Here is a 62,541-nt window from a genome sequence, read left to right as displayed (position 1 = left end):
ACCAAGGTGAGGGATGTAAACTGTGCGAGTTGTGGGTAAACTCTTTCATAACCACTCATTCTAGGAAAATTTCTCATAAGATGGATTCTGAAATAATGACCATTATTACACGATCAACATCATCGATCAGCCCACCATCCTTCTCACCACCACCACCATCTGACAGTGACAAAGTGGCTCTCATTGCCGAGATGTTGTACCAACCACTGGACTTGTATGATCTCTTTCAATCTTTACCTTGTCAGCTGGATAAGATTTCATTAAATTTTACCCCCATTTTGTGGATCTGGAGATGAAGCCATAGAGAAGGGAAGTAACATGTCCTAGATCACATAACTACATGTGATGGAGTCAGAATTAAATCCTAGACCCTTTGTCTACACTTGAGTGGCTTCCATGATTCATATTTTACTAGGGAAGAAGGGCCTGGGGGTTGGAGATAATCTGGGGTTGTGTGACTTGTCAAGAACCACGAAGTTGGACAGTGGTACCACTGGATCAATTACCAGGGCCACACCACCTCCCTGCCCCAGGCTCTTTCCTCAAGACTGCTGCTTCTAGATGTGTTTCTCTGGAAAGGGAAGAGTTTGATTAATTAACAGCACTGAAGAGAATACAAGCTGTGGTCCTCAGGGAACTGTGCACTGTTATTTAAGCTCTGGGCACAAGTGGTCAGGAGGCTGAGCCTCTCACAGTTCTGCATATTTACCTAGGTATTAGACACCATTCATGGTTCCCAGGACAGGTGCTAAGCCCTCAGTCAGATCTGGGCTCTGTTTGGGGGTTGCATGCCATGTTGGCCACCCAACACTGGTTCTGCTGCTCTTTGCCAGTGTGCTGATGACATGGCTTGAGGCTGCTAAACTCACTGTGGGTTTTCAGGCCCCCTGGAACATCTCCCATCCTTTCATGGTGCAAAGGTTCGGTGGTGGCCTCCAGATTGCCATGGACAAGATCAAATCTGACCTGGTGGACTTTGGAAATTTCAGCTAGGAGTTTGCTTACACTAACTCAACCTGTGGTGCCAAGGAGTCTCTTGCTCTTTTCATCAGCCAGGACCAGAAAGAAGAGATTTCTCCCTTGTTTGGACCAGCATGCCCAGAAGACACAGAGATAGAGTATACTCTGTTGTGCCCTAAGAATGCATGCTGATGTATTTGGATGGAAAAAATAGACCATGGTCTACTCATTTTTTCCCCATCCCAACTCAGACAGTCTAAGCTCTCCTGGTTTTAAGTTCTCTGTCAATCCAGCCTACCTACAAGCCAGGCCCATTGTTCTAAGTCAATTAAATGAAGAAACTAGAGCACAGAAGTGGTTTCAAACTTTTTCCATTTGTGCTTTGGGAGAAAGCTGCAGCGAAGACTTTAGTTCCATGAGGTGAAAGCTGCTGGTCTGTATATGGCTGGCATGGTTCAAGAAGTACAGGCCCATACTGACCTGTGGTTATAACCCCAACTCTTAATGACATAAAACGGATGGTTCAGTTCAGTTCAGTTCAGTCGTGTCCAACTGTCTGCAACCCCATGAATCACAGCACGTTCAGTCGTGTCCGACTCTCTGCAACCCCATGAATCACAGCACGCCAGGCCTCCCCGTCCATCACCAACTCCCGGAGTTCACTCAAACTCATGTCCATCAAGTCGGTGATGCCATCCTGCCATCTCATTCTCTGTCGTCCCCTTCTCCTCCTGCCCCCAATCCTTCCCAGCATCAGACTCTTTTCCAGTGAGTCAGCTTGTCGCATGAGGTGGCCAAAGTATTGGAGTTTCAGCTTTAGCATCAGTCCTTCCAATGAACACCCAGGGTTGATCTCCTTTAGAATGGACTGGTTGGATCTCCTTGCGGTCCAAGGGACTTAGCTGTGTAAATACACAAATGAGACCTATAAGGACACACCAATGGTAGACTGCTTGTGATTATGGATGACTTGTTTTTGGTCCTTGTGTTTTTGGTTTTCTGTTATGCACATGTTAACTTTTTTAAAAATAAATGTCATTTTAAAAAATCATGACAAAGAAGAAGTATAGGCTGAAGGAGCAGTTTAGGCATTCCTGTTTCCTAAAGCATGCTCAAGGAAAGACAATGCTTCTGTCTCATCTGCAGGGACTTCAGGTTAGACTTTAAAACGTGTATATGTGTGTACACCCATGTGCAGTCGGCTGACCCTGTTTTGTCTTATAGTTATCGTCTTAATCTGCAGCTCAGAAGATGCAAAGCTTATCCTGCTGGCTGCAGAGAACCTGGGTCTCCACACAGGAGAATTCGTCTTCATCATTTTGCAGCAGCTGGAGGTGGGTGTCAATGACCCCTCAATGGGCTCCAGCAGGCAGAAGTAACAAGCGCTCAGCACTTGCTAGGTGCCAGATGTGTTAGCTCACTGAATACTCAACCCTAGGAGGCAGCAACTCTTGCGTCCTTAGCTGAAGATCAGGAGGCTGAGAGGAAAGAACCTACCCAGAGTCTGTTCACTCAGTTACTTGGACGGGGAGACTGGCCTTGAGCCAGGCTGCTGGTTCTGGAGCCCGGCCCTCTGTAGTCTATACCAGCAAACACCAGCTCAGGAGAAACTGTCATTTCTACTGGATCGCTGAGACGTAACCCTAACGCTCTCAAACTCAGGGCCTTCCAATTTCTTTTCTCCCATAGCCACCTCTGTTTGAGCCCCAATAAGTCCTGGAAAAACCAACATGCTGATCCAATGAGGCAATTCGTACATGGTTTGGTTCTTTTGGTAACAATAGGGACAGCTGACATGTACCACGTACCCCACCATGAATACCAAGTTCTGCATTATACCTGCATCAGTGCTAGATTTTCCCAACAGCCCCCGAGGCAGATGGATAGTCCATGCATTGTTTACATGCACCATTGCATTTGATATTTTCAACAGCCTTGTAATATAGAGATTATTAGCATTGCAACTCAGAGATGAAAAAAATTGAGGCTTAGAGAAATAAGGAAACTTTTCGAAGATCGTGGAGCTCCCAAGTGACAGAGCTGGTCTTCTGGACTCTGAGCCAAGGGCTCAGTCAACAGCTCTGCTTTGTGTGTGCTAACCGCCAGGCCCCACTGTGAGTGCTTGATAAACTAAAACTAGCGCACATCATCCTATGGAAAGATAAGAAAACTGAGGTCCTGAGAAGCAAATTACCTTGCCCAAGGCCACACAGCTAGTGCGTGAGGAAGACTGAGTAGTCAAACCAGGTGGGCTGGTCTCAGTGTCTGTTCATTTAACCACCACACGTGCACCCACAGGCTTCTAAGAAAAAGCTTCTTGCCTTTAGCCAAGGACACACTGTGTAATTTTCCCAGGAGTTTTATCTTTGTAAAAGAGCTTGTTTTATATGATCATAAGAAACTGGGGTCGGAAAGAGTCGGACACGACTGAGCAACTGAACCGAAATGAAGAAATTGAAATTGGGAAAAAGCGAGTACTGGAAGATGCATAGTAATGTTCCAGGTTTCTTTCATCTTTTCATCACGAAGTATTTCAGATTGCCAAAGTGTCTCGGGTTTCGCTGGGCAGCCAGTTGGAATTCTAATTGTAAGCCAAGCTTTTCAGAACCTCCTCTTACCTTCCCTTTTCATTGCTGTCCACCTTTTCTCCTTCATCTTTCCTCCTCTCCTTCATCTGCCTCAGACACGTGAGGGGAAGATGGTGCACCAAGTCTCAGCATCAGCAGGGAAACCCATCCAACCTCCTTGTCACTTTCTCCCCAAACCTTGATGATCCAATTCCAACTGACTGGAAGTGCAGAAAGAATTTGGGCCTAAAAATAGACCTCACAGCATCCATTCAAGTGAATTCATGATGTTTTAAAAAAGAATAGCGAAAATCCATTTCCTAAAAGTCTTTACAAACTCCGGGAGATAGTGAAGGACAGGGAAGTCTGGTGTGCTGCAGTCCGAGGGGTCGCAAACAGTTGGACACGACTTAGCAGTGAAACAGCAAAAAGTATTCTCAGTATATGCTGAAGTTGACAAAAATCAAGCTGTAGAACACCATTATAGCATGATACTATTAATGTAAAATGCTCACACACACCTCTGTCCACGTCTAGAACATTGGAAACCTCTCAGAGGAGATGAGAGGGAGTAATAGGGAGACTGGGGAAGATCTCACCGTCTTTAACATATAAACACACAGTGAGTGGGTATTACTATCATGATTGTAACAATGATATTAACCAATCCCTTAAGCTATAAGCAGAAATTTGAGAATCAACCAGTGTAAGTTTTTCAAGTTTTTGCTGTCCATTGTTGAAAGGTAAGCTTCTTACATCTTAGCTGCTCGTTGCCCCAGGTAAGCTTTCTTATTGGTTGATTTTTTTTTTCTTCCTTCTCACAGCTTCAGTGCTTACTAGAAGACATAGACTTCGCATAGCAGGTCTTCCAGAGCCATCATCACGAAGTATTTCAGACTGCCAAAAGTGTTTCCAAGGATTAGAACAGACATTCAATATTGACCCTGACTCTTGCTCAGGGTGTTTTCTGAGAATAGCTAATTTATTTCGTTATTTTTCAGGACAGCTTTTGGAAGGAGGTATTGACAAATCAGAAGGTGACACACTTTCTAGTGTTTCTCATAGCCCTCAGCTCCTCCCGAGAAGGCCCTAGTAGTGAAGGCTTCCGAGAGCAGGTCTACCGAAGGCTGTGGGTGCTACCCTTCCACAGCCCCATCCACACGGCAGAGCAGGTCTGACAGGTCTTTCTGTACACATCCATCCCCGCTTCCTCGAGGATATCTGTGTCTGGCTTTTACGCTTCCACTCTTATTCCTTCTCTTCTCCCCCGACTCCCCAGGCTCCTAACACATACACACACACACTCACACACACACACACACACACACACACTCTCTCTCTCTCTTCATCTTCCTCAGCCTCAAATAAACAGTGGCCGGATGAATTGTGAAATCTGCACCCAGATTCAGGAGGAGGGCAGAGGTTATTAGTTGAGAGGTCATGTGGCTTGGGCGTCAGAGTCCTGGGCTTCCATCCTCACTCTGCTTTTTACTAACCAGGAGACCTTGAGGGGAACTGTTTAACGTCCCCGCACCTGAGTCTCTTCTAAAAATGGGACTGATAATGACATCAGCTTCCAGTCTGTAGTTTGGAGTGTCTGAAGACATAGTACATGGAAGTTGCAGAACACATACTGGTGGGCACTCAGACCTCGACAGTTTCTTTCCCCAGCAGAACGCCGGGACCAGGAACCAGAATGGAGTGGTCAGAGCTGCGGTGCTAGGGCAGGTCAAGGCCAGCAGATGGTCTGGAACAGGGAGAAGGCAGCCATCAGCCAGTGGTAGTTCCAGGCTGAGTGGGATAATGGAGCAACGTGTCTGGTTAGCCAGACAATCGGCCAGAGTCGAGCTCTTTTCCAGCGTGGGGCCAAGCTGAGCCTGAAGCTGGTGAGAAAGCTATTGATGACAGGGATTCCATGAGGAATGAGGCAGCCGACTGTGGACCCCAACACACAAGAAAAGATGATCAATGAATATTTGGAGTGTCACTGACTGTCAGCTCCATACCAGGTTCTATGGTGAGAACAGTGCCTCGCACCTAGTAGGCACTTGAATTTTTGTTGACTAAGTGAAGACTGAATATGTGCCACTTAATACAATAGATACCATACCTATTCTGCCTCATTTAACTGTTCTTATACTCACCACCCTGGTGGCTCAGAGGTTAAAGCGTCTGCCTCCAATGTGGGAGACCCGGGTTCGATCCCTGGGTCGGGAAGATCCCCTGGAGAAGGAAACGGTAACCCACTCCAGTATTCTTGCCTGGAGAATCCCATGGATGGAGAAGCCTGGTAGGCTACAGTCCACAGGGTCGCAAAGAGTTGGACACGACTGAGCGACGGAATGGAACGGATATTCACCACAACAGCCTTCTGCCTATTTTTAAAATGGATGGGCTGAGATTCAGAGAGGTTCTGGAACTTACCCAAGTCTCACATTCAGTATCAGGACCAGCCTGGCTCCTGGCTCCAACCCTGTCGATTAAACCCTATCCCCTCCTGCCTATGGCTGACAACACTGTTCCCCACCTGAAGGATCATGCAATCTACTAGAGAAAACAAGACCTAAAGAGGAAAATTGCAGTTGGCACAGGCCAGGACACGTAGAGGGCCCTCCCTTCTCTGTGGGAATGATGCAGAACCTGTGCTAGGTTCTATGTCACTATGTTCTAATGGACTACGTCACACTGTTAAGAGGACGAAAAAAAGTGCTTCTAATTGTCACCTTGCTTATTTAACTTATATGCAGAGTACATCATGAGGAACGCTGGGCTGGAAGAAGCACAAGCTGGAATCAAGATTGCTGGGAGAAATATCAATAACCTCAGATAGGCAGATGACACCACCATTATGGCAGAAAGTGAAGAGGAACTCAAAAGCCTCTTGATGAAAGTGAAAGAGGAGAGTGAAAAGGTTGGCTTGAAGCTCAACATTCAGAAAACAAAGATCATGGCATCTGGTCCCATCACTTCATGGGAAATAGATGGGGAAACAGTGGAAACAGTGTCCGACTTTATTTTTTGGGGCTCCAAAATCACTGCAGATGGTGACTGCAGCCATGAAATTAAAAGACACTTACTCCTTGGAAGGAAAGTTATGACCAACCTTGATAGTATATTAAAAAGCCAACAAAGGTCCGTCTAGTCAAGGCTATGGCTTTTCCCGTGGTCATGTATGGATGTGAGAGTTGGACTGTGAACAAAGCTGATCGCCGAAGAATTGATGCTTTTGAACTGTGGTGCTGGAGAAGACTCTTGAGAGTCCCTTGGACTGCAAGGAGATCCAACCAGTCCATTCTAAAGGAGATCAATCCTGGGTGTTCATTGGAAGGACTGATGCTGAAGCTGAAACTCCAATACTTTGGCCACCTCATGCAACACTGGAAAAGACTCTGATGCTGGGAAAGGTTGGGGGCGGGAGGAGAAGGGGACGACAGAGAATGAGATGGCTGGATGGCATCACCGACTCTGTGGACATGAGTTTGAGTGAACTCCGGGAGTTGGTGATGGACAGGGAGGCCTGGCATGCTGTGATTCATGGGGTCACAAAGAGTCGGACACGACTGAGCGACTGAACTGAACTGAACTGAACTGAGCCCAGACTGTGATGGAGGAAGTCACCGGCCCTTCTCAACCCTGCCTTTGCTTCCTCCATCTAAGGTGAGCCCTTACGCTGCCTACCTTCATGATGCAGTCCTTCTGTATGCTGAGATCCTGATGGAAGTGCTAACAGCCGGCAGCGTTTTCCGGGATGGGAGGCAGCTAGTCATCAGTCTGAAAGGCTCCAATTGGACCATGTTGAAGGGTAAGTGACATGACTGTGGTGAGTTTTCCTGACTCTGGCCAGCTGCTCCGTCCGTGGTGCTTGGAATTTGTTGGGCTTGTGATTACAGAATCCTTCTTTCTCGTGGAGATTCCGGCCTTCCGGGAGAGGCGGTTGAGGTTCAGTCTCCAGCGGCCACAGTCTGCTCTTCTTGCTCTGTCCAGGAGCTGTTCCAGAACCCCCTGCTCCAGGGGATTCCTCTAGGGTAGCTTTCCCCCCTGAAAAGTCTCTCCAAACAGCTCCTTTCAAACTCAGTCATCGAGAGTAAAACTCAAGGGAGGGAAGTTTGGGGGAGAATGGATATACATGTATATACATATATATATACATGTATATATCTGACTGGGTCCCCGTCACTGAATGTTCAGCTGAAGTTTGTTAATTGCCCATGTGTGTGTGTGCGCTAAGTCTCTTCAGTCATGTCTGACTCTTTGCGACCCCATGGGCTGTATGTAGCCTGCCAGGCTCCTCTGGCAGGAATCCTGGAATGGGTTGCCATGCCCTCCTCCAGGGGATTGTCTCAATCCAGGGATCCAACCCGAGTCTCCTGTGGCTCCTGTATTGCAGGTGGACCTTTCCTTTTTTTTAAATCACTGAACCACCAGGAAAGCCCATTAATTGTCTATACCACAATACAAAATAAGAAGTTAAAAAAAAAGATAAAACTCAAGAGGATGGGACCCACCTCTTGGGATCACCCCCTTGAGGCTCCCCAAGTTGTATTTTCTCTACTGCTGTGCCTGCCTGTTCAGGACCTTAGCCTCTAAGGATGGAGTCGATCCCATTTTTACTTTTCTTGCAGGTGTGAGGATAGGCAAATAGTGTCGAAATCATCCTGGGAGCTGGCCAGTGGAGGTCATCTTGCTGTACTCCAGCTTTCTATTTTGTAAGACAGAGAAAATACCTGCTGCCAACTCTATTAGTAACAATCAGTGTCTATTGAGGGCTTACTTTATACCAAGCTGGGTGCCAAGAGCTTCTGTGCTCTATTTCATTTAATCTTCACACCAAACATGAGGCAGTGCTATTACCATCTATAATACACTACACAGGTGTGAAATCCCAGGGTAAAAATGTTACCTACTTGCCCAGGGTTACAAAGCTATGGGATGGTGGAGTTAGATTTCAACATAAAGTCTGTTTATTTTATTTTTTTCTCAAGGTTCATGTTTTCCATTCTTGTGTAATACTGAGAAGTAATTAAAATATACCATGTGAGGGACTTCTCCAGCCCTCCAGCCCTCTAGCCCTTAACCGCTTTAGTTCAGTTCAGTTCAGTTCATTTCAGTCGCTCAGTCATGTCCGACTCTCCGCGACCCCATGAATCACAGCACGCCAGGCCTCCCTGTCCATCACCAACTCCCAGAGTTCACTCAAACTCATGTCCACAGAGTCGGTGATGCCATCCAGCCATCTCATTCTCGGTCGTCCCCTTCTCCCACCCCCAACCTTTCCCAGCATCAGAGTCTTTTCCAGTGAGTCAACTCGTCTCATGAGGTGGCCAAAGTATTGCAGTTTCAGCTTTAGCATCAGTCCTTCCAATGAACACCCAGGATCGATCTCCTTTAGAATGGACTGGTTGGATCTCCTTGCAGTCCAAAGGACTCTCAAGAGTCTTCTCCAGCACCACAGTTCAAAAGCATCAATTCTTCGGCGATCAGCTTTGTTCACAGTCCAACTCTCACATCCATACATGACCACGGGAAAAACCATAGCCTTGACTAGATGGACCTTTGTTGGCAAAGTAGTGTCTCTGCTTTTTAATTTGCTGTCTAGGTTGGTCATAGCTTTTCTTCCAAGGAGCAAGCATCTTTTAATTTCATGGCTGCAGTCACCATCTGCAGTGATTTTGGAGCCCAGAAAAATAAAGTCTGTTACTGTTTCTATTGTTTTCCCATCTTACTTGCTATGAAGTGACGGGACCAGATGCCATGATCTTAGTTTTCTGAATGTTGTGTTTTAAGCCAACTTTTTTTTTGCTTTCTGCCATGAGGGTGGTGTCATCTGCATATCCGAGGTTATTGAGATTTCTCCCAGCAGTCTTGATTCCAGCTTGTACTTCATTCAGCCCAACATTTCTCATGATGTACTTGGCACATAAGTTAAACAAGCATGGTGATAATATACAGCTTTGGCATACTCCTTTCCCAATTTGGAACCAATTTGTTGTTCCATGCCCAGTTCTAACCGTTGCTTCTTGACCTGCATACAGATTTCTCAGGCGGCAGGTCAGGTGGTCTAGTATTCCCATCTCTTGAAGAATTTTCCACAGTTTATTGTGATCCACACCGTCAAAGGCTTTGGCATAGTCAATAAAGCAGGAGTAGATGTTTTTGTGGAGCTCTTTTGCTTTTTTGATGATCCAACAGATGTTGGCAATTTGATCTCTGGTTCCTCTGCCTTTCTAGATCTAGCTTGAAGATCTGGAAGTTGGCAATTTGATCTCTGGTTCCTCTGCCTTTTCTAGATCCAGCTTGAAGATCTGGAAGTTTCTGGTTCAGGTACTCTTAAAGCCTGGCTTAGAGAGTGTTGAGCATTACTTTGCTAGCGGGTGAGATGAGTGCAGTTGTGCAGTAGTTTGAACATTCTTTGGCATTGCCTCTCTTTGGGATTGGAATGAAAACTGACCTTTTCCAGTCCTGTGGCCAATGCTGAGTTTTCCAAAGTTGCTGGCATATTGGGTGCAGCACTTTCACAGCATCATCTTTGAGGGTCTGAAATAGCTCAACTGGAATTCCATCATCTCTACTAGCTTTGTTTGTAGTGGTGCTTCCTATGGCCACTTGACTTCACATTCTAGAATGTCTGGCTCTAGGTGAGTGATCACATCATCATGATTATCTGGGTCATGAAGATCTTTTTTGTACAGTTCTTCTGTGTATTCTTGCCTCCTCTTCTTAATATCTTCTGCTTCTGTTAGGTCCCTACCATTTCTGTCCTTTATTGTGCCCATCTTCGCATGAAGTGTTCCCTTGGTATCTCTAATTTTCTTGAAGAGATCTCTAGGCTTTCCCTTTCTGTTGTTTTCCTCTGTTTCTTTGCATTGATCACTGAGGAAGGCTTTCTTATCTCTCCTTGCTATTCTTTGGAACTCTGCATTCAAATGGGTATATCTTCCCATTTATCCTTTGCCTTTAGCTTCTTTTCTTTTCTCAGCTATTTGTAAGGCCTCCTCAGACAGCCACTTTGCCTTTTTGCATTTCTTTTTCTTGGGGATGGTTTTGATCACTGCCTCCTGTACAATGGCACGAACCTCCATCCACAGTTCTTCAGACACTCTGAAGTATGCACTCGTTCAACAGCAAAAGAATCTGCTGCACTGCAGGAGCCTCAGGAGACACAGGTTCGAACACTGGGTCAGGAAGATTCCCCCGGAGGAGGGCATCCAACCCACTTCAGTATTCTTTCCTGGAGAATCCACAGACAGAGGAGCCTGGTGGGCTACCGTCCTTAGAGTCGCAAAGAGTCAGATACGACTGAAGTGACTTAGCATGCATGCGTCCATGTGCCTGTTAAAGGGCAGCTATTTATCTTCCTTTGGCTTATCATTCCCTTAATAAATTAAGATTTATGCTTCACTTGACATTTCAAAAGGACAGCCAAGTCCTGATCTTTGGGATATTCGTAGATTCAGTTCACAAGTATCCCATCCACACCTTTTCCAAGTGGAAATATTAACTTGCTTCCCCTTTTTTATTCCTGACCCTGAAGCATTTACTTAAAAAGGGAGGAAGAAGTGGGAGGATTCTGTCTTCCTGATCTCAGTTTAATTCTCTGTCAGATCAATTTATTTCCTGGTTCAACCCTGGTTATTGCCCTTGCTGCGGTCCTTCTCCTGTGCAGACCTTGGGAGGGAGCAGTGTTCAAGCCCGAACATTGAGGACACCAGCAAGTGGGCACAGCAAAGCAGCGAGAGATGTGGAAGACCACACACTTGGGACCAATAGGCTTGCATCTTCCTGGTTCTGAAAACTCCAGGGAGTCTGTACCTTCAACCCCTGCTTCTTAGGAGTGGATGGTGGTGCCTTCTCTGCGGGGTCCACCGTGACTGAAAGTGAAGTGAAAGTGTTGGTCACTCAGTCATGTCCGACTCTTTGTGACCCTATGGACTGTAGCTTGCCAGGCTACTCTGTCCATGGGATTCTCCAGGCAAGAATACTGGAATGGGTTGCCATTCTCTTCTCTAGGATTAGTTAGTTGAGTGAAATCACGAGAACCTGCAGCACTGGGTACATTGTAGGAACTGATGAATGCTAATGTGGTGTCTTGTCTTGGGTGGGAACACATCTTCAGTAAGTCCTAGGTCAGACCCCAGGTCTTAGTTTGGAGTGTGGGACTGCTGTATTTTACTCCTATGGGAGTGCTAATGTAGCCTTTGTGTGTGGGACCAGGCATGTACTAAGCAACAACAAAGAATGCACCTGGGCCTGGTGTGAGCACCAAGCCTGCTGCTGCTGCTGCCACTAAGTCACTTCAGTCGTGTCCGACTCTGTGCGACCCCATAGGCAGCAGCCCACCAGGCTCCCCCATCCCTGGGATTCTCCAGGCAAGAACACTGGAGTGGGTTGCCATTTCCTTCTCCAATGCATGAAAGTGAACAGTGAAAGTGAAGTCACTCAGTCGTGTCCGACTCTTCGCGACCCCACGGACTGCATCCTACCAGGCTCCTCCATCCATGGGATTCTCCAGGCAAGAGTACTGGAGTGGGTTGCCATTGCCTTTTCTGGAGCACCAAGCCTGAGCTCAAACCAAAACCAGAAAGGAAGGCTAAGAATGAAGCTTGCAAACTCATGCCCCAGGACCTGGCAACGTGGAGAATGTGGGGAGGGCATTTCTGATACGAGTCGGCAGGCTGGCATTTTGAGCTCCAAGTTCCTCTCTCTGTCCCCCTTACTGTGTGTAAATGCTTTTCTTTCCAGGAATCACCGACCCCATGTTTGTGGATTCCCAGGGAGAAAGGCACATGGATTACTTGGTTTATGCGCTACAAAAATCCCCAGAAGACTCCCTCTTTATGCCTTTTCTTCAATATGACAGCAGTCAGGAAGTCATCAGGTATGGCAGGACCTCTCCCAAGTTTAGCTCATGCTACAGAAAGAGGCCTGGGAGGAGACAGAGGGCTGGGGTTCCTGCTGGGAGGTCAGCTGGGGAATCTAGCTATAATTAAGTTGGTGTGAGCTTCCCTGGTGGCTCAGAGGTTAAAGCGTCCACCTGCAATGCGGGAGAACTGGGTTTGATCCCTGGGTTGGGAAGATTCCCTGGAGAAGGAAATGGCAACCCACTCCAGTATTCTTGCCTGGAGAATCCCATGGACAGAGGAGCCTGGTGGACTATAGTTCATGGGGTTGCAAAGAGTTGGACATGACTGAGCGACTTCACTTTCACTTTCTCTGAACTCATAACTCATGGAGAAGCTCTATACAGTCAGCAAAAACAAGGAAAAAAGAAAAGACCAGGAATTAACTGTGGCTCAGATCATGAACTCCTTATTGCCAAATTCAGACTTAAATTGAAGAAAGTAGGGAAAACCACTAGACCATTCAGGTATGACCTAAATCAAATCCCTTATGATTATGCAGTGAAAGTGGAAATAGATTTAAGGGATTAGATCTAATAGAGTGCCTGATGAACTATGGATGGAGGTTCATGACATTGTTCAGGAGACAGGGATCAAGATCATCCCCAAGAAAAAGAAATGCAAAAAAGCAAAATGGTTGCCTGAGGAGGCCTTACAAATAGCTGTGAAAAGAAGAGAAGCAAAAAGCAAAGGAGAAAAGGAAAGATATACCCATTTGAATGCAGAGTTCCAAAGAATAGCAAGGAGAGACAAGAAAGCCTTCCTCAGTGATCAGTGCAAAGAAATAGAGGAAAACAATCGAATGGGAAAGACTAGAGATGTCTTCAAGAGAATTAGAGATACCAAGGGAACATTTCATGCAAAAATGGGCTCGATAAAGGACAGAAACGGTATGGACCTAACAGAAGCAGAAGATACTAAGAGGTGGCAAGAATACACAGAGTTCAGTTCAGTTCAGTCGCTCAGTCGTGTCCGACTCTCCGCGACCCCATGAATCACAGCACGCCAGGCCTCCCTGTCCATCACCAACTCCCGGAGTACACTCAAACTCATGTCCACAGAGTCGGTGATGCCATCCAGCCATCTCATTCTCCGTCGTCCCCTTCTCCTCCCGCCCCCAACCTTTCCCAGCATCAGAGTCTTTTCCAGTGAGTCAACTCGTCGCATGAGGTGGCCAAAGTATTGGAGTTTCAGCTTTAGCATCAGTCCCTCCAATGAACATCCAGGATTGATCTCCTTTAGAATGGACTGGTTGGATCTCCTTGCAGTATAAGGGACTCTCAAGAGTCTTCTCCAACACCACAGTTCAAAAGCATCGATTCTTCGGCGATCAGCCTTCTTCACAGTCCAACTCTCACATCCATACATGACCACGGGAAAAACCATTGCCTTGACTAGACGGACCTTGGTTGGCAAAGTAATGTCTCTGCTTTTTAATATACTATCAAGGTTGGTCATAACTTTCCTTCCAAGGAGCAAGCGTCTTTTAATTTCATGGCTGCAATCAGCATCTGCAGTGATTTTGGAGCCCAAAAAACAAAGTCTGACACTGTTTCCACTGTTTTTCCATCTATTTCCCATGAAGTGATGGGACCAGATGCCATGATCTTTGTTTTCTGAATGTTGAGCTTCAAACCAACCTTTTCACTCTCCTCTTTTACTTTCATCAAGAGGCTTTTGAGTTCCTCTTCACTTTCTGCCATAAGGGTAGTGTCATCTGCATATCTGAGGTTATTGATATTTCTGCCAGCAATCTTGATTCCAGCTTGTGCTTCTTCCAGCCCAGCGTTCCTCATGATGTACTCTGTATATAAGTTAAATAAGCAAGGTGACAATATACAACCTTGACGTACACCTTTTCCTATTTGGAACCAGTCTGTTGTTCCATGTCCAGTTCTAACTGTTGCTTCCTGACCTGCATACAGGTTTCTCAAGAGGCAGGTCAGGTGGTCTGGGATTCCCATCTCTTTCAGAATGTTCCACAGTTTATTGTGATCCACACAGTCAAAGGCTTTGGCATAGTCAGAAGAACTATATAAAAAAGATCTTCATGACCCAGAGAATCATGATGGTGTGATCAACTCACCTAAAGCCAGACATCTTGGAATGTGAAGTCAAGTGGGCCTTAGGAAGCATCTCTACTAACAAAGCTAGTGGAGGTGATGGAATTCCAGTTGAGCTATTTCAGATCCTCAAAGATGATGCTGTGAAAGTGCTGCACTCAATATGGAAAACTCAGCAGTGGCCACAGGAATGGAAAAGGTCAGTTTTCATTTCAGTCCCAAAGAAAGGCAATGCCAAAGAATGTTCAAACTACTGCACAATTGCAGTCATCTCACACGCTAGTAAAGTCATGCTCAGAATTCTCCAAGCCAGGCTTCAGCAATACGTGAACTGTGAACTTCCCGATGTTCAAGCTGGATTTAGAAAAGGCAGAGGAACCAAATATCAAATTGCCAACATCCGCTGGATCATCGAAAAAGCAAGAGAGTTCTAGAAAAACATCTATTTCTGCTTTGTTGACTAGGCCAAAGCCTTTGTCTGTGTGGAATACAATAAACTGTGGAAAATTCTGAAAGAGATGGGAATACCAGACCATCTGACCTGCCTTTTGAGAAATATGTATGCAGGTCAAGAAGCAACAGTAAGAACTGGACATGGAACAACAGACTGGTTCCAAATAGGAAAAGGAGTACGTCAAGGCTGTATATTGTCACCCTGTTTGTTTAACTTATATGCAGAGTGCATCATGAGGAATGTTGGGCTGGAAGAAGCACAAGCTGGAATCAAGATTGCCGGGAGAAATATCAATAACCTCAGATATGCAGATGACACCACCCTTACAGCAGAAAGTGAAAAGGAACTAAAAAGCCTCTTGATGAAAGTGAAAGTGGAGAGTGAAAAAGTTGGCTTAAAGCTCAACATTCAGAAAACTAAGATCATGGCATCTGGTCTCATCACTTCATGGTAAATAGATGGGGTAACAGTGGAAGCAGTGAGAGACTTTATTTTTTTGAGCTCCAAAATCATTGCAGATGGTGACTGTAGCCATGAAATTAAGAGATGCTTACACCTTGGAAGGAAAGTTATGACCAACCTAGACAGCATATTAAAAAGCTGAGACATTACTTTGCCAACAAAGGTCCGTCTAGTCAAGACAATGGCTTTTCCACTGGTCATGTATGGATATGAGAGTTGGACTATAAAGAAAGCTGAGCACTGAAGAATTGATGCTTTTGAACTGTGGTGTTGAAGAAGACTCTTGAGAGTCCCTTAGACTGCAAGGAGATCCAACCAGTCCATCCTAAAGGAGATCAGTCCTGTGTGTTCATTGGAAGGACTAATATTGAAGCTGAAACTCCAATACTTTGGACACCTGATGCAAAGGGCTGATTCATTTGAAAAGACCCTGATGCTGGGAAAGAATGAAGGCAGGAGGAGGAGGAGGTGACAGAGGATGAGATGGCTGGATGGCATCACCAACTCAATGGACATGAGTTTGAGTGAACTCTGGGAGTTGGTGATGGACAGGGAGGCCTGGCGTGCTGTGATTCATTAGGTCGCAAAGAGTCGGACACGACTGAGCAACTAAACTGAACTGAACTGGATGAACTCATAAAGATTGACTTCGGGCCTTCAAGGAGACCTTGCCCTTGGCTCTGGGTGTGGCTCAACCACTTCAGATTCCACTTAGCATCCCTACTTGTACCTCCACATCAGCCTAGACCTCCTCTGATGCTGTATCTGTGCAGGTCCCTCTGCCCAGTGTCTCAGGGAGAGGCCCTGGCCCTGGGTGATGCTGGAGCACAGCGTCCCCTACAGGATCAGGTTCACAGTCAGTGAAACTGCCTCATCTAGACAAGCCATGGGGATGCCAGGGCATGTCTGCCCCCTGGGCTCCCAGTACCCAGAAATGCCCGGGGCAGTAGTCTCTGTTTCTGTTTTCTCAGCTATAAATCAGTGAGCAACTACATGAGAATCTAAAACTTAATTCAGTGTCTGCTTGCCCCCCACCGCCACTACCTACAATCAAGATTTGATTTGACACTTCTCTCTCCCCTTCTCTCATGGAATTTCGTTGTTGTTCAGTCACTAAGTTGTATCTGACTATTTGTGACTCCATGGACTGTAGCATGCCAGGTTTCCCTGTCCTCTACTATCTCCTAGAGTTTGCTCAAATTCATGTCCATTGAGCCGGTGATGCCATCCAACTATCTCATCCTCTGTCATCCCCTTCTTCTCCTGTTCTTAATCTTTCCCAGCATCAGGGTCTTTTCCAATGAGTCTGTTCTTTGTATCAGGTGGCCAAGGTATTGGAGCTTCAGCTTCAGCATCAGTCCGTCTAATGAATATTCAGGGTTGATTTCCTTTAAGATTGACTGATTTTATTTCCTTGCTGTCCAAGGGACTCTTAAGAGTCTTCTCCAGTGCCACAATTCAGAAGCATTGATACTTTGGTGTTTAGCCTTCTTTATGTTCCAACTCTTACACAATACGTGACTTCTGGAAAAACTACAGCTTTGAGTATATGGACCTTTGTCAGCAAAGTGATGTCTCTGCTTTTTAGTATGCTTACTAGGTTTGTCTTAGCTTTCTTTCCAAGGAGCAAGCATCTTATAATGGAATTTTAATGTTCCCAAATGGATTGGCCTAAGCAGGAGATGCTGGTTTGATTCCTGGGTCAGGAAGATACCCTGGAGAAGGGATAGGCCATCCACTATCGGGGACCAGCCTCGATATGGCCCAGGGTATCCTCGGGATGAACAGCGTCGGCATCAGCGAGAGAGAGAGAGAGACAGGGGCTGATGATTCCTTGGTTTATGCAGGAAACCAATAAAACCCCAGCACGGGGTTTGCTCTGTTTACGTAGGCCACAGGCGCCCTCTCAAATCACTGGAGGCACCCCACCAGGGCACCCCCTCGAGTGGGTCTTAGAAGCCCAGGCAGATAGGTAAACTCAGAGTGCCCAGCGCTCCAAGGATCTCAACCAGAAAAAGGAGAATAGAGAAAAGGACGGAAAAAGAGAAAGAACGACACGGGGAGACCAAACTTCAGTGAGCAAGGCCCAAAACTTTATTTTCCAGTGCTGCTTTTATACCCTAAGTTGTGCACATAAAAAATAGAGAAAGAGAGGTATAGAGTCACACCAAAATCACGCGGGGTCAGCAGTCTTGACCCTTATCAGGATCAGGGCTCATTTTTGTATGTCTCGTGATATACAAAAGTTTTGGGTGGTTTACATCATCTTCTGGCCATGTGGCCTGCTAACAATTTACGGCCCTCTCTCCTAACAAAGGTTAGTTAGCTAGAAAAAGTCTTATATTCTTTTAAGATGATTTTCCTAAAGTCAGGTGCTATACATATGACAAGGTTACATTCCTATATGGCACAGGTGTAGTGAGCTACAAGAAAGGAATTTATTAACTTAAGATCTGATGTGGTTAAATCAAAGGCTACTACTTATATTCTCTATATGTGATTAATATATTTCCAAGGATACAATAGATAGAGGAAACTTTGCAGCAAGCATTGATTCGACAATGAAATCTTTTTTAGTACTATTCTATTGATTTTAACTTCTTCAACAGATTTCTGTATTTTAGAATATTAGGCTTTCTGTCCTTGCATGGCTGGGAGGCTATAAACAGTCACATTCATAGTTGTAAGAGCCCGGACAAACTTGTCATGCAAGTTAGAAAGCTATCAGAGGGGCTTGGATTGGAACACTCCTATTAAGCCGAGGAGAACTTTTAAACTACAGCTCTGAATTAATGTTTTCACAGAAAGGTGGTTGGGGGGAAGCCCCCGTAAGTATTAGAGGACTTGGTAAGAGGCGTAAGATAGTAAAGCAGTCAGACTCCAGTTTTCTTTGGGGTAGATGCTCAGGTAAGTCCAGGGGGTTCCTCGAGTCCTGATTAGCCTTTGCCGGTCAGGCATCTTCCCCAATTGACCTTTGCCACGGGTAGGATTTCCCTCGCTGGCTCCCGGCAATCCACTTCAGTATTCATGGGCTTCCCTGGCGGCTCAGATGGTAAAAAGTCTGTCTGCAGTGTGGGAAACCTGGGTTCAATCCCTGGGTTGGAAGATCCCCTTGAGGAGGGCATGGCAACCTACTCCAGTATTCTTGCCTGGGGAATCCCCAAGGACAGAGAGTTGGACATGACTGAGTCTAAGCACACACAGAAGAAATAAAGCAACCGTGGCCAGCTAGGTTCTCAGTGTTGCAGGAACAGGCATTCTCCATGCAGTGGGGATGTTATAGTCTGTGAAGTGTGAAGATGCTTTCCAACAAGATTTGTCTAAATCAAACATGGAAGAAAACCCCAGCAACATCGGAGAATTGACACATCATCTCTGAAGTCAGAAGTGACGGTTTGAATCAAAAGATCGAGTCAGTTATTCTGCCCAGCAAAAAGATATTGCTCTCTCATGAATTATACTACCTGAAGGCTAGTATTCGAAGAGTTTGAAAAGCTCAAAGCTAGGTTTGAAGCGTCTAGGCGAGGAGGGGAAACTAGATGGTTCAGCAGATGTTTGAGTTAAGAGACCAAGGCCTGTTTTTGCAATGACATGTGCATGTCAGCTGTTCCTGCAATACCTGAGGTGGAGACAAGTAGAATAAATCAAGTTGGCATTGACCTTTAATTGTCTTCTTCTTTTTTTTTAAGACCCAGGGGGAATTTCTCCACTATTTCTTGGCTCCATGGCTCCCTTCTTGAGGACAGACCTGGCTATAGATTTTCCAATGAGCTCTGTGAAACTGAGCCGGCTTTTACAGGTCAGAGTGACTGCCTGGAGAAGGGAGCAGAAAAGGATTCATTACAACAGGACTTCTCAGCAGTGGCAACAGCACTGATGTTTAGGATAGGATAATCTTTGTGTGTGAGGGGCTGTCCTGTGCCTTGTAGGAGGCCTACCAGCATCCCTGGCTTTCGTGCACTAGATGACAGAAGCACCCTCTGGCTGTAACAACCAAAAATGTCTCCAGACATTGCCAAATCTCCCTTGGGGAGGCAACGTCACTGACCTCCCCCATTAAGAACCTCTGCCCTGAGAAAACTTGGCCCCTGAGATTTGAGTCTCGGGAATTCCATTTCTACAGAGATGGAGTCTGGAAAAGGGAGTGTTGCCCGGTGGTTAGGAGCCCAGGGCTGCAACGAGGTGGATCATAACTGAGAACAAGTGTAAAGAGAACACACAGTATATGTTGAATGAAAGGTGGTGATGGTATTAGAAGTTTTCTTTACAAGGGAAGTTTCTATGTAAGGAAGAGGTGAGTGCAGTTACCATGGGAATCAGATGGGTGTGGGAAGACCATGCACTTGGGGCCCAATAGGATTCCTGGGAAGATACATCTGAGTAGATTCTGTGTGCTTTAACTTGGACCCGCGCCTGGGCAGCTGTTGAGCCTTCTGTTTGGCAGGGCCGGGCTAGGGCCCCAGTGTGGTCAGTTCTGCTCCTAGGTGGGCCTCAGCGATGCTATGTCTTTGCCATTTAGGTGTGAACACTGTGATCTTCACCCTAACCCTCCTGATCACCATCCTGGGAGCTGTCATCATAGGTCTGATTTTAAGGATAAAGAGAGGAAAACTGCAGAGGTAAAATAAAGATATTTGGTGGCAAATCAATTATAATGACATCACCATTCTGCTCAGAGCAAGGTGAGGCCATGCCTGGCCCAGACATCCACTTTCCTGCTCACTGCTGGTGGCCCATGGAAGGGTCCTGAGCTCGAGGCCTGTGAGGGTGCAGGCTGACTCACTTATAAAGTGGATGCTTAGTGGAGAGTCTTGGGCCCTGCGTTCTCGTTCTAGACCTACCACTTTCTTGCTGGGAGCATCATTTCCGGGCCTCAGTTTCTGAATACTTAAATATGATCAGATGGTGTCTAAGTTCCCTTCAGCTCTGTTTTGTGGTGCATAAGAGAACCTGTATGCATGTATGCCAAGTCACTTCAGTCGTGTCCAACTCTGTGGCCCCAAGGACCATAGCCCACCAGGCTCCCCTGTCCATGGGATTCTCCAGGCAAGAATACTGGAGTGGGTTGCCATGTCTTCCTGACCAGAGATTGAATCCATGTCTCCTGCACTGGCAGGCAGGTTCTTTACCACTGGTGCCACCTGGGTAGTAGAAGAATCCACATATCTTGCTCAAATAGTAAAGCTGTCTCCTGGGGAGCATTTAGTTATTTTCAAAACCACATTAACATCTTTAACTTACTGATAACTAAGGCAATACAATTCATGTATTCAACACACACATGTGTTGCCCATCTACTTCTGGGCCGACGGAGTGGAGGGTACACTGGGAACGGATGCCTTCCGAGGGAGGCGGGTGCTCTGGGAGGCGTCTACAAAGTGAGGCAGAGACCCCCACAGGTCTTTGTGGGTGTGGCTTAGGGACTGAACGTTGCAGCATTGTGAAGGCTTCAGAGAAGAGGTGTCATCTGGGGAGGGTGGGTTTGCTAGTGGTGACCAGGAGAAGTAATGCCAGGGTATACTGGGGTGTGGGCTTCCCAGGGCTGCGTGGCTTGACACACGTTTAACAAGCATGACCTTATTTGATACATATATAACATGTATGTAATTCCAGAATATACAACTGTCTTTTATGCATACTTTAAGCTTGAAGTTTTGAAGTGCCTTTTTTCTTCCTTTTTTTTTTGTTGTTGTTGATATTAGGGTAATTTTTGCCAGCATGTATTAATTATTCTGAAGTACTTTTTGCCTTCCCAGAGGGATTAGTGAGAAATGTTCTTCAGAGTAGAAAGACAGAACCCAAGTTTCTACACTTAGATAAGAGCTCTTTGTTCCTGCAGGAAGATGAAGGGAGGGTTTCAAGTTTACTTTCAAGTGAATCTCAAAGTGATCAAAAACCCACAAATGAAATAAATTTTATGTCAAAGATTAAAAATTTTAGAATTTCAGGTAGTACTTATTCAGGAATACATGCTACTGATGATATTCAGAGAATAACAAGATAGGCAGATCAACTATTGGATTAGAATCTATGCACTTCAACAAATATATGAATCTCAAATATCTCAAAGAAAAAGTATTGCAGAATGTTGTTACTTGTTAGAAAAGTGCTCAAGTTAGACCAAGGAAAACAGGTTTGCTCTGAAGACATTTAGCTTAATCGTAAAATCAAGAAAGCATGATGAATCAAAATCAAACAATCTTCTCGTGTTATGTATATTTTATTCCTGTTATATTGGCTTTATTTTCAAAATTGTAGTTTGCAAAATTAGTTTCCTTTTACTGGTATTCTTAAATATACTATTTATTGAATAAATGAATTATGAATTTCAATAAAAGGTGACTTGACAGGTACTAAGTCAAAGAGTGGAGAAGGTAACAGTAACCCACTCCAGTGTTCTTGCCTGGAGAATTCCATGGACAGAGGAGTCTGGCAGGCTACAGTCCGTTGGGTCGCAGAGAGTCAAACACGACTGAGCGACTAATACTTTCACGTTCAAGTCAAAGAGGCTTGATCAGGAGATTGGGGTTCATTTATAAATTATTTTTCAAGTGTCCCTGGGGATCCTGGGGCTCACTGGTCTGGCCTTGATGGATGATAGAATGAGGTAGAGGTGTGGTGGGGAGGAATTCTGAGTCCTCTTCTGCAACTGAAACAGCTCTGCCTTGGTCTATTGTATTCTACATTAGGGTCCTGAATAAGACTCTTCTTGAAAATCTGGGTTACTCTGTTTAAGATATATTCTCTAGGGACTTCCCTGGTGGTCCAGTGATTAAGGCTTTGTGTTCTCAATGTAGGGGACCTGGGCTTGATCCCTTGTCAGGGAACTAGATCCTGTATGTCACAGTGAAATATCCTGCATAGTGCAACTAAGACCTGGCCCAGCCAAATAAAAAAAAAATTATAAATATTTTTAAAAAATCTTAAAATACATTCTTTAGGTGTTGGGGAGGCCATGGGGGCGGGACGCAGAGAGGTCACATCCTCACATGCTCATTGAGGAAAATGACTTCAGCATCAGGTCATGCATCAGGTTAAGTGCCAGGGTCAGAACTTGAATTGGGGTAGCCTGAGTCCAGAGTCTTAGCCACCACACTGTCCGTGTTGGCCCAGACCCAGCAGTGGTATGTGGAGCAGTTCAGCACTTGCCCTACAGGTCAGAGAGATCAGGGCTGGAGTCCTGACGCTCATTTATTAACTACTATTCACCTTGGCACTAATTTACCTCATCTATAAAAGTGACAGTCTCATTAGTACTTGGTCATCCTACTGAGAGCAACCGAGTTGTGTCCTGTTTTGCAGCCACCTCAGAGGGCCATGCCTGAGTCCAGAGGGAACAACAGTATCACATCTAGTGTGACAATTTTGGGGGATGTCAACTCCTTTGCCGACAGCCAGTGGGGGCAAGAGCTCTTTTATGCCCCAGCAGGGCTTTACCAGGTACTTCTGAGGGCAGAGTGGTTACATGCAGATGTTCAAATTCTGGTTGTACTACCTACAGATGTGTGACCTTGAACAAGTTCCCTGACCTCGGAGATCTTGTCTGTAAAAGGGCGAATCATATATGCCTTGCAGGGCCATGCTGCTGCTAAGTCACTTCAGTCGTGTCCGACTCTGTGCGACCGCATAGACGGCAGCCCGTCAGGCTCCCCCGTCCCTGGGATTCTCCAGGCAAGAGTACTGGAGTGGGTTGCCACTTCCTTCTCCAATGCATGAAAGTGAAAAGTGAAAGTGAAATCCCTCAGTCGTGTCCGACTCTTAGCAACCCCATGGACTGCAGCCTACCAGGCTCTTCCATCCATGGGATTCTCCAGGCAAGAGTACTGGAGTGTGTTGCCATTGCCTTCTCTGTTGCAGGGCCATACTGCCTGTTAAATGAGGTCTCCTGTGTCGAGCAGTTAGCTGGGATCCTGGACACAGCACCATGCTACCCTCCGGGTAGGTTTGGGCTGGGAGGTGCTCAGTGATCCTTTCCTAGGTGGATTTCTTTCCAGTCTTCTTTCCCTCCCCCCACCGCCCCCACCCTTTCCTAGCTCTTTCTGAGTGTAGCATTTTCCGGTTAATCCTGGGTTAAGAACATTCTGCTCCATCTCTGGCTCCAGGGCAAACATGTGGCCATCTGCTATTTTGGTGACCAAGCAGAAACCTGGAACAGGAAGCTGCCTGTGCTGCAGGAAATCTGGCTGGTGAGGCCCCCACTCTTGGGAGGAGACAAAGCTTTGCTGCCCTCAGCCTCTCCTCTGCAAACTCCCCATTCCCACCTCAGGGGTCCTCACCCCGCAGGGCAATTCTGGGAATCTGCTTCCTTAACTTGGCCCAAGACCACCACCCCAAGAGCCCAAACTGAGGTCTAAAGACCTCAGTCCCCTTATGCCTGACTCAGCGCCTGAATCCTGGGAGCTCTCCTAGCCTGTTCTCTGCCTTTAATCCTGACCTTAATCCTGCCTTGCCGGGAGTCAGGTTTATCGGATTCACTTCTGGACACCCTGGTTTTATGTTGTGTTAGTCACTCACTCGTGCCTGACTCTTTGTGACCTCACGGACTGTAGCCCACCAGGCTCCTCTGTCCATGGGATTCTCCAGGCAAGAATACTGGAGTGGGTAGCCATTCCCTTCTCCAGGGGATCAAACCCGGTTCTCCTACACTGCAGGTAGATTCTTTACTGTCTGAGTCACCAGGGAAGCCCTGTGGTTTTAGTAAATTCCCATTACTGGGGAGACTTCAATCATCCCTCTGGTTTATTTGCTGGAGGCAGACTGCCTGGATTTACCTCCAAGCTCTGCCACTAAGAAGTTGTATGGTCTTTAACACATTACTTTATCTTTTGAGCATCAGTTTCCTAATCTGTAAAATGTGAGCAGTTATAGTTCTTATCTCACAGGGTCTTTGAGAAAATTAGATGACAGTGTATAAAGCACATAGCACCATCCCTAGAGCAGGAAACATACTATAATCACAAGCTATTATTCCATCATTATTTTCAGATGTATGAATTAAGGCATGAAAACATTGTTCCCTTCTTTGGTGTTTGCACAGAATCACCAAACATCTGCTTTGTCACCTAATATTTCAAAAAAAGGAAGTCTTAAGGTAAGCAAAAGAATCAATCTTACCTCACATTTGATTAGCAGCACCTTTATGGCAGAAAGTGAAGAAAAACTAAAGAGCCTCTTAATGAAAGTGAAAGAGGAGAGTGAAAAAGTTGGCTTAAAGTTCAACATTCAGAAAACTAAGATCATGGCATCCGGTCCCATCACTTCATGGCAATTAGATGGGAAAACAGTGGAAACAGTGGGAGACTTTATTTTTGGGGGCTTTAAAATCACTGCAGATGGTGACTGCAGCCATGAAATTAAAAGATGCTTACTCCTTGGAAGGAAAGTTATGATCAACCTAGACAGCATATTAAAAAGCAGAGACATTACTTTGCCAACCAAGGTCCATCTAGTCAAGGCTTTGGTTTTTCCAGTAGTCATGTATGGATGCGAGAGTTGGACTATAAAGAAAGCTGAGCACTGAAGAATTGATGCGTTTGAACCGTGGTGTTGGAGAAGACTTTTGAGAATCCCTTGGACTACAAGGAGATCCAACCAGTCTATCCTAAAGCAGATCAGTCCTGGGTGTTCATTGGAAGGACTGATGTTGAAACTGAAGCTCCAATACTTTGGCCACCTGGTGTGAAGAGCTAACTGACTCATTTGAAAAGACCCTGATGCTGGGAAAGATTGAGGGCAGGGTGAGAAGGGGATGACAGAGGATGAGATGGTTGGATGGCATCACTGAATCAATGGATGTGAGTTTGGGTAGACTCCGGTAGTTGGTGATGGACAGGGAGGCCTGGCGTGCTGTGATTCGTGGGGTCGCAAAGAGTCGGACACGACTGAGCGACTGAACTGAACTGAATAAAGAAGCTTATCAATGCTTTTGCCCCTTCATCCAAGAGCAGTTCTTCTCCACTCTGATTTCAAGATCTGAATTATCTGAATTATTTTGCTGGGATGCCTGCAGAGGATTAAATCAGCAGCACAGTGGCCAAGTGTCTGGTTTCTCTGTTCTTGGTGGAACCCGTCTGAGCTTGGTTTTGTCTCCTACGGTGTCATAGCTACTTCTGGACTGTGTTCCTGGGCCCATCTTCCCCGTGATATGTGACCATCAGCTTTATGTCAGGAACGAGGAAGTATTTGTAAAACTCAAGACTGCATAACTTTGTCAATATTGAATCGGGTTATGGTTTCTCCCAGGAAGAGTTCTGGTTACTAGATTTAGAGTTCTCTGCCTCAGGTGTTATGAAGTGAAGTGAAGTCGCTCAGCAGTGTCCGACTCTTTGCGACCCCGTGGACTGTAGCCTACCAGGCTTCTCCATCCATGGGATTCTCCAGGCAAGAATACTGGAGTGGGTTACCATTTCCTTCTCCAGGGGATCTTCCTGACCCAGGGATCGAACCCAGGTCTCTCGCATTGGAGGCAGACGCTTTAACCTCTGAGCCACCAGGGAAGCCCAGGTGTCATCATTTCTGCTTAACCATCCAAAGCATTAGGATCAAATCTACAGAACCTATGAAGCTCCCTGTGCTTCCAGGTGTGTCAGTTGTGATGTTTGGAATAATTGTGTTTTTCAGGATGTTTTGAGAAACTCAGGCAATGAAATGGATTGGATATTCAAGCTCTCATTTGCAAATGACATACTCACATATCATATGTGAGTATCACATAAACCCATGTAAAGAACAAATAGTGTTCTTGAGTTGTTCTGTGTTTTGGATTAACTATAATCTTTCTTGAAAATTCTGGTCCTCCTCAAATCTCTTCAAACAAAGTAATTCCACTCCTAAAATCCACCTCTTCCATCAAATTTACATCCTTTTCACCCTCCCTGATCTCAAGTACATGTCAACAGAGTAAAATATTTTACACTCAAGTTGGAAGGGATACCTAAATATGAACGGAGTATTTACATTTTAGCGTAGAATTTTTTTACCCCAAAGAAAATCTAATTACTGGATCATAAAGTGAGTTGGAGAGGGAGATCCTAATAACCCTTCCTTATCCCTAACCCTTGATTCTTTTCTCCAGAAAATGGGAATGACTGCCGCAGTCACCACAGAGCTGCTGATCTAAGAGGCGGCCTTAGGATGCATATCTGAGAAAGTAAACTAGCAGGTGAATCTTTACTTTGGGCACAGAGGGTTGTGATGGATATAAAGAAGAGGAGGAATAATAGTACTAATAGCTAAAATATATTTAGTGCTTGTTTTGTTCTCACAACAAAATATAAGGAAGATCTAAAAAAAAAGGTAGATTTATTATCATTCCCATTTCACAGATGGAAAATGACTTGGGGGACCCATTCTGAGGGTGCTCTCTTCACTCTGGGCTAAAATCCAGCTGGTCTTTCTCAGCTCACTGCATCTGCTTTTTCCATTAGAGGGGACCAAGCCAAAGACCTGGAAATGGGTCCTGGTGAGGGAGCCACTCACCCTGACACATGGCAGCAGGACAAGGCTGTCTGTCCATGAATCAACATTCCCATCTATCAGCTGATAGACTCCTATAGGCAAGACCCTGCCTGAGTGTTGTGGGGGGTACATGGGTGAAATATAAACTGCTCTCCTGGGTTTTTAGGCCAGTGACTCACTGAGTGGCTGTGGCACATTACTTTCCTGCTAACGGTAGGAGCGGATCTGTGAGCCTAGAAAGAGCAGCTGGATTTTAGCCCTGGGTGAAGAGAGCATTTTCAGAATGTTGGCCCACAGTGTCATGGCCCACCTGACTCATTTTCCATCTGAAATAGGGATAATAATAGACTTGCCTCATATTCTGTTGCAAGGATAAAGTAAACTAATGAACACAAAGTGCTCGAAAGTATCTGAGCCAGAGGAAGTATCAGATATATTTTAGCTATTATTATTATTGTTACTCAGCCTCCATGTAGGTTTCATGGATGAGGTTGACCTGATTGACCTCGAAGGACATTTGTTCCTCAAGAATTTGATTGCTTTTTGTGTCTAAGGAGCTAAGTCTTAATGACCCTGTTAAACTTTGACCTGGATGTTCATTGGAGGGACTGATGCTAAAGCTGAAACTGCAATACTTTGGCCACCTCATGCGATGAGTTGACTCACTGGAAAAGACTCTGATGCTGGGAAAGGTTGGGGGCGGGAGGAGAAGGGGACGACCGAGAATGAGATGGCTGGATGGCATCACCGACTCTGTGGACATGAGTTTGAGTGTACTCCGGGAGTTGGTGATGGACAGGGAGGCCTGGCGTGCTGTGATTCATGTGGTCGGGGAGAGTCAGACACGACTGAGCGACTGAACTGAACTGAACTGAACCCAGGCCTTAGTGGGAAGTCAATGTGTTGTTACCAAGTGAGGTAGACAAAGAGAAACCTCCCTGTGATTGGTTTCCACTGGGCCACTACTCTTACTGTTTTAGTAAAACTTCATTGAGCGTCTCTTAAGGGTTTGATCTAATCTGTGTACATTCTTAGGAAGACAAGGACTTGTTTTCATCTTTGAATGGCTTAAAATTAAGCTAGAGAAAAAATGAAAAGGTCAGGAATTGTACATAGGAAATTATTTAGATGGTGGTATAACAGTTTTAAAATAGGAAGCTCTGACATGGTACCCTCTCCTCTGGGATCTTCTCTTTTTCCCCTCCCCTACTTTCCATTCAGTTCAGTTCAGTTCAGTTCAGTCGCTCAGTCGTGTCCGACTCTCCGCGACCCCATGAATCACAGCACGCCAGGCCTCCCTGTCCATCACCAACTCCCGGAGTTCACTCAAACTCATGTCCACAGAGTCAGTGATGCCATCCAGCCATCTCATTTTCTGTCGTCCCCTTCTCCTCCCACCCCCAACCTTTCCCAGCATCAGAGTCTTTTCCAGTGAGTCAACTCATCGCATGAGGTGGCCAAAGTATTGGAGTTTCAGCTTCAGCATCAGTCCTTCCAATGAACACCCAGGATTGATCTCCTTTAGAATGGACTGGTTGGATCTCCTTGCAGTCCAAGGGACTCTCAAGAGTCTTCTCCAGCACCACAGTTCAAAAGCATCAATTCTTCGGCGATCAGCTTTGTTCACAGTCCAACTCTCACATCCATACATGACCACGGGAAAAGCCATAGCCTTGACTAGATGGACCTTTGTTGGCAAAGTAATGTCTCTGCTTTTTAATATACTATCTAGGTTGGTCATAACTTTCCTTCCAAGGAGTAAGTGTCTTTTAATTTCATGGCTGCAATCAGCATCTGCAGTGATTTTGGAGCCCCCAAAAATAAAGTCTGACACTGTTTCCACTGTTTTTCCATCTATTTCCCATGAAGTGATGGGACTAGATGCCATGATCTTTGTTTTCTGAATGTTGAGCTTCAAGCCAACCTTTTCACTCTCCTCTTTCACTTTCATCAAGAGGCTTTTGAGTTCCTCTTCACTTTCTGCCATAAGGGTAGTGTCATCTGCATATCTGAGGTTATTGATATTTCTCCCGGCAATCTTGATTCCAGCTTGTGCTTCTTCCAGCCCAGCGTTCCTCATGATGTACTCTGCATGGAAGTTAAATAAGCAAGGTGACAATATACAGCCTTGACGTACTCCTTTTCCTATTTGGAACCAGTCTGTTGTTCCATGTCCAGTTCTGACTGTTGCTTCCTGACCTGCATACAGGTTTCTCAATAGGCAGGTCAGGTGGTCTGGTATTCCCATCTCTTTCAGAATTTTCCACAGTTTATTGTGATCCACATAGTCAAAGGCTTTGGCATAGTCAATGAAGCAGAAATAGATCCATTACCTTCCCACTAAGCTCCAATACTTTGGCCACCTCATGCGAAGAGTTGACTCACTGGAAAAGACTCTGATGTTGGGAGGGATTGGGGGCAGGAGGAGAAGGGGACGATAGAGAATGAGATGGCTGGATGGCATCACTGACTTGATGGACATGAGTTTGAGTGAACTCCGGGAGTTGGTGATGGACAGGGAGGCCTGGTGTGCTGTGATTCATGGGGTTACAAAGAGTCAGACACAACTGAGTGACTGAACTGCACTGAACTGAAGCCCAGGGAAGTAGTCTCACCTCATCTTCAGTGATATGCCTCCTATCCCAATCAAAGCAGTTGGCATCATTTATATTGAATGTAAAGAGAAAGCTATTAAGTTCTCACCATGATGTGAATGACTAGCCTTTTGGTGTGGGTGTTTGGTTTTCAAGAATTAACTCAGGATGGTCTGGAGATATGCTGGGGTGGGTGTGAGTGACACTTTGAAGGGGACAATCTCCCTGGTGGTCATCACCTATTTTAGGGTCACTGAGTCTGTCCTCCATTCCACGCCAGAAGAACAAAGGACAGCTCGACTCTTTGCTTTGGAAGGCTTGCTGTCTCCTGAAATGAAGTGTACACATTGCACTATGTAGGGCCTCTGAGGCCAATTACTCTGAAAACATTCCTTGAAAGAGGATTAAGAATAACAGAAAATTCCCTATATCATGTTGGAGGTTTGGCATGGGTGACTTTTACGTGAACCCAGGTGCTGGACTGAGCTCTGAGGGTCAGGTTGCATTTCAGGCCATCACATGCCAGTCATAAGAACAATTCCTCTCCCGATGTCCATTTGACCAGAACCTCCTCTATACCAGGCATCAGGGAGATTCTGAGATACCACCAACTTTTCAAGATAGCAAATGTATTAATCAAACACCTAATTGGGTTAACCCAATTGGGAGGGTGCAGAGGAATGAGTCTTATTGTCCTGTGCTCAGAGAGTTCAACCCAGTGGGGCCAGGTTGGGAAGGATCTTTGGAGAGTATAATACTCATCTTGAGTTAGGGATAGGCCTTTGTTTCTCAGTGAGAGACATCTTGATTAACAGGATGAAAGAGAGTTTGGCATAGAAGTTGTCTTGGGGATTCAAACCCTGTCTCTTCCATGTATGGACCAGATGACCTTAACTAGTGTCCCTGTGTATGAAATAAAGATAACAACAGTACCTGACTCATAGTGTGGTTATGAGCACTAAGATATGCATGTTGCTTAGCATCATGCCTGCTCCAAAACAGTTATCTAATAAAGGTTAACTGTTAGTATTAGCAAGAGTATGGTTTACTCTGGAGGAGGAAATGGCAACCTACTCCAGTATTCTTGCCTGGGAAATCCCATGGACAGAGGAGCCTGGCAGGCTACAGTGCTTGGAATCACAGAGTCAGGCATGACTTAGCAAATGAGCATGCATGGTATTACTGTTACCCCAGATAACCCAATTTCTAATACTAAAAGCCATACACTTTCTTATTTAATTGAACAATAGGACAAGCCTGCATTGTTTAAATATGGTACCACCAGCTACATGTGACTACTGAACGTTAGCAGTGTGACTAGTTCAAATGGAGATGTGCTAAAAGTATAAAATGCATGCTAGTTTTTGAAGATTTAGTTAAAAAAAAAAGGAATGTGAAATATCTCAGTAATATTTTCATGTTGATTACATGTTGAAACAATGTTTTTTTAATACATTGGGTTATATAAAATATTAAAAGTAATTTCACCTGCTTAACTAAAAAATTAAACACGATACATGTGTTTACATTATATTTCTATTGGACAGTGCTCTTAATAATTAGCAATTAAACTTGTGGTTAATTTATCCTTAGCTCCAATATTTGTACTATTCATATTTATTTCATTTTCAAAAGCAAAGATAAAGAGGCTTAGTGAGGTAAAGTAACCGGCCCAACTGGCAACAGGCAGATCAGGCTCTGCAACAAGTCTGTCTCCAAAAGCTGAATTCTTCCTTCCCTGCCAAGTGCTAGAGAACACAGGTGTTTGGTTCAGAGGGAGGAGCCGTGTGGGCCAGCCTCAGCCTTCCAATTGGAAAATAAACGTGGCCTCAGACACATAGGTAATAGGACTGCCAAAAGTTTATGAAACCTGGCACTTAAATTGTGAGACTCTCATGGTTCTATTTGTTCTTAGACAATAGAATACATTTCAGGCTCTTATTGGACACTTCCATCAAGATAGAAAAATAAAAACAAAACAGACAAATGCATGCCATCTCTTGGAGAGAACTACCTTCCTAGGATTTCAGGCATCCCTCAACATGTCATTTTTGTCCTTATGGAAGGAGCTCTGCTAATATCCCTGGATGTCAGCAGTGGTCAGGAGCAACCAGAACGTAGAAGGTCTCATGTCTGCGGTGTACCTGGCATTAGCAAGGGCAGGGATAGTCGTGTGTGTCCAGGAGGAGTCCTGAGGAATGGAGAGGTCTCCGTGAGGTCTGAGAGGACTCTGGATGGGACTCAGTTCTCCCCAGATTTCAGGCCCAGACCTCTGTTTGTTGGAGCCTCACCAGAAACATTCCAGAGGCCACCCCACCCAGGCCCCTCCGGGACTGGTTAATCTAGTCTTATTTCTAAAATGTGATTCAACTTTGTCATCTCAAGAAACAATGAAGCAGGGTGGTAAAGGAACACAGCTTCCTGATTTTTTAGGGGTGAGGTGGGGGTAGTGTACCCATTGTCCTGAATGTTTCCTTATCGCTTTCTGTATTAGCCTGAATTCTATGCAATACTGGGCTCTTGCTAAAGCTGACAGTGATTCCGCCTGACATTACTGCTGGAGGAAAAGGGGAGTCCTGGAGCTGGTGCCCAAGAGGTCCAAGGACCCTGTCCCAGGGTACAATAATCTATTCAGGGACGCTCCTTGAATTCCTCCTTGCTGGACACCGGTGCCACCTTGTAACCACATCATGTGACTCAAGGCTAGACTTGTGATTCATTTAAACCTGATAGTGGTGTCAGAAGAAGAGGCATACTTTCATCTACCTGCTTCCTCCTCCACTCTCCTTTGCAAACACCAGGGCTCCAGAAACAGTAAAAGAAGTGGTTGAGAAGTGGCTGGACTTCAAAGGTGACTGAACCTGGGTTTATCTTCCAGCTTTATCCCTGCTCCCTGGGAGCAGTTTATTTTTTAAATAGTTTAACATACCTTAAAAAATTTTTTTTATTAGTGTATAGGAATGCAAGGGATTTCTGTGTGTTGATTTTATATCCTGCAACAAATGAGAAAATAGAAAGAGAAATTAAAGAAACAATTCCATTCACCATTGCAACGAAAAGAATAAAATACTTAGGAATATATCTACCTAAAGAAACAAAAAGACCTATATATAGAAAACTATAAAACACTGGTGAAAGAAATCAAAGAGGACACTAATAGATGGAGAAATATACCGTGTTCATGGATTGGAAGAATCAATATAGTGAAAATGAGTACACTACCCAAAGCAATCTATAGATGCAATGCAATCCCTATCAAGCTACCAACGATATTTTTCACAGAGCTAGAATAAATAATTTCACAATTTGTATGGAAATACAAAAAACCTCGAATAGCCAAAGCAATCTTGAGAAAGAAAAATGAAACTGGGGGAATCAACCTGCCGGACTTCAGGCTCTACTACAAAGCCACAGTCATCAAGACAGTATGGTACTGGCACAAAGACAGAAATATAGATCAATGGAACAAAATAGAAAGCCCAGAGATAAATCCACGCACCTATGGACACCTTATCTTCGACAAAGGAGGCAAGAATATAAAATGGACAAAAGACAGTCTCTTAACAAGTGGTGCTGGGGAAACTGGTCAACCACTTGTAAAAGAGTGAAACTAGAACACTTTCTAACACCATACACAAAAATAAACTCAAAATGGATTAAAGATCTAAACATAAGACCAGAAACTATAAAACTCCTAGAGGAGAACGTAGGCAAAACACTCTCCGACATAAATCACAGCAGGAACCTCCTTGACCCACCTCCCAGAATATTGGAAATAAAAGCAAAAATAAATAAATGGGACCTAATTAAAATCAAAAGCTTCTGCACAATAAAGGAAACTATAAGCAAGGTAGCAAGGTGAAAAGACAGCCTTCAGAATGGGAGAAAATAATAGCAAATGAAGCAACTGATAAAGGATTAATCTCCAAAATATACAAGCAGCTCCTGCAGCTCAATTCCAGAAAAATAAGTGACCCTATCAAAAAATGGGCCAAAGAACTAAACAGACATTTCTCCAAAGAAGACATACAGATGGCTAACAAACACATGAAAAGATGCTCCACGTCACTCATAATCCGAGAAATGCAAATCAAAACCACAATGAGGTACCATTTCACGCCAGTCAGAATGGCTGCTATCCAAACGTCTACAAGCAATAAATGCTGGAGAGGGTGTGGAGAAAAGGAAACCCTCTTACACTGTTGGTGGAAATGCAAACTAGTACAGCCACTACGGAGAACAGTGTGGAGATTCCTTAAAAAACTGGAAATAGAACTGCCATACGACCCAGCAATCCCACTTCTGGGCGTACACACTGAGGAAACCAGAATTGAAAGAGACACATGTACCCCAATGTTCATCACAACACTGTTTATAATAGCCAGGACATGGAAGCAACGTAGATGTCCATCTGCAGACAAATGGATAAGAAAGCTGTGGTACATATACACAATGTAATATTACTCAGCCATTAAAAAGAATACATTTGAATCAGTTCTAATGAGGTGGATGAAACTGGAGCTTATTATACAGAGTGAAGTAAGCCAGAAAGAAAAATACCAATACAGTATACTAACGCATATACATGGAATTTAGAAAGATGATAACGATAACCCTGTATACGAGACAGCGAAAGAGACACATGTATAGAACAGTCTTTTGGACTCTGTGGGAGAGGGCGAGGGTGGGATGATTTGGGAGAATGGCATTGAAACATGTATATTATCATATGTGAAATGAATCATCAGCCCAGGTTCGATGCATGATACAGGATGCTCATGGCTGGTGTGCAGGGATGACCCAGAGGGATGATATGGGGAGAGAGATGGGAGGGAGTTCAGGATGGGGAACACATGTACAGCCGGGGCGGATTCATGTCAATGTATGGCAAAACAAATACAATATTGTAAAGTAAAAAACAAAAATTAATTAATTAATTAAAAAAATTTTTTTAAAACTTGGGGTATAATTGCTTTACAATGTTGTATTAGTTTCTGCTGTACAACAGTGTAAACCCGCCATATGTATCCATATATCTCTTCCCTCTTGAGGCTCCTCCCACCCCCACAGGGAGCAGTTTAATATCCGAGTTTCTTCATTGTGAGAGATTCCCCACAACGCCCTCAATCTCCTTGGCAAATAAGAGTCATCACTGCCTTGGGGACTGAACTTCTTTGGCCCGCCTTCAGATTAAGTCCTCTTCCTCCATTCTGATCAGTCTCCTCTGCACTCAGGCTTGGTTTGTGTGATATGTAATCTGCAGTAATACAGGTTCTTGTGTCTGGGCCCAAGCATTCCTTTATTCTTTTTAAACTCCCCAGGTGATTTCAATGTGCAGCCAAGGTTGAGAACAATTGACAAGGACAAGTCTTCTCAGCTTGATAGGTACATGCATCTCCTGGGGACCGGGTTTAAATGCAGTCTGATCCAGTAGGTCTGGGCAGGGCCTGAGATTCTGCATTTCTGAGGGTCTCCCAGGGGATGCTGATGCTGCGGGTCCCTGGGACATCTTTCAAGTAGCAGGGGTCTAAGGCAGACCCATCTCACAGATGGTAAAATTGAGGCCCAGTTAGATGATTTGTTTGAAGAAACTTAGTGGTAAAGTTTAGGCTTGAACATGTCTTCTGACTCTAGGCTTTTTTCCTGTCCTCTTTATAAATAAGTAATATTATAAACAATAGTGCTTTCTTATTGCATACAAATAATTGATGTAACGTGTTGTGGTTCGTGGGCTTAGTTGCTGCATGACATGTGGGATCCCAGTCTCCTGACCTGGGATCAAATCCATGTCCTCTGTGTTGCAAGGCAGACTCCCAAACACTGGGCCACCAGGGAAGTCCCCTGTCATCTCTGTTTTGACAAGAAGAGTGAGGCTCATGGGATAAAGTTACTTGCCTCTACCATGCGGTAGATCTAGGGTTTGAACCCAAGAGTCTGATCACAAGGCTACTTTTTTTTAAAGCTGGTCTTGCCTTTGTGGCTCCACATTAAGGGGCCGGAAATAGTTTTCTCCCTTTCGGATGTCCCTGCCCAGGGTGACTCCCTGGGCGAGGGGATCTTGAACAAATGAATGTGGAAATGAACATGTCTCCCACCATGGCCTGTCTGTTTCTGTCCGCCGGTCTCTATGTCTTCCAGCAGCATCCATCAGCAGCCCCTGCTCTAATCCATTTACTCATTTTCACTCTTTAGGGTCTGCTGTTCCTCCACAGGAGCCCCCTGGGGTCCCACGGCAACCTGAAGCCTTCCGACTGCCTGGTGGATGGCCGGATGCAGGTGAAGCTGTTGGGATTCGGGCTGTGGGAACTCCAGCATGGCTGGATACAGAACATACAATGAGGAAACGACGGACCCGTCGGGTAACCACTGCAAATCCTGCACCCACTAGCTGTTGAGAGAGGGGTACAGGGCTCCTCAACCCACCTGCGCTTTCTGATGCTCACCCGCTCGGAGCCCTGCAGTTGGGCCTTCCTCTGGGGCTGATGGATGCAGTTATTCTGGTCACCCAAAGAGAGGGAAAACAAAAAAAAATAAAACAAAACAACCCACTAGTGGCCTGAATCCATGGTGGGGTGTCTGCGTGCAGAGACTAGTCCTTGCCCTGACTCAGCTGCGTGACCTGAGGGGAGTCACTGCCCTTGTCTTCAGTCTTCTGTGTCCCCTCGTGTCTTCATCCCCTGTTCTCAACGGAGAAGGCGCTACCTGCCAGGCCCCTTACAGATGATGAGCTTGGTAGTTTTCCACCCTCTCTGCACTTCAGTATCACTTGCTGCTGCTGAGTCACTTCAGTTGTGTCCGACTCTGTGTGACCCCATAGATGGAAGCCCACCAGGCTCCCCCATCCCTGGGATTCTCCAGGCAAGAACACTGGAGTGGGTTGCCATTTCCTTCAGTATCACTTGAGAAGCTTCAAAAGACATGAAAGGGGCTGGATCCCATCCCGTGCCAACTGCATCAGAACTTATGAAGATGGGGTCTGGGCATCTGTGTTGTTTTCTCAAAGCCTCTCAAGTGATTCTGATGTACCCCTCGAGACAAGACACCAAAAGGAGTCCAACCCTCTTCACATGTGTGCGAACTGAGGCTCCATGCCTCTTCCTGCTCGTCCAGGCTTACTGAGCACTCTTGAGTCTTGCCTTGCGCTGTCCTGGGCCCAAGTGAGCCCAGTGTGCTCTGCCTTGACCGCCTCTCTCTGAAGCAGCACGCTGCCCACAGCTTTGCTGTCTGCATGTGGGGAGGTGTCTGTAACATGGTATCCTGCAGAAAAGACAAAGGGGGAAATGTTGAAAACCTGTGAGTAGTCATTTCTTTCTCCACATCTTCCACTATATTTTCTTTTCATGATTGTAGCCTATAATGACAAAAAAATCTACAAACATCACGCAAAAAAAAATGTAAATTTATCAAATATCCAGCACAGATACATCTGTGCAGACAGAATGCAGATTGGTGGTTGGCAGGAGTTGGGAGATGGGGGAAATGGTCAGAAACTGGTTCATGGATTCAAAGTTTTACTGTGGGGTGTCAGAAATGTTTTGGAACTAGATGTACTAGCTGTATGGCATTCCCAGGGTATTCAATGCCACTGAGTTTTTCGCTTTCAAATAGTTTTATGTTCTATGAATTGTTACATGATTTTTTTTCTTAATGTAGGCAGTACAGAAAGGAAAAAGGGAAAGAAAAGCTGCCTATAATTGCATAGTCGTGAGTTAACTGCTGTTAATTTGTTAGGGCAGGATCACCCTCATTATTTCCTTCATATTCACACACATGGGCCCCAAGTGTGTGAATATGGAGATGTCTCCACCCATCAGGGCCAACTTCTCAGGGGCTGGATACTTTCAGGGCTCCTGTGTTTCCTGGAAAAAGAAGGGGTGACTTTTCCTGTTCCACCCAGCAGCTCTGACCTTTGACAATCTTGGCTTTGCAGAGTTCTACTGGACAGCCCCAGAACTACTGCGGCTCCCCCAGGCGCCCCGGTCTGGCACCCCCGAAGGGAGATGTTTATAGCTTTGCAATCCTAATGAGAGAGCTGATCCACCACCAGGACCTTGGACCTTTTGATGATCAAAACCTGACACCAGCGGGTAATGCTGGGAGAGACTCCTTGGCCGGCTTGGTCATTCAGTCTAGACTTTTTTCTTTCCTGTGTAGTCAGTTTTTTGTTTTAAAAATCATATATCTTTAGACCTTTTTGTTTTAAACAGTTCCATCCTTCCACCCTTTATTTTTTGTCTTTTAAGATACTGACATTTTCAGAGTCCAGATCTCTTGTCTTGTAGAATGTACTATTTGAATTTGTCAGATAGTTTCCCGATGACTGGATATAGGTTTTTTTTAGCAAGAATACTTCTTCACATCAGGAAGCACAGGATATCGTTGATGTCAGTTACTTCCCTGGTCACTCAGCTGGTAAAGAATCCAGCTGCAGTGCAGGAGACCCTGGTTCAATTCCTGGGTTGAGAAGATCCCCTGGAGGAGGTCATGGCAACCCACTCCAGTATTCTTGCCTGGAGAATCCCTGTGGACAGAGGAGCCTGGGGGGCTACATTCCATGGGGTTGCAAAGAGTTGGAATCAACTGAGAAACTAAGCACAGCAATGAGAACTACCTTTTAAATGCTTGCTTTTATTCTTTGTTTTGTGAGATGTTTATTAATTTAGAATCTATTCCAGTCTTATTTTTTTATTTTTAAAATTCATATTCTTTCTTAAATAATTAGAAGACAAATTACAGTTTGGTTATAAAAAAATTAAGGAACTCAGAACTACATACTTTATTCAATAACAGCAGCCAGAGCAATTCTGTAAGAAAATGAGTCAGATTGTGTCACTTCTTTACCCAGAATCTCCCCCTGACTTCCCATTTGGGGAGTGAAAGATAAGTCCTTACAATAAATAGCCTGCAAGATCACTGAAGGCCTCTGATGGAGCCTCTGTGACTTATATTAGTGTTTGGTGGCTCAGTGGTAAGCATTCTACCTGCCAAGCAGGAGATGAAGGTTCGATCCCTGGTCTGGAAAGATCCCCTGGAGAAAGAAGTGGCAACCCACTCCAGAATTGTATTCTTTTTTTTTTCCCTTTTTATTTTTTTAAATTTATTTTATTGGAGACAAATTACCTTACATTAATATATTGGTTGGTTTTGCCATATATTGACACGAATCTGCCCTGGGTGTACATGTGTTCCCTTTCTTGAACCCCCCTCCCACCTCCCTCTTCCCCATATCCTCCCTCCATGTCATCCCCGTGCACCAGCCCCAAGCATCCTGTATCATGCATCGAACCTGGACTGGTCACTTATGATAATATACATGCTACAATGCCGTTCTCCCCAATCATCCCACCTTCACCCTCTCCCACAGAGTCCCAAAGACTGTTCTATATGCCTATGTCTCTTCTGCAGTCTCTTATACAGGGTTAAGGTTACCATCTTTCTAAATTCCATATATATGCGTTAGTATACTGTATTGATGTTTTTCTTTCTGGCTTATTTCACTCTGTATAATTGGCTCCAATTTCATCCACCTCATTAAAACTGATTCAAATGCATTCTTTTTGATGGCTGAAAAATACTCCATTGTGTATATGTACCAAAGCTTTCTTATCCATTCATCTGCAGATGGACATCTAGGTTGCTTCCATGTCTTAGCTATTATAAATAGTGCTGCAATGAACATTGGAGTACATGTGTCTCTTTCAATTCTGGTTTCCTCAGTGTGTATGCCCAGGAGTGCGATTGCTGGATCATAGGGCAGTTCTATTTCCAGTTTTTTGAGGAATCTCCACACTGTTCTCCATAGTGGCTGTACTAGTTTGCATTCTCAGTGTAAGAGGGTTCCCTTTTCTCCACACCCTCTCCAGCATTTATTGCATGTAGACGTTTGGATAGCAGCCATTCTGACTGGTGTGAAATGGTATCTCATTGTGGTTTTGATTTGCATTTCTCTGATTATGAGGGATGTTGAGCATTTTTTCATGTGTTTGTTAGCCATCTTTATGTCTTCTTTGGAGAAATGTCTGTTTAGTTCTTTGGCCCATTTTTTGATTGGGTCACTTATTTTTCTGGAATTGAGCTGCAGGAGCTGCTTGTATATTTTGGAGATTAATCCTTTATCAGTTGCTTCATTTGCTATTATTTTCTCCCATTCTGAAGGCTGTCTTTTCACCTTGCTTATAGTTTCCTTTGTTGTGCAGAAGCTTTTGATTTTAATTAGGTCCCATTTGTTTATTTTTGCTTTTATTTCCAATATTCTGGGAGGTGGGTCAAGGAGGTTCCTGCTGTGATTTATGTCGGAGAGTGTTTTGCCTACGTTCTCCTCTAGGAGTTTTATAGTTTCTGGTCTTATGTTTAGATCTTTAATCCATTTTGAGTTTATTTTTGTGTATGGTGTTAGGAAGTGTTCTAGTTTCACTCTTTTACAAGTGGTTGACCAGTTTTCCCAGCACCACTTGTTAAAGAGATTGTCTTTTGTCCATTTTATATTCTTGCCTCCTTTGTCGAAGATAAGGTGTCCATAGGTGCGTGGGTTTATCTCTGGGCTTTCTATTTTGTTCCATTGATCTATATTTCTGTCTTTATGCCAGTACCATACTGTCTTGATGACTGTGGCTTTGTAGTAGAGCCTGAAGTCTGGCAGGTTAATTCCTCCAGTTCCATTCTTCTTCTTCAAGATTGCTTTGGCTATTAGAGGTTTTTTGTATTTCCATACAAATTGTGAGATTATTTGTTCTAGTTCTGTGAAAAATATCGTTGGTAGCTTGATAGGGATTGCATTGAATGTATAAATTACTTTGGGTAGTATACTCATTTTCACAATATTTTTTCTTCCAATCCACGAACACGGTATATTTCTCCATCTATTAGTGTCCTCTTTGATTACTTTCACTAGTGTTTTATAGTTTTCTATGTACAAGTCTTTTGTTTCCTTAGGTAGATATATTCCTAAGTATTTAATTCTTTTCGTTGCAACAGTGAATGGAATAGTTTCCTTAATTTCTCTATTTTCTCATTATTAGTGTATAGGAATGCAAGGGATTTCTGTGTGTTGATTTTATATCCTGCAACTTTACTGTATTCATTGATTAGCTCTAGTAGTTTTCTGGTAGAGTCTTTAGGGTTTTGTGTGTAGAGGATCATGTCATCAGCGAACAGTGAAAGTTTTACTTCTTCTTTTCCAATTTGTATTCCTTTTATGTCTTTTTCTGCTCTGATTGCTGTAGCCAAAACGTCCAGAACTATGTTGAATAGGTGTGGTGAGAGTGGGCACCCTTGTCTTGTTCCTGACTTTAGGGGAAATGCTTTCAGTTTTTCACCATTGAGGATAATGTTTGCTGTGGGTTTGTCACATATAGCTTTTATTATGTTGAGATATGTCCCTTCTATTCCCACTTTCTGGAGAGTTTTTATCATAAATGGATGTTGTATTTTGTCAAAGGCTTTCTCTGCATCTATTGAGATAATCATATGATTTTTATTTTTCAGTTTGTTAATGTGGTGTATTATGTTGATTGATTTGCAGATATTGAAGAATCCTTGCATTCCTGGGATAAAGCCCACTTGGTCATGATGTATGATCTTCTTAATGTGTTGTTGGATTCTGATTGCTAGAATTTTGTTAAGGATTTTTGCATCTATGTTCATCAGTGATATTGGCCTGTCATTTTCTTTTTTTGTGGGATCTTTACCAGGTTTTGGGATTTGGGTGATGGTGGCCTCATAGAATGAGTTTGGAAGTTTTCCTTCCTCAGCAATTTTCTGGAAGAGTTTGAGTAGAATAGGTGTTAGCTCTTCTCTAAATTTTTGGTAGAATTCAGCTGTGAAGCCGTCTGGACCTGGGCTTTTGTTTGCTGGAAGACTTCCAATTACTTCCTCTATTTCCGTGCTTGTGATGGGTCTGTTCAGATTTTCTATTTCTTCCTGGTTCAGTTTTGGCAAGGTGTACTTTTCTAGGAATTTGTCCATCTCTCCCAAGTTATTCATTTTATTGCCATATAATTGCTGATAGTATTCTCTAATAATCCTTCGTATTTCTGTGTTGTCAGTTGTGATCTCTCCATTTTCATTTCTAATTTTATTGATTTGGTTCTTCTCCTTTTGTTTCTTGATGAGTCTGGCTAGTGGTTTGTCAATTTTATTTACCTTCTCAAAGAACCAGCTTTTGGCTTTGTTGATTTTTGCTCTCTTTTGTTTCTTTTGCATTTACCTCTGCCCTAATTTTTACAATTTCTTTCCTTCTACTCACCCTGGGGTTCTTCATTTCTTCCTTTTCTAGTTGCTTTAGATGTAGAGTTAGGTTATTTAGTTGACTTTTTTCTTGTTTCTTGAGGTGTGCCTGTATTGCTATGAACTTCCCCCTTAGCACTGCTTTTACAGTGTCCCAGAGGTTTTGGGTTGTTGTGTTTTCATTTTCATTCATTTCTATGCATATTTTGATTTCTCTTTTGATTTCTTCTATGATTTGTTCATTATTCAGCAGCGTGTTGTTCAGTCTCCATATGTTGGCATTTTTAATAGTTTTTCTCCTGTAATTGAGATTTAATCTTACTGCATTGTGGTGAGAAAAGATGCTTGGAATGATTTCAATTTTTTTGAATTTACCAAGGCTAGATTTATGGCCCAGGATGTGATCTATCCTGGAAAAGGTTCTGTGTGCGCTTGAGAAAAAGGTGAAATTCATTGTTTTGGGGTGAAATGTCCTATAGATATCTATTAGGTCTAATTGGCCTATTGTATCATTTAAAGTCTGTGTTTCCTTGTTAATTTTCTGTTTAGTTGATCTATCCATAGATGTCGGAGAAGGCAATGGCAAGCCACTCCAGTACTCTTGCTTGGAAAATCCCATGGATGGAGGAGCCTGGTGGGCTGCAGTCCATGGGGTCGCTAAGGGTCAGACACGACTGAGCGACTTCATTTTCACTTTTCACTTTCACACATTGGAGAAGGAAATGGCAACCCACTCCAGTGTTCTTGCCTGGAGAATCCCAGGGATGGGGGAGCCTGGTGGGCTTCCATCTATGGGGTCACACAGAGTTGGACATGACTGAAGTGACTTAGCAGCAGCAGCAGCAGTAGTAGCAGTAGCAGCATCCATAGATGTAAGTGGGGTATTCAAGTCTCCCACTATTATTGTGTTATTGTTAATTTCCCCTTTCATACTTGTTAGTAATTGTCTTACATATTGCGGTGCTCCTATGTTGGGTGCATAAATATTTATAATTGTTATATCTTCTTCTTGGATTGATCCTTTGATCATTATGTAGTTTCCTTCTTTGTCTCTTTTCACGGCCTTTGTTTTAAAATCTATTTTATCTGATATGAGTATTGCTACTCCTGCTTTCTTTTGGTCTCTATTTGCGTGGAATATCTTTTTCCAACACTTCACTTTCAGTCTGTATGTGTCCCTCGATTTGAGGTGGGTCTCTTGTAGACAACATATATGGGGGTCTTGTTTTTGTATCCATTCAGCCAGCCTTTGTCTTTTGGTTGGGGCATTCAACCCATTTACGTTTAAGGTGATTATTGATAAGTATGATCCCTTAGTCAGTTGGAGAGCTGGTTTGGTGATGCTGAATTCTCTCAGCTTTTGCTTGTCTGTAAAGCTTTTGATTTCTCCTTCATATTTGAATGAGATCCTTGCTGGGTACAGTAATCTGGGCTGTAGGTTATTTTCTTTCATCACTTTAAGTATGTCTTGCCATTCCCTCCTGGCCTGAAGAGTTTCTGCTGAAAGATCAGCTGTTATCCTTATGGGGATCCCCTTGTGTGTTATTTGTTGTTTTTCCCTTGCTGCTTTTAATATTTGTTCTTTGTGTTTGATCTTTGTTAATTTGATTAATATGTGCCTTGGTGTATTTCACCTTGGGTTTATCCTGTTAGGGACTCTCTGTGTTTCTTGGACTAGGGTGATTATTTCCTTCCCCATTTTAGGGAAATTTTCAACTATTATCTCCTCAAGTATTCTCTCCTGGTCTTTCTTTTTGTCTTCTTCTTCTGGGACTCCTATGATTCGAATGTTGGGGCGTTTAATATTGTCCCATATGTCTCTAATATTGTCCTTATTTCTTTTAATTCTTTTTTCTTTTTCTGTCTCTGTTTCATTTGCTTCTACAATTCTATCTTCTAGCTCACTTATCCTGTCTTCTGCCTCTGTTATTCTACTGTTTGTGCCCTCAAGAGTGTTTCTGATCTCATCTATTGTATTATTCATTATATATTGACTCTTTTTTATTTCCTCTAATTCCTTATTGAACATTTCTTCCATCTTCTCAATCCTTTTCTCCAGTTTATTTATCTGTAACTCCATTTTGCTTTCCAGATTTTGAATCATTTTCACAATTAAAATTCGAAATTCTTTATCGAGTAGGTTCCCTATATCTTCCTCTTTTGTTTGTGTTGGTGGGCATTTATCCTGTTCCTTTACTTGTTGGGTATTTCTCTGCCTCTTCATCTTGCTTATATTGTTGTGTTCGGGGTGGCCTTTCCGTCTTCTGGCAGTTTGTGGAGTTCTCTTTATTATGTAGTTACCTCGTTGTGTGTGGGGTTGGATGGGTGACTTGTCAAGGTTCCCTGGTTAGGGAAGCTTGTGTCGATGTTCTGGTGGGTGGAGCTGGATTTCTTCTCTCTGGAGTGCAATGAAGTGTCCAGTAATGAGTTTGAGATGTCAGTGGGTTTGGAGTGGCTTTGGGCAGCCTGTATATTGAAGCTCAGTGCTATTCTCCTGTGTTGCTGGATAGTTTGCGTAGTATGTCTTTCACTGAAACTTGTTGACCCCTGGGTGGCGCCTGGTTTCAGTGTATGTATGGAGGCCTTTGATGAGTACCTATCAATTAATGTTCTCTGGAATAGGAGATCTCTGGTGTTCTCAGGATTTGGCCTTAAGCCTCTGCCTCTGGTTTTCAGTCTTATTCTTGCAGTGGGCTCAAGGCTTCTCCCTCTGTTACTTCCAAAGCAGTTCCTTCTGTTGAAAAAACTCTTCTGTTTTCTGGTCTCCTCAGTGTCTAATTCCCATCCTGACACCAGGATGCGGTGGTGGACACTTTTTTTTTTTCCCCTGGCTCACCTATTCAGTCCTGCTGTGGGGAGGGAGGAACGCAGCTAACAAATATCCCTGGCGTCTGTGGGGAGTGCTCGCAGTGTCTCGGCTACACTGGGAATGCTCCCGCTCGAGGCGTGTGTGCTTTCCCTGTTTATGCTGCTTAGGCTTTAGTTTGCTCTGCTGCGAGCTGTCCGTGGCTGGCGCTGGGTTGCATGCACTTCCCAGGTCTGAGCGGCTCAGGTTCAGGTCCTCAGGTACTCCACAAAGGCGCAGACTTGGCTGGGCCTGCGTTTTGTGTCCTCCCCAGTCCGAGCAGCTCAGGTGACCAGGCATTTGGCGAGCGTGGTCGCTGTGACTTATCGCCTTCCCGGTCCCTGCCGCTTGGTTTTCTGGAAGTACAACCGGCGCACTTTCTCAGGTGGATATCGACCGGCCCGAACCCAAGAAGTCCTGGCCAGCAAGGAAGCCTGCCTGCAGCTTGGCAAGGAAGCCTCTCTGGGGCCGCGGCTGCCCCCGACCCGGCGCTGGCCGCCCTCCCCGCCCGCGTCAGCGGGGGCTGGGCCGCCCCCTGCCGCTCGCTCCGCTCAGCGCCCGGTTCTGTGGGCGGGGCTGGCGGAGTCCTGGCTTGGGGCTTTTCGCAGGCTTTTCCTAGCCTTTTCACCTTTTGGTATCTTAAGTTCAGCCCTCAGTTTGCCCTGGGGCGTTCAAGCCCGGCTCTCCCTCTAAGCTCCACTGCTGGCACCTCCCTGCCCAGCACCACCCCCCCCCGAAACTTCTCTTTTTTTTTTTTTAAGCCTCCCTTCCTGGGATGGAGCTCCGTCCCTCCCTCTTTTGTCTCTCTTTTTATCTATTTCCTACCTCCTTTCGTCAACAATGGGCTGCTTTTCTGAGTGCCTGATGTCCTCTGCCGGTATTCAGAAGTTTTTTTGTGGGATTTACTCAGCGTTCAAATGTTCTTTGGTTGATTTTGTGGGGGAGAAAGTGGTCGCCCCGTCCTATTCCTCTGCCATCTTCCCGTGCTCCCCAGTATTGTATTCTTGCCTGAAAAATACCATGGACAGAGGAGCCTGGCGGGCTATAGTCTATGGGGTTGCAAAGAGTCGGACATGACTTAGCGACTGAAACCACAAGGGCTGTGACCACAAGCTGGCTAGCTTGAAACAATATTCTCACACAGTTCTAGAGACTAGAAGTCCAAAATCAAGGTTCAGCCAGGCTGAGCGCCCTCTAGAAACTCTGGGGGAGGCCGAGTCTTTGCCTGTTTCAAGGTAGCTGCCCCAGCCTTCCTGGGTTTGTGGCCACGTAGGTCCAATCTCTGCTTCCATCGTCACATTGCCACATCTTCTGGGTACATTTCTTCTTATGAGGACACTTGTCCTTGGATCAGGGCCCACTCAGATAATCCAAGATGATCGCCTCAACCCCAGATAATTATATTTGCAAAGACACTTTTTCTTCAAATAAGGTCACATTCGCAGGTCCTGTGGATCAGGACACAGGCATATCTCTCTGGGGACCACCATTCGGCCTTCTCCATCTTCCTAATTCCGCCTCCCATGCCTTGCTTCTTTTAATCGCACTGACACCTTTATGTGCCTCCAAAGTGATGCACTTTCACTCCAGAGTCTTTGCACACGCTGTGGCCTCTGTCTGGGCATCTCTTACTCCATATATGTAAGTATAAAATGGTTTCATTCTTTCTTAAGGACTACAACAGTTTTCACTGTAAGGTTATGTATATATTGGGCTGGCCAAAAAAGTTCATTTGGGTAAGATGGTACAAACAAGCCCGAATGAACTTCTTGACCAACCCAGTATTATTGATTGGTAGACATTTTGATTGTGTCCACCCCTCTTTTTTTTTTTTTTTCTGTTCCAAACTACTGTAGTGAGTAGTCATGAATCTTTGTGGACATGTGTGAGTATTTCTTCAGGGTAGATTTCTGTTCACGAAATTGAAAAGGTAAACCTATCGTAAACATATTTAAATTTTCTGATAAGTAGTGTCCAATTTTCTACTTACAAAGGATATATTCAGGTTTGAGAGGTTTGGGGAGCCAGGTTGTCTCTCAACACATTCCATGAGGGAATTAAAGGCAAAAGTAATGGGAGGTGAAACAAACCTGATCAAAACTGATTAGAAAATGTATAGTAGGTGTAACCCCCAGCACTGTTATTTTCCACTTTGGCTGCACATTGGAATTTCCTGGGGAACTTTAAAAATGTCTGACATTTGGATCTCAGCCTCAGAGGGCCTGATGTCACTGGTTTGGGGTATGACCTTGGCATCTGGTTCTCTAAAGTTTCCTAAGTGATTCTAACATGTAGTTCAGGTTGAGAACCACTGTCTTGGAGAGAGGATATGTGTGTGTGTGTCTGTGTGTGAGAGAGAGAGAGTGTGTGTGAGTTTGTATATAAACCAGCCCACCTTTCTCTCCTGATTTCTTTCCCCTTGCTGTGCTATGTTCAGTCGTGTCTGACTCTTTGCAAACCCATGGACTATACCCCGCCAGGCTCCTCTGTCCATGAGATTCTCCAGGCAAAAATACTGGAGTGAGTAGCCATTTCCTTCTCCAGGAGATCTTCCTGAGCCTGGGATTGAACCTGTATCTCTTGCATCTCCTGCCTGGACAGGTGGATTCTTTACCACTAGCGCCACCTGGAGGGCCCTTATCTCTCCCCCTTTTGTTTACTGCCTTCCCTACCATTTCCAGTCCATCCCCGACGGCCCATCCCAAACTGCTTCTTTAAATCATCGCGCATTTCCTGGAGACTTCTTCAAGTCAGGAGCCTTTCTGAGGGTACTAGTCACTTTGAAAGCAGATTCTGGTTTCTAACTTGTGGCAAAATGTAGGAGAGGTGAGACTCCTCCCAAAAGGTTAATCTCAAATCCAGGGGCATCTGAATTTGGAACCAAACAGCTAACAGATCTTCCCTCACTGAACCCAGGTGGAAGCCCACTTACCCTTAAGCTCAGCAGCCACGTGACTGTGCCAGCTGGGTGGGGAGGGTGGTGGAAAGACTATGGGCAATGGGTGCATTTCCCCCTCACTGTGGTCATCTGCTCACCAAGCTGAATGAGAGGCAGTCACTGGGGACGATGGGTACACAGGACCACAACCAGGAAGAGTCCAGTGAGCTCACAGTTTACGGGCAAACACTCCCTTCCATTAACTTCTCCTACATCCCTGCAAACAAATCCTGGTCCTGGAATCAATATCACTTCTCTGCACACATTAGACCAATGGTTCTCAAACATTTTACTGCCTCCCAGGTGGATCAGTGGTAAAGAATCTGCCTGCCAATGCAGGAGACACAGGAGACAGTGGTTTGATCCCTGGGTCAGGAAGAGCTCTTGGAGAAGGGCACAGCATGCAACCCACTCCAGTATTCTTGCTTGGAAAATCCCACAGACAGAGGAGCATGGTGGGCAACAGTCCATGGGATCCATAAGAGTCAAAATCAACTTAGTGACTGAGCACGCACACTCTCAAACATTTTTGCGGGCGTCAGAATCACCTGGAGGGTTATTTGAATTGAAAAGTAGAGGGATGCGCCCAGGATCTGTGTTTTAATTAGCTCCCCAGTTGATTCCGAGGCCCACTAACACTAATGTATGAGACTTGATTTCCTCTCTCCCTGTACTGTCCTCTTAAGAAAGAAGTCACTATGTGAAGGTTTCTCCTGAGGACAGGGACGTGTGCTCCACCACCTTGAATGGAGAACAATCTGCATAAATTATTTGGAATTTATTTCTACAGGTTTGTCTATGCCCTCCCATTTATTTATTCATTCAATTGCCTGTTATATTTCATTTATGATATGCATATATAATTTATTATATGATATAGTTATTTTATATTTTGAGTTATCTAATACTACTTTGTTTTGTTGCTCAAATTGTTTTATCTTTGACTGTTTTCATTTCGATTGCCTTCTGTATACCTTTGACATATACCTGTTGTAGGGTTTTATTCTGTGCTTCCTTCGTTTCTGGTAGTATAAGATGCTTTAGCCTCATCTTTGATTTTCCCTGCTTCAGTACTAGAGTCAACTGCCTTTTTTAAGAAGCCCTGACTGCTTCACTGGAAAATGAACACGTGGACACTAGATGTGCTTGTTGCTATGGGCATGCTGTTGTTTCTAGCCCCTTAGTAGACAGAGTAAGATAATATGTGTGTATATACTAGCTCCTGGTGGCTCAGAGGTTAAAGCGTCTGCCTCCAATGTGGGAGACCCGGGTTCGATCCCTGGGTCGGGAAGATCCCCTGGAGAAGGAAACGGTAACCCACTCCAGTATTCTAGCCTGGAGAATCCCATGGACAGAGAAGCCTGGTAGGCTACAGTCCACGGGGTCACAAAGAGTCGGACACGACTGAGCGACGGAACGGAACGGATGTACACACACATTCATATCATTATCTCCCCATCTGTGTCTGTATTAAGCTAAACATGAGTTCATGTTGACATCTCCAGTCATTATCACATGGTTCATTTATTTCAGCCTCTCCCCATCACTTACGCATAACCTTCTTTTCCAATAATGAGCATCCTGGCTCCCACCATCTGCCCCCCATTTACTTATCTGTCCAATCCCAGTATCTGTTTGCAGTAGTATCAGAGGTGTTCATCTGAAGCCCCAGGAGAAGCAGTTCTACCAGCTAGAGGGTAGTGATTATGGATATTTCCTTTTGACTTCAGTCTTGCCATCCCTTCTCATTTTATTTTTAAATATTTATTTATTTAGTTGCATTAAGTCTCAGTTGTGGCATGCAGAATCTTCATTGAGTCATGCAGGATCTTTCGTTGCAGCGTGTGTGCTCAGTTGTCCTGTGGTATGTGGGATCTTACTTTTTCGACCTGGATCAAACCAACATTCCCTACATTGCAAGGCGGATTCTTCACCATTGGACAACCAAGGAAGTGAACACCAAGGACCACCTTAAGAGAACTGTCTTTTTTTTTAATGTACCTAGTAGCATGTGGAACTTTCCCAACCAGGGACTGAACCCGTGTCCCCTACAGCAGAAGCTCAGAATCTTAACCACTGGACTTGCCAGGAAAGTCCCTAGCTACTCATTTTAGAAGCTGCTTACATCAGCGCTTTACCCCCTCCCCCTTCAGTGAGGTTATGTCACACATTTGTAAAACAGATTCTTTGGTCTTGTCTGTATTCAGTCTTGCAAGTTGTCCAGTCTCCCAACTGATATATTTTTTAATTTGTATTCTTTAAGGTTCATTCTTCAAGGTTCATTCTTCATGCTGTAAAGTACTGTGGGTTTTGGCAAATGCACAGTGTAATGACCCACCAACGCAATTTTGTGCAGAATAATTCACGACCATAAAAAAATCCCCAATGCTTCCCCTATTTAACTTTTTCTTCTCCCCAAATTCCTGGCAGGTTCTGGTCTATTTTCTGTCTATAATTTTGCCTTTTCTGGGATATCATATGCACAGAATCATACAGAATGTAGCCTTGTCAGACTGGCTTCTTAGTAAAACATTTAAGATTCATTCGTTTTGTCATACCCACAATGTTCTTTTAACAAAAACATGTACGTTGTTGTCAAATATTATTTCCTCTACTAACCAGAGTGTTTAATAAAAGTCTGTAGACACCAATGAGGAAGTGAAAGGAAGGAGGTTTACATAGTTGGACACAGAGGCAGAACACACTAGTTACAATTTACTGTTTGTTAAAATAACTTTTATGAAAAATTTTACTGGTAATGTAAATTTCATAAAGCACACTTAGAGTGTTTCTAGTACCAAACGCATATATACTCCTGAGATCACAGGGAGATAGCCTTCATTTCAAGAAAAGTTTTATTAGAAAAAAATCAGATTAATAAGGGTGTACCCTAGGAGTCCTCATTTTCCAGGAGAATTCTAATATTTCCTGTAAAATATTCAGATTTCTTGAAATTTTAACCTGTTTGATTTGCTTAAAAACTGAATTTGTAAATTTGAAAACACCTGTTTAAAGCGACGTGTACTCAATGGCCCAAGGTTCAGGCGTTGAGCTACCTAAACTCCAAATGGATTTCAGAAATCATCCACCAAATCAAGGATCCCACGGCCTCTGAGCCACTTCAACCTTCCCTGTCGGAGGAGAAGGGAAATGAAATTATGGTGGTCATGGTGAAGGCATGCTGGGATGAATCTCCAGAGAAAAGGCCCACTTTCTGTTCCATCAAGATTTTACAGGAAGCCAGTCCCAGAGGATGGGTTAGATGTGTAGCGGAGGTTTTCTCCTAATTATTTAACCATTAGAATTTTAAAGCTCTGTGACTATGATTGATTCTGTGTGCCTCCCTCCCTCCTTCTATTTCCTCCCTCCTCCCTCCCTCCCTCCTCCCTCTCCCGCTCCCTCCCCTCTCCCTCCCTCCCTTCTCCCCATCCCTCCTCCCTCTCCCTCCTCCTTCTCCCTCCCTCCTCCCTCCCTCCCTCTCTGTCCTCCCTCCCTCCTCCCTCCCTCCTCCGTCCTCCCTCCATCCTCGCCCTCCCTCTTCCCTCCTCCCTCCCCCTCCTCCCTCTCCCTCTTCTCTTCCTCCTTCCTCCCTCCTCCCTCTTCCTCCTCCCTCTCCCTCCTCCCTCCCTCCTTCCTACCTCCCTCTCCCTCCTCCCTCTCCCTCCTCTCTCCTTCCCTCCTCCCTCCCTTATCCCTCCTCCCTCTCCCTCCTCTCTCCCTCCCTCCTCCCTCCCTTCTCCCTCTCCCTCCTCTCTCCCTCCCTCCTCCCTCCTCCCTCCCTCTCTCCTCCCTCTCCCTCCCTCCTCCCTCCTCCCTCCCTCTCTCCTCCCTCTCCCTCTCTCCTCCCTCTCCCTCCTCCGTCCTCCCTCTCTCCTCCCTCTCCCTCCTCCGTCCTCCCTCCATCCTCCCCCTCCCTCCTCCCTCCTCCCTTCTCCCTCCTCCCTCCTCCCTTCTCTCTCCCTCCCTCCTCCCTCCCTCCTCCCTCTCCCTTCTCTCTCCCTCCCTCCTCCCTCCCTCCTCCCTCTCCCTTCTCTCTCCCTCACTCCTCCCTCCCTCCTCCGTCCTCCCTCCATCCTCCCCCTCCCTCCTCCCTCCCTTCTCCCTCCTCCCTCTCCCTCCTCTCTTCCTCCATCCTCCCTCCTCCCTTCCTTTTCTTCCTTCATGATATACTCATTCAGTGCCCATCATATACAATGCACCGTGCCATGTGCTGGCTGAAGTCTAGTGTTAAATTCTCCCTTTATTTCATAAATGATATAAGCATGGATCAGACTTTCATTGCCCTCCTTTGTCCACCCCATATACTGCTTATCAGTCAAGACTCTCCTTCCCAAGGAGTCCTGATATGACCTCAGAATCTTTTTCAAGCCAACATTCCAGGGGTTATGACTCATTCATTGGAACTGGATGGTAGGATAAAGAAAATTATTCACCAAACTTAGAGTAGGTTATTGACTTTAATTATTCATGCCTCTTGAACAATTTTCTCAGTAGTGGCTCACATGAGGGTCACTGTGTCATCTTTTGACCCGTTGGATGTCAGAAGGCACAGCCTTTGAGAAGTAGCTTGAGTTGATAGACGCCTGGGTGGGAGTCGGGCACCTACTCCTAATTTGGCCATTCCACTGTACGTTCTTCACAGTACAGCCCCATGTTCTGTGTTTTCCACATCAAAACAGTTTTGAATAGTAGGTCTCAGGTCAGTGAATACTTTTTACTTAGAAAATAGGGTCCCCAGTGTTAAGTGTATTTCCTATAAGAACCTCAGTCTCCTCACGTGAAAGATGAAAAATTTATTTGATTTCTCTGAAGACGCCTCTAAAACAAGAGCCTATGAGATCTAGAAATGCCCCTGATATCTGTCACCAGAAAAGAAAACATCTGGTGTTGCCATCTGAAGAGAAAAGAACAACTTATTCTGAAACCTGCATTTCCGCACAACCATGGCAATGATGGGAAACATGAAGGGAAGAGGGGTGTGGGGAGGGCAGTGAAGGCTACTGTTTGCTCAGTGCCCGCTGGGTAGCAGACACAGCCCTAGTACTCACTGCCTCCCTGAATTTTCCGAAGGACCCTGTGAAGTATGTATTATTATCCTCATTTCTCAGAAGAAGAAACTGAGGCTCCGAAGACTGACGGGGGCAGTTCAAGATCACAGGTCTGGTAAAGGATGGACTGTCCTGACAGGTGCCTATGGCCATTGTCATTTCACTGCTGTCCATTGGCAACCCTTGAGTATGAAAGCTTAAGGGCAAGACATGCTGTCTTGGAATGTATTCTTGGATGTTGTGTCCCACTGTGGCCTTAAAATTCTTGGACAAAGATGTAAATCTCTGGGTTCTTTGAAAGCCGCATGAGTGTACTGGACAGTGTGATGAGCAAGCTGGAAGTGTGCGCCAGTAACTGGAGGAGGTGATGGAAGAGAGCACCAACCAGCTGATGGCCAAGAAGAGGAAAGTGGGTCAGCTTTTGTCCACAATGCTGCCCAGGTATTGCAAAGTTCCGGGAGGTCTTGACAAAAGAACCAGGAAGCAACACCATTGCTATTTAAGGAGGCCCCACATGGAGAGAAAATTTCCTTAGTTCTTTTCCTAAGAGACTGTTAGGCTCTTCTAAAATGGGTCAAGCATTCTGTGTGTAATTTGGTACATTTTGTAAAGGGAGACAGAAGCAAATGCCCTCCAATCCACAGGAATTACAGAATATAGATCTGTAAAATATGGAACTTAGTGAATGCAGTAACAGGAGGATACCACTAGATGGCGCTCTGGCTTCATGAGTCCGATGCTCTCGGCCTATTCAGATTATTCAGTCGCTGAGTGGGTCCCACTCTTTGGGACCCCAGGGACTGCAGCACGCCAGGCTTCCCTGTTCTTCACTATCCGATTATTTATATTATACGTCTGTCCAGATACTTTGCACAATATGCACTACTAACTTCAGATTCAAAACTTGCTTCATTTTTGGCTCTGTTATCACCTGGGCACTCTCTGAACACTTGACAGAACATCTGCTGTTAAAATTCCTGCACCCTTCCGTGTGTCCTGACAAAGAAAGGGGGTTGGCAATTTGAATGTGTTAATGTGAGATTGGTTAATAGAAGCAAAAATGTTAATTAGTGAATTGATGAGTGTTTACAATTGTTTCCACATCTGCAGGCTGAGTCTTTCTAATCAACTCTATAACCAGTAGGGGAAAATGCAGTTCCCTCAGGGAGAAAATCTTTTTGAAAAGGCATTTATGTGACCTGCTCCTCATCCCTCCCCAAATTTATACCTACCAATTAAAATATCTCTTTAGAGAAAATGCAGGCTGAGAGATGGGTGTCAGAAAATTCCCTCTAGATGATGGATTCTTGTTAACCAAAAATCTAATGCACTGAAGCAAAAAAGATCTACCAGGGAGACTTTGTAGGGATGTTTAGGAGACAATATGAATAAGATACTATTCAAAAACGTCCTTATTCTGTGTTTTCAGCTTCATTGGAGAACAGCTTGTAGCAGGAAGGTCCGTGGAACCAGAGCATTTTGAGTCCGTGACAATCTTTTTCTCTGACATTGTTGGAGTCACAAAACTCTGCTCCCTCAGCTCCCCCTACAAGTTGTGAAGCTCCTTAATGACGCGTACAGTTTATTCAATCACATCATTAAAACTTCTGACGTGTATAAGATGAGACACCTGGTTCCTGGGTCGTGGGGGCACACATGACCCTTGTAGCTCTCCCCCCTGGGCGTGAATGAAGATGAATCCAGCCCAAGACATCAGTCAGGAGGAAGGCTCTATTTTAGGCTGGCAGTCTATCTCAATTCATGGCAGAAACTCAATATTTGATTCCTGTTTGTTTTCTTGGAAAAGGGCTTGATTCATCACAGATGTAGGTGCTTGTCAAGAATCATCAGCTGTTCCCTCTGTTTCCTTCCATTATTTTATCTCACAGTAAACACATTTCTAAAACAGGCATTGACCTTCTCCTGGCTAATTCCTCTAGTTCCCTCCTGAATATTTCTTTTTCATATTCAGAGGGGCTCACATTTACTCTCCTTTAAAGATTGTCTTTGAATCCGGTGTGTCTCACTTCTTTTACTGTGATCTTCAGCAATTCAAGCTTAGATGATCAGACTCATGACTAAAGGTCAGATAGCAACTGCCTGACTAGTACCACCACTCTGGAGACGTATGAACAAGGTCACCTAGAGTGAAAGATGAGTTTTGCAGGGGAAGAGAACAAAAACGGACCATTTGGCTTCATTCATTACTGACATGGCCACCTTATGTTTTCTGGTGGGGCCGGATGATGACTCCAGGATGCCCATGTCAACACACACCGGGGGGCAGCCACAAGCTCATCAGCTCTGACCTCTGATTGCAGGGCTCTCTGCCTGTGGTCCTGGATCAGGAAGGCTTGGGGTGATGTAATCATGTCTTCTGGCAACACATCCTCAGTGGTGTTCCCACAAAGTTCCCAAGCGATGTAGCCCCAATTCAAGAGTGGATGGAGATATTGTACAGATAGCCACAAAGAGCAGATCATATGCACCCAACAAAAACAGAAGCTGCTTGGCTTAGAGGATCCTCCTCCAGGATTGCCCTTTAGTGTTTTCTTCTCAGCTACGTTTTGCGTGAACTAATGCTCAAGTCAGTTTGTATTTCTAAAGGATGTGCCCAAGGTGGGGTGAGACAGCCTAGAAGCGGTTTGACTTGTGTGCTTGTTGATTTTGGGTAATTTCAGTGTCACCAGGAGGCAGATGTGTTCTTACTGCCTGTCCAAGGCCTGAAATTTCACCTTTACCATCATTGTTGGAATCTGCTGAAATGCAGATGGATCTGAAAGGAGTTGTAACTTTATACTTAAGCTTGTCATTTATTCTCTCTTGTGAATGAAGCATCTGAAAGATGATTTTATTAGGAGGATTAGGGAAAAAGAAGACAGATGCCTACATTTATCTATTTTGTATAGTATAAACGTATGCATAGTGGTACCTAAGAGCCCTTATGTGGAGTGAAGATATTCCAGGTTGGATAAGATGGACTGCCCTTGATGGAGCCAGGTGATCTTTCAAGGTTTGCCTCATCAGTGTATTGCTGTCTGCCTAACTAGTTTTGAACTTGGGGGAATATGGTCACCGGCAGCCTCAGATTTCAGAAGGGAAAGCCGTGACTGGGGAAGAGGGTTGGGGAAGGAAGGCTTCGTGGAGGAAACAGGACAAGGGTAGGACCTTGAGGAGATGCTAGGACTTGGATGGAGTGGATCTCATGGAGTGCGGCCCTTCCAAGGATGGGGCCCAAAGCAGGATCAGTAATGAGGGCCTTGCCTCGCACTCATCCCCTCACTCCCAACCTCCCTTGGGAAGAACACAAAGCCACTTTCTTCCTTTGTTTTCAGGTTGAAACCATTGGAGATGCATACATGGTGGCTAGCAGACTTCCCATCTGCAATGGAATCTGACACGTAGACGAGATTGCCACGATGTCCTTGCACTTCCGCGGTGCCACCATCCACTTTCAGATTGGGCACATGCCCAAGGAGAAGCTGAAGCTCCGGAGTAGCCTCCACACATGTAGACAGCCCTAAGGGCAGGTGGCCTTGTGGCCCAGATACAGCAGCAGATAATTCTAAATTCACACCCTAGGCCTGAGGCTTTCAGAAGCCTGGAAACCAAATGGCAATATCTTCAGGGGGAAAGAAAAGATTGAATCATCTTTGCTTGTGTATTTCTACTTATCCAGGTTGCTTGGTAACAACAAGGACACACAAAGATTCCAAGGTGTTTAGCCCAAAAGAGGAGGAGCCTCCAAACCAGAACAGTTACTTTGGGCTGCTTTCCCTCCGTGCCTCACCGTCAGATGCCCTTTGATCTGTTTTTATCAAACTCGTGGGCCTGTGACTTGGGAATAGATGACCTGCACTTGGTAAATGCTATTCTGTCACTGTCCCGAAATTCTTGATAATTTTTGAATGAAAGATCCCTTATTGTTATTTGAGACTGGACCCTGCAAATCATGGTAGCCAGACCTTCTCCTCCCTCTCCTCCACAGCTTAACTAAAATAGACCCTGACTTCTAACCAGAATTAACCACTCCTGTGTTTGTGCCACTGAGGCTCTGTGTGCATCCCCCGTGCATGAATAACATCGTCATTAATTTATGGCTTAGGCAGCCTGGTTGTTAAAAAACCATACATAGACCGGGTGGCTTAAACTACACGCATTTCTGACAGTTCTGGGGGCTGGAAAGTCTAAGCTCAAGGAATCTACCATGGTGGGTTCTACCTGTTCAAGCTTGCAGAGTGGCTTCTGGCTGCGTCCTCACGTGGAAAAAGAGAGAGAACCCTGGTGTCTCTTCCTGTTCATTTCAAGGCTGAGTCATTTCAGTCATGTCTGACTCTTTGTGACCCCATGGACTGTAGCCCACCAGGCTCCTCTGTCCCTGGAATTCTCCAGGCAAGAATACTGGAGTGGGTTGCCATGCCCTCCTCCAAGGGATCTTCCAGATCCAGGGATCAAACCCACACCTCATGTCTCCTCCATTGGCAGGCAGGTTCTTCACTACTAGTGCCACCTGGGAAGCCCAATTCCTCTTCTTGCTGCTGCTGCTGCTGCTGCTAAGTCGCTTCAGTTGTGTTCGACTCTATGCGACCCCATAGATGGCAGCCGACCAGGCTCCGCTGTCCCTGGGATTCTCCAGGCAAGAACACTGGAGTGGGTTGCCATTTCCTTCTCCAATGTGTGAAAGTGAAAAGTGAAAGTGAAGTAGCTCAGTCGTGTCCGACTAGTAGCGACCCCATGGACTGCAGCCCACCAGGCTCCTCCGTCCATGCGATTTTCTAGGCAAGAGTACTGGAGTGGGGTGCCATTGCCTTCTCCATTCCTCTTCTTACAAGGGCACTAATCCCATCAAAAGAGCCCTACACTCATGACCTCCTAATACCATTGGACTGAGTTTAGAGATTCAACGTGTGACTGTTGGCGGGGGGGATCACACAAACATTTAACCCATAACAATTGATTATGTTGCTTTTAACTCCGAGTCTGTGAATTCTGTAGTTTGCCTCATTGTAAACCTTGAAACCTGTTGCCAAACTTTGCCCCAAGAGAGTACTTGACAAGCCTTTGTTGACTGGATGTGCACTGTGGAGCTGACACTGGGGAAACTGCGGACTGGCCGTGCCCCCCTGTCCTCGGCTCTGCAGGTCTGAGGTGGCTGGCGTGGTGGGAATGACCGCGCCCAGATACTGCCTGTTTGCAGACACCGTGAATGGGTGTCCAGAATGGAAAGCAGCACTTTGCGTGGGTATTGTTTACAGTACTTTGCAAACACAAGCTCGCTGTCCCTCTGGTCCCCTATCTTTAACCAGAGAGTATTTTTAGAAGACCATTTGCATTTTGTCTACTCTTTTCCATCTGAAGGATAAGATCATTATCCATTTTAGACAACACTAGTTGCAAGCTTTGTAGACAAGGCCTTGCACCGAGCTCTTGATCAAGCCCTGTAAACACACATGACAGCTCCTTCTAAGACTTTCCATCCTTAACAGTCAGGTACACATAGGGTTCAGTTCAGTTCAGTTCAGTTCAGTCGCTCAGTCGTGTCCGACTCTTTGCGACCCCATGAATCACAGCACACCAGGGCTCCCTGTGTGTAAGATCATTTAAATAAGGAGTAGGAGTTGGGAAACTTTCTGAGCAGGATCAGAGAGTAAATATTTTAGGCTTTGCAGGCTATAATCTCTGTTGCAACTATGTAACTGCTGTTGTCATGGGGAAGCAGCAGTTGCAACCTGTAAATGCTGGATGTGTTTATGTTCCAATAAAACTATTTGCAAACACAGGTGGTAGGCAGAATTTTGCCTGTCAGTAGCAATGTGCCAAACTCAATTATAGTTTTGGTGATACCAAAGAAATCTATGGCCAGGAACTCCAGGGAACGTCAACTTATTTTGCTTTAGAGTAGTTTTATTGCACTGATTATTGCTAGACATATATATGCCATTTATTGACTGAGACATTTATCAACTGGAAAACTAATTATTCAGTGATTTAAATATTTAAAAATTTAGATTAACATTCTTTTGAATTTGTAAATCTTTCACAGCACATAAGACACACACACAAAATCTTTTCCCCTCTGATTACTTTGTTGTCTAAGTTAATCGATTGAGTTCCCAAATCCAGATTTAAACCACTGTCTTCACTTATAAGTTAAGAGTTCAAGGATAAAATATGAAATTGGAAGTGCTGACATAGGCTCCAAGCCTGACTTTGGTTGCCGTTCAAGTTACAAAGGACCTTTTCAGTGGTACATCTCAGTTCTGATACCATCCCAGGGAGCCTGAGGGGCCCAGCTGACCTCCATCCATCAGGAATACCAAGTTGTATATAGAGTCAGTTCTGTCTTATTTCTAAACTGAACCTATTAAAGCTTGAGCAACACCCAGCAGTGTGTGAGCAATGCCTGTACGATTGGCGGTCCCAGCCCATGTGTCCCAGATGTGGGAGATGTCTGTGATTTGCTTAATGAGAGGTGCCGGCAGTCCCAGAATCTGAGCCAAGTGTGACGTGTTCCCTCAGCCTTTGCCCTACTTTTGACATCCATAGGAAATTCACAACCGTGGTGATGACTAGACTGTAATGGGTTTCTGGCAGCTGTCCAGATCCAGGTCTCTCAGAGCACTGCGGGCATCCTGCTGGCATCGGGAGGGTACGATTTGCTAAAGAGAGGCACCATTCCAGTCAGGGCAAGACCGGGGTCACTGTGAACACCCATCCTCACTTGGGTCCCGGAAGGAGATGTCGAGGAACTTGATGGAATGAGTGAGTCTCCATGCCGTGGCTCGTGGAGATCACTGAGGTCCACATAGAGCTCTCGTGATTGCCAGTTGTCTTCCTCCAGAGGGGGCTGCATAGTTGCCTTGATGGTCAAGCATGGAATCTGTGACCTTGGCTCCCACCTGGACTAACCTCTTGTGCAACGCCTTCTTCCCCTTTGCTACACTGGTCTCCTGGCTTCTGCTTGAACACCCCGGAATGAAGTAGTCTCCCACACGAAGCAACAGCAAATAAACCCAGGAGTAATCATGCCCACATTCTTCTGTGTCCCTTCTCCTGAGTCTAAAGTGCCCAGGTGGAGGCGATGGAAGCCCATTGGTCTGGGGGCACTTAGACCTCATCGCATCTCCGCACATTTCAGTATCTGTTCCCTTCCCCTCTGCCTTTCTTTCCATGCCGGCTCCCAGGCCATTGCTGAAATGTACCATGGAACCTCCTCATCTTTTTGATAAACCTTGCCTTTCTGGGGGTGGTGGTGCTTCTCACATCTTGGAGATGTTCACAGTGGGGGTGGTGAGTGGTTACTAGGACTCTGGGAGCTTGAGTGAGTGTCAGGGTCGAGGGAAAGAAGTGAAGTGTGTGTGTGGGGGGGTACCTTCAACTCCTCAGTTTACTAAGCCTGGCTCTGGCCTCATCTAATGTCAGGTAAGAAGAAGCTTTTTTTAGATGGCAGCAGTGTAGACCTAGCTATGAATGCTATCCCCACTAGCTTCTAGCTGTCTGATTTGGGGCCTTGGTTTTATCATCTGTAAAATGGGAACAGTGATAAGACTGCTCTCACAATGTGGTTGTGAGTGTTAATCGTGAACCTGTATGTGAGATGTTTCACCTGGCGCCCTTACTCACAGTAAGAGCTCAACAGATTTTATTATCACTTTAAAAGATTTTCTTTGCAGCAGACTTAGGCCCCACTGGCCCTCACCCCCTAGGCCATTTGCTGAGTGTCCATTTGGGCTTATCAGCCTAGTCCAAGGACATGATCGCGATTTCATCGGTGATGAACTGTCTCCCTCACCGAGGCAGCTCCTGCCTGGTTGCGGTTTGGGCTATAGACATGATTCTCAGGAAGCCAGCAAGGGCGACCTGAGTTGTCTGCCGAGAGACCACACTTGACAGGCAGCCTCTCCTGCTATGAGATTCACCAGCTCTCCTTGACTTCCCACAGGGCAAAGGAGAACAAACCAAGTTCTGGTTGAAGGGCAAAGAAGACTTCACTATTCCACTCCCTGTATTTTCTGAGGAGGAAGCTGAAGTCCCAGAGATCTTCTGAGGTGACTATTTTCTTCAGAGGTGTTTGTGGGATCCCAGAAAAGTCCGTGGGGGTGCCTTAAATATCCCATTGAGGGGTTGTGGTTCAGGTGGCCCAGTAGTTAAGAACCTACCTACCGATGCAGGAGATGCGGGCTCGATCCCTGGGTTGGGAAGATCTCGTGGAGAAGGGTACGGCAACCCACTCCAGTATTCTTGCCTGGAGAATCCCATGAACAGAGGAACCTGGTGGGCTACAGTCCATCAGGTCGCAAAGACAGACGTAACTGAGACTCTGAGCACACACCTATGGTTCCAGAGTGTTGAGTCAGTCTCCCACTAGGGGGAGCCATCTAGCCGGCCTCAGCACACCCTGGAGTCCTGTTCAGTTCAGTTCAGTTGCTCAGTCGTGTTAACTCTGCAACCCCATGGACTGCAGCATGGCAGGCCTCCCTGTCCATCACCAACTCCTGGAGCTGACTCAAACACATGTCCATTGAGTCAGGGATGCCATCCAACCATCTCATCCTCTGTCGTCCCCTTCTTCTCCTGTCCTCAATCTTTCCCAGCATCAGGGTCTTTTCAAATGAGTCAGTTCTTCGCATCAGGTGGCCAAAGTATTGAAGTTTCAGCTTCAACATCAGTCCTTCCAATGAACAGCCAGGACTGATCTCCTTTAGGATGGACTGGTTGGATCTCCTTGCAGTCCAAGGAACTCTCAAGAGTCTTCTCCCAGTTCAAAAGCATCGATTCTTCAGCACTCAGCCTTCTTTATAGTCCAACTCTCACAGCCATAAATGACTACTGGAAAAACCATAACTTTGACTAGACAGACCTTTGTTGGCAAAGTAGTGTCTCTGCTTATTAATATGGAGTCCTGTGGCCTGGAGCAAACCTGGAGTTTGATGAACTGAATACGGTGCACCCATTTCCTGGGGGACCAGAGCTGCTGCTCCCAGACCTGCCAGTGAGCCTGCCTCCCTACCAGAAGTTTCCAGCCCATTAGCTTGTGAATTGGCAGTGAATCCAACTTCATTCTGGGGAAGGTGAAAGCTGGAGAATGATGCCTGGGGCCAGGGACCTGCCTCCCTTTGCAAAGTGCCTGCTTCCTAACCTCTAGTGTTTATTATCCTTATCGGCTAATCAGACTGCAGGGACAAGGAAGCCCACAGCTGAAGGCATCTCAGGAATGTTTTCTAGGCTGAAGCTCTGTCTGAGGTGTGAATCACTGAAATCCAACAGAATTAGGCCACCCCAGGCAGGCAGAACCCCCGCACTCTGGCTGAAAGGACTGGCTTCACTTCCTGTTAGCACTGCGCCTTCCAAATGCATAATATCCTGTTCTCAATTTATTGCTTTATTTCTTTATGATCCACTGAGCAAAGGACAGAATAGAGGCTTGAATTTTAAGTAGGATTTTAAAAATTCATTTATGAAGTATTTAATTTTTTAATCTCCAGGAGAAAAAGTGAACCCATTGATTCTGCCATGAGTAATTCCCCCTTTAAAAAAAGAATGGGGTCCCATGTTGTTTTTGTGGGTTTTGTGATAGATCTACTGAACCACTGATGCATTTACAGTATTTTTTTTTTAAATTCTGTGAAACTCCTTGCATCCAGATTATCTTCCATGGGGCTGCTGCTGAAAATGGCAGAGCAACTTGAATGATTTGTCCTCTTTGAGTCTTTTTCTATTGAATTTCCAGGACTGAAGATGTGAAAACCAAAGAGGAATGTTTTCTTTTTTCCTTGACCTCAGAGTGGCCTTTGTGGAGATGGCTTTTTAGTGGGAAGGGAGCATTTAATACCAAATTTGACAAAAGGTTTGGGGGAATTCCTGCCTTTCTTGAGGAAGAGGGACACTATCTAGGCACCGAGGGAAGGGCTTTACAAACAGTAACCCAGCCCCACTGAGCGCCTGAGCGTTCCCATCAGCAGGACTCTTCCACCCAGAGGTGAGCAGCTGAATTCTAGGACCTTCACAGATGCCACAATTCCATTTTCACT

General features: G+C 45.0%; 1 pseudogene; it reads left to right on the top strand.

The window, feature by feature from the left end:
* The first annotated feature begins 2,150 nt into the window (after nt 1-2,150).
* LOC129555139 (guanylate cyclase 2G-like) lies at nt 2,151-60,557 on the top strand (annotated as a pseudogene).
* The last annotated feature ends 1,984 nt before the right edge of the window (nt 60,558-62,541 follow it).

This window comes from Moschus berezovskii, chromosome 12 (assembly GCF_049115385.1).
Source record: "Moschus berezovskii isolate FMDL1 chromosome 12, NW_MosBer_1.0, whole genome shotgun sequence".
In the NCBI taxonomy this organism is placed as follows: domain Eukaryota; kingdom Metazoa; phylum Chordata; class Mammalia; order Artiodactyla; family Moschidae; genus Moschus; species Moschus berezovskii.
Note: the sequence above shows the minus strand (reverse complement) of the source record. Positions and strands in the feature narration are given on the sequence as shown.